The sequence below is a fragment of the Vicia villosa genome, unplaced genomic scaffold, assembly GCF_029867415.1.
Source record: "Vicia villosa cultivar HV-30 ecotype Madison, WI unplaced genomic scaffold, Vvil1.0 ctg.002230F_1_1, whole genome shotgun sequence".
Taxonomy (NCBI): Eukaryota; Viridiplantae; Streptophyta; class Magnoliopsida; order Fabales; family Fabaceae; genus Vicia; species Vicia villosa.
The window spans coordinates 86,408-157,978 of record NW_026705871.1 but is presented as its reverse complement, the minus strand read 5'-3'; the positions used below and the strand labels follow the sequence as shown (position 1 = coordinate 157,978).

General features: G+C 34.2%; 7 protein-coding genes and 2 pseudogenes across 7 annotated transcripts in view; 1 reads left to right on the top strand and 8 right to left on the bottom strand.

Annotated features, from left to right (window-relative positions):
- The window catches only part of LOC131638252 (GDSL esterase/lipase At5g45910-like), a 1,590-nt gene extending 528 nt beyond the window's left edge, over window positions 1–1,062 (bottom strand). The window contains exons 1-4 of the mRNA XM_058908805.1: window positions 825–1,062; window positions 461–682; window positions 218–360; window positions 1–88 (exon numbers count right to left, since the gene is read on the bottom strand). The exon at window positions 1–88 is cut by the window's left edge and continues 186 nt beyond it. Of these exons, the coding sequence (XP_058764788.1) occupies window positions 1–88; window positions 218–360; window positions 461–682; window positions 825–1,062 (691 nt within the window). The remainder of the gene's footprint in view (window positions 89–217; window positions 361–460; window positions 683–824) is intronic.
- A 2,962-nt stretch (window positions 1,063–4,024) lies between these two features.
- LOC131638254 (GDSL esterase/lipase At5g45910-like) lies at window positions 4,025–5,614 on the bottom strand. Its single transcript, XM_058908807.1, has 5 exons — window positions 5,377–5,614; window positions 5,013–5,234; window positions 4,770–4,912; window positions 4,367–4,640; window positions 4,025–4,263 (listed from the first exon to the last, which is right to left on the bottom strand). The coding sequence occupies exons 1-5, from the start codon at window positions 5,612–5,614 to the stop codon at window positions 4,025–4,027; spliced, it is 1,116 nt and encodes a 371-aa protein (XP_058764790.1).
- A 2,962-nt stretch (window positions 5,615–8,576) lies between these two features.
- LOC131638253 (GDSL esterase/lipase At5g45910-like) lies at window positions 8,577–10,166 on the bottom strand. The gene is made up of 5 exons (XM_058908806.1): window positions 9,929–10,166; window positions 9,565–9,786; window positions 9,322–9,464; window positions 8,919–9,192; window positions 8,577–8,815 (listed from the first exon to the last, which is right to left on the bottom strand). Exons 1-5 carry the CDS (start codon window positions 10,164–10,166, stop codon window positions 8,577–8,579), a joined length of 1,116 nt encoding a protein of 371 aa, XP_058764789.1.
- A 21,406-nt stretch (window positions 10,167–31,572) lies between these two features.
- Window positions 31,573–33,162, bottom strand: LOC131638258 (GDSL esterase/lipase At5g45910-like). The gene is made up of 5 exons (XM_058908811.1): window positions 32,925–33,162; window positions 32,561–32,782; window positions 32,318–32,460; window positions 31,915–32,188; window positions 31,573–31,811 (listed from the first exon to the last, which is right to left on the bottom strand). Exons 1-5 carry the CDS (start codon window positions 33,160–33,162, stop codon window positions 31,573–31,575), a joined length of 1,116 nt encoding a protein of 371 aa, XP_058764794.1.
- A 2,971-nt stretch (window positions 33,163–36,133) lies between these two features.
- On the bottom strand, window positions 36,134–37,723 carry LOC131638255 (GDSL esterase/lipase At5g45910-like). Its single transcript, XM_058908808.1, has 5 exons — window positions 37,486–37,723; window positions 37,122–37,343; window positions 36,879–37,021; window positions 36,476–36,749; window positions 36,134–36,372 (listed from the first exon to the last, which is right to left on the bottom strand). Exons 1-5 carry the CDS (start codon window positions 37,721–37,723, stop codon window positions 36,134–36,136), a joined length of 1,116 nt encoding a protein of 371 aa, XP_058764791.1.
- A 1,855-nt stretch (window positions 37,724–39,578) lies between these two features.
- On the top strand, window positions 39,579–44,839 carry LOC131638259 (uncharacterized; annotated as a pseudogene).
- A 672-nt stretch (window positions 44,840–45,511) lies between these two features.
- Window positions 45,512–47,101, bottom strand: LOC131638250 (GDSL esterase/lipase At5g45910-like). Its single transcript, XM_058908803.1, has 5 exons — window positions 46,864–47,101; window positions 46,500–46,721; window positions 46,257–46,399; window positions 45,854–46,127; window positions 45,512–45,750 (listed from the first exon to the last, which is right to left on the bottom strand). Exons 1-5 carry the CDS (start codon window positions 47,099–47,101, stop codon window positions 45,512–45,514), a joined length of 1,116 nt encoding a protein of 371 aa, XP_058764786.1.
- Window positions 47,102–50,062: 2,961 nt separating this feature from the next.
- LOC131638256 (GDSL esterase/lipase At5g45910-like) lies at window positions 50,063–51,652 on the bottom strand. The gene is made up of 5 exons (XM_058908809.1): window positions 51,415–51,652; window positions 51,051–51,272; window positions 50,808–50,950; window positions 50,405–50,678; window positions 50,063–50,301 (listed from the first exon to the last, which is right to left on the bottom strand). The coding sequence occupies exons 1-5, from the start codon at window positions 51,650–51,652 to the stop codon at window positions 50,063–50,065; spliced, it is 1,116 nt and encodes a 371-aa protein (XP_058764792.1).
- Window positions 51,653–54,589: 2,937 nt separating this feature from the next.
- Window positions 54,590–56,179, bottom strand: LOC131638251 (GDSL esterase/lipase At5g45910-like; annotated as a pseudogene).
- Between the last annotated feature and the right edge of the window lie 15,392 nt (window positions 56,180–71,571).

Sequence of the window (71,571 nt, the reverse complement as noted above, 5' to 3'; positions counted from 1 at the left end):
TATTCACCGCAGACAATAATCCAGCATTGCAGCCTATTGGAAAGTTTCCTGGAACCGCTAGCTCTACTGCTCCTTCTTCAATTAATGCCTAGCATAGAGTTATAAATAAATCATTTACATTTATCAAAGAATATGATTTACTCAACGATATTAATACTTAACATAGTTATTCTACAAATGAAAAAATATTTAACTTTTAAAAATTGATATAACATACTGAAGTTGTATTTGTAATGGATTCGACGATTAAAGGAACTATTTCACGAAGTTCTGTAACAGTTTTAGAAATATGAGAAAAAACATCATTCCCACCAATCTCTCCCACTAGAAACAATGATTGTTTGAAGAAGCTATCGCACTCTAAGAATTCAGTAAGAAAACAAAAATATGTTAGTCATATAAAATAAAATCTATGTAAGTGACAAAAAAATATATAATATGCAAGAAGTTAGGGAAAAACCTTCTTTGCTTTTACATAAGGATGGTTTTATCTTTTTAAACCAACCAAATTGCACATTCAATGAGTTTTCTGTCGCTAGTGGTCTAACTCCACTACGATCAAAATACTTGAAGTCAAGTGCAGTTGAACCGGCATATGCAAAATTAACTCCCTTTTTTATGTCATCTTGACTTTGGGTGATATTTTTATAGGGCGGTAAAAATGGTAACCCGTATGCTTCAGCTGTAATTAAAATGATCGTGAGCTAGTGAATTTCTTGCTCAAAAATATGTCAACGTTAAGTATTATTGATGTTAATTCTATCAACTATATTAAAATACGTCAAGCCATAAGGTATTATGAAAAGAGTAATGTGTTAAATTACCTATGAAATCTATGATGAGTCTCCCATTACACAATCGTCCCGATGGATGTTTGAAGTACGTTGAACCATAAGGACTATTTTTATCCATTTGTACATGGTCAAATGCGGAATTTCCGGTGTCACTTGTAGAGTCGCCAAAGTTAAATATGGCTTGGTACGGTAGAGGATTAGCATTTGAAATAATATTTCCAAAAACACCACATGCAATGGTGATACTAAAGAGAAACAAGATCTTCATGGTGCTATAAAAAGTTAGGAAAGAACTAATAATATTGATGCGTGTTTGGAAATGAGAATTATCAATGTTATATATACTTGCTCCTTTTTCTTTTTCGTAGCAATCTTTCAAATGTTAGTTGGAACTTGTTTAACTATTTTTTATTTTTGTAATGTTATGATGTCAGATCTAACTCATAATGTCCAACACATATACATCAATAGACACATATTCATTATGCCAAAAATAATATTTGTTGTCATTAGTGTTCTTATTGTTGTTGTTTCACTTTCTATTTTTTTCCTATCCATCTAAACTCTCCAAAAAAAATATCCATACACTCAAATTAGAAATCATAATAATTCTGTTATATTTACTTTTGAATGCATATATACTATAGAAAGAAGAAAGTTATTGTGATGTGTAAGAATATAAGTAAATTTAAAGAAATAGGTTTAGAAAGTAACATCCAATGAAAAAAATACAATATCTATCTAAAAAACCAAAAGAGTTAATAAATCATTAAAACTTTTAATGTATTTAAAGAGCATTATTTTAGGTTATTTAGTATAAATTTCCTTTTAACATGTTGAATCAAATAACAATTTAAATTATACACAAAATGTCAAATTTGGACTTTAGCATGCCAAGTATTATTTACTTACATGTGTTCTTTTCGCGGAAGTATAATTTTTCTTCAAAACTTATTTAATATCGAATTTGAATATGTAAAATTTAATTTTGAAATTAAATTATATGTGGCAGCATTTTGATTCGTGGGCCCTGAAAACAAAGGTCATATCATTCATGTTCTTGAAGATATTTATTCCCCCGGAATTTCAAAGTTTGCGATAGTATACAAAACGTTTGAAGGAGTTGAAAATTATAATAATTAGATTCTTTAAAATACGCAAGAAAGAATTCACAAGGAGTTTCTAAGGGACGTGGAGTCATGTTGTGTGCATGTAACATGGTAGATCATTCTCCATCTTCAAGGAGTTCATTTCCACTCCAAAATCATATCAAATAAATTTCACATCCACGCACACACACATACATCGGATATAAAAATCTCATTGGTGGTGACGTCAAGTCATGTATGTAACTCAGTTGTGTTATTAATTTAATCCCTTTATTCTGCTTTTTGTTTATAATCATTGTTTGCATTTACTTCCCCGTTAGCTTATATATCAGACTCTCAATAACTATAATTTAAATTTTAACATGTAAATCTATCAACTTAGAACCCCAAAAATATATTACTCTAGTTCTGGAGTAATCTTAGTGTTCATTTGTTAAAAAGGAATAAATTAATGGAAGAGAGTTAGCATACCCAATGGGATATATTTTCATAACCTTAATATGGCGGGTCATTCAAGGAGAAAAAATTTCAACCAAAATAATAATAAAAGGATTAATTTGAATGAAGATGGGCAACAAGTTTATGTGCCTATGCAAGATGGAGTTTTTAATGTTGGTCTACCTTTAAATGTTGTTGTTAGTTAAAAATATACAAGTCATGTAAGAGTCCCTCATACGCAAAGGTTTTATGCTTATTGGTTACTCCCGAGTTTTATCCCCCAAATTTAGGCTATTTACAATTGCCATTAGTGGGGATGAGTTTTCGAGCATCATATGCTAATCGGTATTTTTGAATTATAATGAATCATATTTGAACAAGCAATCGTGGATTTCTCCATAAATGTATGGAAACTTTAAGCCGCCTTAAGTTACTTAAAGAATATTTTAACATCTTGGAAAGCTTATGGAAGATACAAATTGTGATATGGTGATTATGATTATCTGCTAAATTACTACTTTGTTTAGTTCCATCATAAAAACTTATATCGCAACAGACCAAACATTGACCACAAAAATGGATGCTATTGTTGATGTTCTATGGGAACCAAATTATGGTATTAATATCAACATTTCAATGAACAATGACATTTTATAAAGAATGACAGAGCACCAATATTTTTGAACATTTGTATTCAAATCTCTTTCGTATTCTCTTTACTTTCCACTCCAATATACTCTAGACTTAAGAAATTTCAACTTTTTTTTAAAAAATAAAACATCACAATTCAACATCCCCCTCTATTTATATTTATCTCAACTTCAAAACTTAATTAATTCTAGGGACTGAAATTCCTAAATTTACTAAGTTTGCTGGAGAGACTGATGAACAAGCTTTGGAATATGTAGCCAAGTGCAATCTTTAATATGGATATTAAGATATTGATGATTATTTAAATTGAATTAATTTCCTCGTTATTTGAATAAAGTTATGTTCCCTTGATTTCCCACTTTACCATCAAATTCAATTTTCAATTCGAAACACCTAGAAACTATTTTTCTAAAAAAAACGTATTTATAGGAGAAACTAATATTATTGTTACGTTGTGGCTAAAATACAAAATAAATGCACTAAGTAATTGATAAGTTTACCACTAGACTGATACAAAATGAAATATAGGTGCATGACTATGATCCAAAAATATAAACTAGTGCAAATGATTGCAGCAGGTCTTAACTACGATATTCTAAAGAAAATGGTTAGACTTAAACTTAAAGGTAAATCAAAATGGGCAGATAATTCCAAATTGATCTCAAAATTAAAGCTTGACAAGAAAAAATACGTGAAAAAGAACATTTTCCTCAATAGAACCTTCATGTCTAAGTGTTTAAAAATTTATTTGTTTTTTTAAAAGAATAATAATTAAATCACAACAAAAATAATTTTTAATTCAAACAATGAGAATAATTATTATTATTATATGAAGATAAATAAATCGTTTACATATATAACTACCACAAATTTAAAGGCATTTTTATTTCATTTATCGATAATGATTCAATTTAAAAATAAACTGACATTCACCTCATAGAATACATTTGAAATTCTTCTAGTAGAGATTAAGTATAATCATATGTAAAAATCGTCAAAAAATGTATTTAATAAAGTGCGCAGTTATTAGCTCTATGCTATCTTGAAAGGAGCGGGTTTTAGAGAAGGATTTGCAAAAGGTCCTTCCACTAAACCTTTTGCTATTTGCCTGTGTGCTGCTTCAGTAAAGTGGGCTCCATCCCAATTTATTTGTTTTGTTGGATCAGAGCAAACTGTTGTACCGGGAGATCCACAAAACTTTTCATTAACATTGTAAGTTCCACCACCTCCACAACAAGCTTTCAAAAACTCAACCTTATCAGAAGTAAATCCTGCAACATTAATGTACAAATAATAAGGAACGTGTTAAAAATAATTGTACGAGAATAAATTAACGTAAACTTAATAGGAAAAGAAAATACTATCTCCACAAACCATATTGTTCTGGTGCTTGATATAAACGTTTGGCATCGTTGTAGTAGTCAAAATATACTATCTTAGCTTGAGGATGTTTATGTTTTAATGTCTCTATAGAACTTTTTAGTTGCTCATTAAAGTATTCAGTAAAAGTGTTGTAAGATATCAAACATCCAAATTCATCATAGTCTTCTTTCTTCTTACTATTCACCGCAGACAATAATCCAGCATTGCAGCCTATTGGAAAGTTTCCTGGAACCGCTAGCTCTACTGCTCCTTCTTCAATTAATGCCTAGCATAGAGTTATAAATAAATCATTTACATTTATCAAAGAATATGATTTACTCAACGATATTAATACTTAACATAGTTATTCTACAAATGAAAAAATATTTAACTTTTAAAAATTGATATAACATACTGAAGTTGTATTTGTAATGGATTCGACGATTAAAGGAACTATTTCACGAAGTTCTGTAACAGTTTTAGAAATATGAGAAAAAACATCATTCCCACCAATCTCTCCCACTAGAAACAATGATTGTTTGAAGAAGCTATCGCACTCTAAGAATTCAGTAAGAAAACAAAAATATGTTAGTCATATAAAATAAAATCTATGTAAGTGACAAAAAAATATATAATATGCAAGAAGTTAGGGAAAAACCTTCTTTGCTTTTACATAAGGATGGTTTTATCTTTTTAAACCAACCAAATTGCACATTCAATGAGTTTTCTGTCGCTAGTGGTCTAACTCCACTACGATCAAAATACTTGAAGTCAAGTGCAGTTGAACCGGCATATGCAAAATTAACTCCCTTTTTTATGTCATCTTGACTTTGGGTGATATTTTTATAGGGCGGTAAAAATGGTAACCCGTATGCTTCAGCTGTAATTAAAATGATCGTGAGCTAGTGAATTTCTTGCTCAAAAATATGTCAACGTTAAGTATTATTGATGTTAATTCTATCAACTATATTAAAATACGTCAAGCCATAAGGTATTATGAAAAGAGTAATGTGTTAAATTACCTATGAAATCTATGATGAGTCTCCCATTACACAATCGTCCCGATGGATGTTTGAAGTACGTTGAACCATAAGGACTATTTTTATCCATTTGTACATGGTCAAATGCGGAATTTCCGGTGTCACTTGTAGAGTCGCCAAAGTTAAATATGGCTTGGTACGGTAGAGGATTAGCATTTGAAATAATATTTCCAAAAACACCACATGCAATGGTGATACTAAAGAGAAACAAGATCTTCATGGTGCTATAAAAAGTTAGGAAAGAACTAATAATATTGATGTGTGTTTGGAAATGAGAATTATCAATGTTATATATACTTGCTCCTTTTTCTTTTTCGTAGCAATCTTTCAAATGTTAGTCGGAACTTGTTTAACTATTTTTTATTTTTGTAATGTTATGATGTCAGATCTAACTCATAATGTCCAACACATATACATCAATAGACACATATTCATTATGCCAAAAATAATATTTGTTGTCATTAGTGTTCTTATTGTTGTTGTTTCACTTTCTATTTTTTTCCTATCCATCTAAACTCTCCAAAAAAAATATCCATACACTCAAATTAGAAATCATAATAATTCTGTTATATTTACTTTTGAATGCATATATACTATAGAAAGAAGAAAGTTATTGTGATGTGTAAGAATATAAGTAAATTTAAAGAAATAGGTTTAGAAAGTAACATCCAATGAAAAAAATACAATATCTATCTAAAAAACCAAAAGAGTTAATAAATCATTAAAACTTTTAATGTATTTAAAGAGCATTATTTTAGGTTATTTAGTATAAATTTCCTTTTAACATGTTGAATCAAATAACAATTTAAATTATACACAAAATGTCAAATTTGGACTTTAGCATGCCAAGTATTATTTACTTACATGTGTTCTTTTCGCGGAAGTATAATTTTTCTTCAAAACTTATTTAATATCGAATTTGAATATGTAAAATTTAATTTTGAAATTAAATTATATGTGGCAGCATTTTGATTCGTGGGCCCTGAAAACAAAGGTCATATCATTCATGTTCTTGAAGATATTTATTCCCCCGGAATTTCAAAGTTTGCGATAGTATACAAAACGTTTGAAGGAGTTGAAAATTATAATAATTAGATTCTTTAAAATACGCAAGAAAGAATTCACAAGGAGTTTCTAAGGGACGTGGAGTCATGTTGTGTGCATGTAACATGGTAGATCATTCTCCATCTTCAAGGAGTTCATTTCCACTCCAAAATCATATCAAATAAATTTCACATCCACGCACACACACATACATCGGATATAAAAATCTCATTGGTGGTGACGTCAAGTCATGTATGTAACTCAGTTGTGTTATTAATTTAATCCCTTTATTCTGCTTTTTGTTTATAATCATTGTTTGCATTTACTTCCCCGTTAGCTTATATATCAGACTCTCAATAACTATAATTTAAATTTTAACATGTAAATCTATCAACTTAGAACCCCAAAAATATATTACTCTAGTTCTGGAGTAATCTTAGTGTTCATTTGTTAAAAAGGAATAAATTAATGGAAGAGAGTTAGCATACCCAATGGGATATATTTTCATAACCTTAATATGGCGGGTCATTCAAGGAGAAAAAATTTCAACCAAAATAATAATAAAAGGATTAATTTGAATGAAGATGGGCAACAAGTTTATGTGCCTATGCAAGATGGAGTTTTTAATGTTGGTCTACCTTTAAATGTTGTTGTTAGTTAAAAATATACAAGTCATGTAAGAGTCCCTCATACGCAAAGGTTTTATGCTTATTGGTTACTCCCGAGTTTTATCCCCCAAATTTAGGCTATTTACAATTGCCATTAGTGGGGATGAGTTTTCGAGCATCATATGCTAATCGGTATTTTTGAATTATAATGAATCATATTTGAACAAGCAATCGTGGATTTCTCCATAAATGTATGGAAACTTTAAGCCGCCTTAAGTTACTTAAAGAATATTTTAACATCTTGGAAAGCTTATGGAAGATACAAATTGTGATATGGTGATTATGATTATCTGCTAAATTACTACTTTGTTTAGTTCCATCATAAAAACTTATATCGCAACAGACCAAACATTGACCACAAAAATGGATGCTATTGTTGATGTTCTATGGGAACCAAATTATGGTATTAATATCAACATTTCAATGAACAATGACATTTTATAAAGAATGACAGAGCACCAATATTTTTGAACATTTGTATTCAAATCTCTTTCGTATTCTCTTTACTTTCCACTCCAATATACTCTAGACTTAAGAAATTTCAACTTTTTTTAAAAAAATAAAACATCACAATTCAACATCCCCCTCTATTTATATTTATCTCAACTTCAAAACTTAATTAATTCTAGGGACTGAAATTCCTAAATTTACTAAGTTTGCTGGAGAGACTGATGAACAAGCTTTGGAATATGTAGCCAAGTGCAATCTTTAATATGGATATTAAGATATTGATGATTATTTAAATTGAATTAATTTCCTCGTTATTTGAATAAAGTTATGTTCCCTTGATTTCCCACTTTACCATCAAATTCAATTTTCAATTCGAAACACCTAGAAACTATTTTTCTAAAAAAAACGTATTTATAGGAGAAACTAATATTATTGTTACGTTGTGGCTAAAATACAAAATAAATGCACTAAGTAATTGATAATTTTACCACTAGACTGATACAAAATGAAATATAGGTGCATGACTATGATCCAAAAATATAAACTAGTGCAAATGATTGCAGCAGGTCTTAACTACGATATTCTAAAGAAAATGGTTAGACTTAAACTTAAAGGTAAATCAAAATGGGCAGATAATTCCAAATTGATCTCAAAATTAAAGCTTGACAAGAAAAAATACGTGAAAAAGAACATTTTCCTCAATAGAACCTTCATGTCTAAGTGTTTAAAAATTTATTTGTTTTTTTAAAAGAATAATAATTAAATCACAACAAAAATAATTTTTAATTCAAACAATGAGAATAATTATTATTATTATATGAAGATAAATAAATCGTTTACATATATAACTACCACAAATTTAAAGGCATTTTTATTTCATTTATCGATAATGATTCAATTTAAAAATAAACTGACATTCACCTCATAGAATACATTTGAAATTCTTCTAGTAGAGATTAAGTATAATCATATGTAAAAATCGTCAAAAAATGTATTTAATAAAGTGCGCAGTTATTAGCTCTATGCTATCTTGAAAGGAGCGGGTTTTAGAGAAGGATTTGCAAAAGGTCCTTCCACTAAACCTTTTGCTATTTGCCTGTGTGCTGCTTCAGTAAAGTGGGCTCCATCCCAATTTATTTGTTTTGTTGGATCAGAGCAAACTGTTGTACCGGGAGATCCACAAAACTTTTCATTAACATTGTAAGTTCCACCACCTCCACAACAAGCTTTCAAAAACTCAACCTTATCAGAAGTAAATCCTGCAACATTAATGTACAAATAATAAGGAACGTGTTAAAAATAATTGTACGAGAATAAATTAACGTAAACTTAATAGGAAAAGAAAATACTATCTCCACAAACCATATTGTTCTGGTGCTTGATATAAACGTTTGGCATCGTTGTAGTAGTCAAAATATACTATCTTAGCTTGAGGATGTTTATGTTTTAATGTCTCTATAGAACTTTTTAGTTGCTCATTAAAGTATTCAGTAAAAGTGTTGTAAGATATCAAACATCCAAATTCATCATAGTCTTCTTTCTTCTTACTATTCACCGCAGACAATAATCCAGCATTGCAGCCTATTGGAAAGTTTCCTGGAACCGCTAGCTCTACTGCTCCTTCTTCAATTAATGCCTAGCATAGAGTTATAAATAAATCATTTACATTTATCAAAGAATATGATTTACTCAACGATATTAATACTTAACATAGTTATTCTACAAATGAAAAAATATTTAACTTTTAAAAATTGATATAACATACTGAAGTTGTATTTGTAATGGATTCGACGATTAAAGGAACTATTTCACGAAGTTCTGTAACAGTTTTAGAAATATGAGAAAAAACATCATTCCCACCAATCTCTCCCACTAGAAACAATGATTGTTTGAAGAAGCTATCGCACTCTAAGAATTCAGTAAGAAAACAAAAATATGTTAGTCATATAAAATAAAATCTATGTAAGTGACAAAAAAATATATAATATGCAAGAAGTTAGGGAAAAACCTTCTTTGCTTTTACATAAGGATGGTTTTATCTTTTTAAACCAACCAAATTGCACATTCAATGAGTTTTCTGTCGCTAGTGGTCTAACTCCACTACGATCAAAATACTTGAAGTCAAGTGCAGTTGAACCGGCATATGCAAAATTAACTCCCTTTTTTATGTCATCTTGACTTTGGGTGATATTTTTATAGGGCGGTAAAAATGGTAACCCGTATGCTTCAGCTGTAATTAAAATGATCGTGAGCTAGTGAATTTCTTGCTCAAAAATATGTCAACGTTAAGTATTATTGATGTTAATTCTATCAACTATATTAAAATACGTCAAGCCATAAGGTATTATGAAAAGAGTAATGTGTTAAATTACCTATGAAATCTATGATGAGTCTCCCATTACACAATCGTCCCGATGGATGTTTGAAGTACGTTGAACCATAAGGACTATTTTTATCCATTTGTACATGGTCAAATGCGGAATTTCCGGTGTCACTTGTAGAGTCGCCAAAGTTAAATATGGCTTGGTACGGTAGAGGATTAGCATTTGAAATAATATTTCCAAAAACACCACATGCAATGGTGATACTAAAGAGAAACAAGATCTTCATGGTGCTATAAAAAGTTAGGAAAGAACTAATAATATTGATGTGTGTTTGGAAATGAGAATTATCAATGTTATATATACTTGCTCCTTTTTTCTTTTTCGTAGCAATCTTTCAAATGTTAGTTGGAACTTGTTTAACTATTTTTTAATTTTGTAATGTTATGATGTCAGATCTAACTCATAATGTCCAACACATATACATCAATAGACACATATTCATTATGCCAAAAATAATATTTGTTGTCATTAGTGTTCTTATTGTTGTTGTTTCACTTTCTATTTTTTTTTCCTATCCATCTAAACTCTCCAAAAAAAATATCCATACACTCAAATTAGAAATCATAATAATTCTGTTATATTTACTTTTAAATGCATATATACTATAGAAAGAAGAAAGTTATTGTGATGTGTAAGAATATAAGTAAATTTAAAGAAATAGGTTTAGAAAGTAACATCCAATGAAAAAAATACAATATCTATCTAAAAAACCAAAAGAGTTAATAAATCATTAAAACTTTTAATGTATTTAAAGAGCATTATTTTAGGTTATTTAGTATAAATTTCCTTTTAACATGTTGAATCAAATAACAATTTAAATTATACACAAAATGTCAAATTTGGACTTTAGCATGCCAAGTATTATTTACTTACATGTGTTCTTTTCGCGGAAGTATAATTTTTCTTCAAAACTTATTTTATATCAAATTTGATTATGTAAAATTTAATTTTGAAATTAAATTATATGTGGCAGCATTTTGATTCGTGGGCCCTGAAAACAAAGGTCATATCATTCATGTTCTTGAAGATATTTATTCCCCCGGAATTTCAAAGTTTGCGATAGTATACAAAACGTTTGAAGGAGTTGAAAATTATAATAATTAGATTCTTTAAAATACGCAAGAAAGAATTCACAAGGAGTTTCTAAGGGACGTGGAGTCATGTTGTGTGCATGTAACATGGTAGATCATTCTCCATCTTCAAGGAGTTCATTTCCACTCCAAAATCATATCAAATAAATTTCACATCCACGCACACACACATACATCGGATATAAAAATCTCATTGGTGGTGACGTCAAGTCATGTATGTAACTCAGTTGTGTTATTAATTTAATCCCTTTATTCTGCTTTTTGTTTATAATCATTGTTTGCATTTACTTCCCCGTTAGCTTATATATCAGACTCTCAATAACTATAATTTAAATTTTAACATGTAAATCTATCAACTTAGAACCCCAAAAATATATTACTCTAGTTCTGGAGTAATCTTAGTGTTCATTTGTTAAAAAGGAATAAATTAATGGAAGAGAGTTAGCATACCCAATGGGATATATTTTCATAACCTTAATATGGCGGGTCATTCAAGGAGAAAAAATTTCAACCAAAATAATAATAAAAGGATTAATTTGAATGAAGATGGGCAACAAGTTTATGTGCCTATGCAAGATGGAGTTTTTAATGTTGGTCTACCTTTAAATGTTGTTGTTAGTTAAAAATATACAAGTCATGTAAGAGTCCCTCATACGCAAAGGTTTTATGCTTATTGGTTACTCCCGAGTTTTATCCCCCAAATTTAGGCTATTTACAATTGCCATTAGTGGGGATGAGTTTTCGAGCATCATATGCTAACCGGTATTTTTGAATTATAATGAATCATATTTGAACAAGCAATCGTGGATTTCTCCATAAATGTATGGAAACTTTAAGCCGCCTTAAGTTACTTAAAGAATATTTTAACATCTTGGAAAGCTTATGGAAGATACAAATTGTGATATGGTGATTATGATTATCTGCTAAATTACTACTTTGTTTAGTTCCATCATAAAAACTTATATCGCAACAGACCAAACATTGACCACAAAAATGGATGCTATTGTTGATGTTCTATGGGAACCAAATTATGGTATTAATATCAACATTTCAATGAGCAATGACATTTTATAAAGAATGACAGAGCACCAATATTTTTGAACATTTGTATTCAAATCTCTTTCGTATTCTCTTTACTTTCCACTCCAATATACTCTAGACTTAAGAAATTTCAACTTTTTTTTAAAAAATAAAACATCACAATTCAACATCCCCCTCTATTTATATTTATCTCAACTTCAAAACTTAATTAATTCTAGGGACTGAAATTCCTAAATTTACTAAGTTTGCTGGAGAGACTGATGAACAAGCTTTGGAATATGTAGCCAAGTGCAATCTTTAATATGGATATTAAGATATTGATGATTACTTAAATTGAATTAATTTGCTCGTTATTTGAATAAAGTTATGTTCCCTTGATTTCCCACTTTACCATCAAATTCTGTAATACCCGGTATTATAATTGTCCAATTACCAATCCTAAACTAAATTGAGATGAGTAATGGATAAATATGATACACATTCTTACTAATAGGTTTATCATTTAAACCATGTCAATTAGTGAGAGTGAGGGTATTATGGACATTTCCACTTAAATAAAGAATTAGGGATATGTTTGGAGGGTCATTCTATTCTATTTTTCAAACCAGAATTCTGATTTGGTAGAGAGAAAGAGAGGAGAACGTGGGAAGAGAGGAAGAGAAGAGGAAATCTCAAACTTGGTTCAAAGCCCTTGCATGCAACAGATTCTGATCCAATCCTTGCTTCTACCTTCTAGCTTCAGCATCTTCTTCATCACCATCTTCCTTCTTCTTTGAGGTGAGTCCTTTAGATAGAAACTTGGGTTTTGCATGTGAGGGTTCTTATTTGGGGAAATTGGGAATGTGAGTAATATATATATGAATCAATGCTAATACTTGTTAGATTCTGATTAATTCCTCATCTACTGCATTTTAATTGTGGTTGTGTACCCTAAATTCGTTGGAACTGAGTTGGTAGTGTAGGGATTATTTTAGAAGTTCTTTTGGGGACTGTCTTGGACTGTATAAAACTCAGAAAAATGGCTCTGGTTCAGTGTAACCGGTTACGGGTTTTGGTGTAACCGGTTACGCTGTTAAAAATCAGACAATCTGGGCATTTTGCGTGACCGTAACCGGTTACGGGTCCTGGTGTAACCGGTTACACTGGGCGCAGAAGGAAAAATTCAGTAACTTGGAAAATTCATATCTCCCGTTTCGTACGCCCGATTGACGCGTACTATATACCGTTAGAAAGCTAATTAAATGTACTATCTAGGAAAATTGGCTTTGGTGTTTAAATAATATTTTTCGATATATCTGATATACCTTAAGTTGAAAGTGCGACACTGAAACTATGTAAATTGTGTGTAGTTGGACTAAATTAGCTCATTGTTTCTAATTGCTATATTTTGCTGAAATGAGAATGCTATATTATGATGAAATATGAACATTCTATTGATGCCCGTTGTTTTGGTTAAACAATCGGAGTTGTCTGTTTGTGTGCTGTTAACGTTTGCTTACGTGTGTGTGTGCTGAATCAAAGTAGACCCGGTACTAAGTTACGATTCGGACCACGGGTCCTTGAGTTGTCTGTGGGACTGCCCTGATCTTGGATCCCAGAGGCACATACCTGAACTACCGTTGCAGTGTGCTTGTGAGGGCCTGGAGGCGTCTTACTCACTTGCTGTATACACACTTGCGTGCTCGGTATGATGGCGTTATGCGGCTAAGTAAGCCTACGCATGACAGGTAAACCATCTCTAATGATGCCATGTAGGCTACATCATTAGGTTCCTATCCGGATGGGCTCATGCGTCGAGACGGCGTGTTACACTTGCTGTTAACACCACTTGCGTACAGATGGTTAATGGGACGATGTCGCCTCTTAGGCAAGGTCATCTCGCAGCCATGTAGGCTTGTGCGAACCCATTTAATCATTCTTGCAGGGTGCTTGTGTAAGTCTCTTGACAAATAGGCATGGGTGAACCCACCGAGGGTGTGTTAGTAACTTAGTCTAGTGGTATTAACGTACTTCTGGATTCCCCGTCATGGATGCGGGTATTGCATACTTGGTTGCTATACAATGCGTATTTGCTTGAGACAAGTCCAATGGTGGACGAGTCGCTTGTTTACTCCGTGCTTGTACCGGAAGTGAGAGTAACCCCGAATCCATGGTGGATTCGTGTATTTTTGTATGTTCCCTTTAGACCCGAGTGGACTAATAGGATAGGTGGACTCACTGAGATTTAGTAATCTCATCCCACTCCAATTATTATTTTTCAGGTGGTTCGAGGCAAGATCGCGGTAAGGGAAAGATGGATTAGATCTCTTGGCGGTGCTTGGATGTTTCTTTTAGTTTCTCATCGTGCTTATTACTTTGTGTATTTTGGACATGTACTATTATGATGTACTTGTATTATGGCCATGATACATTCGGCTTTTTGTACTCGTGTACTTCTACTTTCCGCTGCAAAACATTATGTATTTTGTTGTCTTATGAACCATTTATAATACTTTATGCATATTATTCTAGACAAATATGTGTGGGGTGTTACAGTTGGTATCAGAGCAGGTCGATCCTCGACTTTGCTAAGACACATCATAATGCAGTACAATTCTGCCTCATATGTGTATAATCAGTATGATTCCTTATGTCTTATTTATGGCATTGAGTCTGATCAGCTTGATTCCATGCGTAGGAGAGACAGGGAGATGGCTGAGCAACGCAGAGGTCCCGGAAGGCCCAGAACTAGGCATGTGGAGCCCGAGCAAGAAGCTGGAGGTGCAGGCGTGCCTTGGCAACAGATGATGCAGCAGATGATGCAACAGAACCAGATGATGGCTCAAATGATGCAAGGCATGCAGGGACAACAACCTCCTGCTCAAGTTCCCGTTCCTCAAGCTGCAACTGGACCTGATTTTCGTGCCTTCTTCAGGATGGATCCTCCAGAGTTTGTTGGCGGACTTGATTCACTCTTGGCTCATGATTGGCTAGCTGGTATGGAGAGGGTGTTTCAAGCTATTCAGTGCACTGAAGAAGAGAAGGTGATCTTTGCTACTCAGAAGATGAAGGGACCAGCTCTTAGGTGGTGGAACACTGCATCTACTTACTTCACCACTCAAGAGATTCCTAAGGATTGGCAACACTTCAAAGTGGCATTCTTGGAGAAGTACTTCCCTAACAGTGTGAGCACTCAGAAGGAACGTGAATTTCAGAACTTCAAGCAAGGTGACATGTCTGTTTCAGAATATGCAGAGAAGTTCGAGGACTTGGCAGACTACTCCAGACAAGCTGTTTATGCCCCAGATGAACTATGGAAGATTGATCAGTTCATGATGGGTTTGAGGGCCGACATTGCTCATAGTGTTTCCCAAAGAGAGTTCACCACTTATGCTGAATGTTTGAGGCAATGCTACGTTGCCGAAAATAGCTTGAAGAGGGTTCAAGAAGAGAGGAACCAGAACAGGACTAACTTTAGGGAGCAAGGGAGGTCTGCTCAAAACTTGAGGCCCCGTAATCCTCCACCAAAGATGAAGCAAAGCCACGGTGACCGTTTTCCCCGACCACCCTTTTGTGATAAGTGTAGGAAGAAGCACACTGGAAATTGTGAAGCTTATCCGGGTAGATGTTTTGAGTGTGGCGAGCAAGGTCACATGATGAGGAATTGTCCGAAGAAGAGAGCTCCAGAGAAGACTGCAGGTCGAGTTTACACTTTGGATTCGAGAAAGGCCAAGGGAAACAACAATCTCATTGCGGGTACGTGTTATGTTAACAATCAACCTTTATGAGTTTTAGTTGATTGTGGAGCCACTCATTCCTTTGTCTCTACTGAGTGTGTTTACCGACTTGGTTTGGAAGCTACTCCATTACCCAATCCTATGATTATTTCTTCGGCAACGGATGATACCGTGGAAGCTCGACTAATTTGTAAAGATTGTTCAGTCTCTTTTAACGGTCGTGACTTCCCGATTGATCTAATTTGCTTACCCCTCAAAAAGCTTGATGTTATTCTAGGGATGGATTGGTTGTCTCTTAACTCGGTATACATTGGTTGCAAAGAGAAGGCCATATTCATTCCTGCTGAAGAGACTTCTTCTGACGATGCAATTGCCAAGTTGATAGAAGGTACAATCAGCTCGGTTAATTATCTCTTTTCTCAAGAAAGATCCTTTCTTTTAGTTCTTTCCAAGGAGCCTTCTGTGAGGATTGAATTGTCGGAAATTCCGGTGGTGTGCGAATTTCCTGATGTATTTCCTGAGGATATCACCTCTCTTCCTCCAGAAAGGGAGGCGGAATTCTCAATCGATCTTGTTCCTGGAACAGCCCCAGTTTCCATCACTCCCTATAGGATGTCTCCTATTGAACTCAGAGAACTGAAGCCTCAATTGGAAGAGCTTCTTACTAAGCATTTCATCCAACCCAGTGTTTCTCCATGGGGAGCTCCTATTCTTTTGGTGAAGAAGAAGGACGGAAGTATGCGCTTGTGCATCGATTACCGTCAGCTGAATAAAGTCACTATAAAGAATAAATATCCTTTACCACGGATTGATGACCTCCTAGATCAGTTGAAAGGAGCCAGTGTGTTCTCGAAGATTGATCTTAGGTCAGGATACCATCAAATCCGAGTGAAGAGCTCAGATGTACCTAAGACTGCTTTCAGGACTCGATATGGTCACTACGAGTTTTTGGTTATGCCTTTTGGTGTGACTAATGCTCCGGCAGTTTTCATGGATTACATGAATCGAATCTTTCAGCCATATCTGGATCAGTTTGTAGTGATCTTCATTGATGATATTCTTGTGTATTCTCGCACTCCTGAAGACCATGAAGAACACTTGCGGATTGTGTTATCTACTCTTCGAGAGAAACAGTTGTATGCCAAATTCAGTAAGTGTGAGTTTTGGCTATCTGAAGTAAGTTTTCTTGGTCACGTCATCTCAGGAGGAGGCGTAGCAGTGGATCCTTCTAAAGTAGAAGCAGTAGTGAACTGGGAGAGGCCAAAGAGTGTGACTGAAGTCAGAAGCTTCCTAGGCTTGGCAGGTTATTAACGGAGATTTATCATGGGGTTTGCTAAGTTAGCCTTACCATTGACAAAGCTTACGCGTAAGGAGGTTGCTTTTGAATGGGACTCCGAATGTGAGCAAAGTTTCCAGAAACTTAAGAAGAAGTTGACTACTGCACCAGTGTTAGTGATTCCGGATCCAAACCGATCTTATGAGGTGTTTTGTGACGCTTCTAAGAAAGGTTTAGGAGGAGTATTGATGCAAGATGGTCAGGTGGTAGCTTATGCGTCTCGACAGTTGAGATCTCATGAAGAGAATTACCCGACCCATGATCTTGAGCTTGCTGCAATAATCTTTGCACTCAAGGTGTGGCGACATTACCTATATGGCGTTCACTTTGAGATGTTCAGTGATCATAAAAGCTTGAGATATCTCTTTGACCAGAAGGAGTTGAATATGCGACAAAGGAGATGGATGGAGTACCTAAAGGATTGTGACTTTGAATTGAAGTATCATCCAGGAAAGGCTAACAAAGTGGCAGATGCTTTAAGCAGGAAGGAATTTAGAGTTGCTGACTTGATGATGTTAGAACATGGATTGTTAGAAAAGTTTCGAGATCTTAACCTTCAGTTTGAATGGACACCCAATGGTGTGTTGATCAGTAACTTGAACATCCAGAATGAGCTGCGAGAAAGAATTCGGATATCCCAAGGGTACGACGAGCACTTGCAAGCAAGCAGAGATATGCCTGATTTTGTGAAAGCACCTGATGGGGTAATCTTGTTTCACCAACGGATGTGTGTACCGAATGATTCGGAGTTGAAGCGTTTGATTCTGGATGAAGCACACAAGAGCAGGTTTTCTATTCATCCTGGGTCGACCAAAATGTATCAAGACTTGAAAAAGGATTTTTGGTGGCCAGGTATGAAGAAGGAGATTGCAGAGTATGTAGCACAGTGTCCCATTTGTCAACAGGTTAAGATTGAACACCAGAGGCCAGGAGGAATGTTGCAGCCACTAGAAGTACCAACGTGGAAATGGGATTCTATCTCTATGGATTTCATTGTGGGTCTACCTCGTGCCCGAGGCGGACATGATTCTATATGGGTAATAGTAGACAGGTTGACTAAATCTGCTCACTTTTTACCTGTAAAGACCACCCACAAGGTGATTCATCTCGCAAGGCTTTTCATAGCAGAGATTGTACGGTTGCATGGTGTGCCGTCCTGTATAGTATCTGATCGTGATCCAAAATTCACTTCGAGATTTTGGAAGATGTTTCATAAGGAATTAGGGACTATATTGGATATGAGCACGTCGAACCATCCGCAAACCGATGGGCAGACGGAGAGGACGATCCAGACAATAGAGGATATGTTGAGAGCTTGCATACTAGAAGAAGGTGGGAGTTGGAAGGATCATTTACCGTTGGTAGAGTTCGCTTATAATAACAGTTACCATGCTAGTTTGGGTATGGCCCCCTATGAAGCTCTATACGGGAGGAAGTGTCGATCACCACTATGTTGGGCAGAGGTAGGAGAGAAGAGTATTCTTGGACCGGAGATCATACAAGAGACTACCGAGAAAGTCAAGATAATCCAAGAAAATCTTAAGAAAGCCCAAGACCGACAAAAGAACTATGCGGACAGGCGAAGGAGACCTTTAGAATTTGAAGTTGGTGATCATGTGTATTTGAAGGTCACTCCAAGATTGAGGTTGGGAGGACAGTTCAAAACACGAAAGCTCAGTCCGAGGTATGTGGGACCATATCAGATTATGAGTCGGGTAGGTGAAGTGGCTTATCAGTTGGCATTGCCACCTTCACTGTCCGGGCTGCATGACGTTTTCCACGTGTCTCAGCTCCGAAAGTTCGTACCTGATACCTTTCATCCTATTCTTCCGGATTCTGTTGAAGTAGAACCAGATCTTACCTATGATCCCCAACCTTACTGTATCCTGGAGCGTGCGAGCAAGTCTCTCCGGAGTAAAGAGATACCTATCGTGAAGGTGATGTGGGATGAGACGCGTCCTGAAGAGGCTACTTGGGAGCTCGAGTCAGAGATGCGGGAATCCTACCCTCACTTATTTTGGTAAGTTTCTTCGAATTCGAGGACGAATTCTATTTAAGGGGGGGAGAATGTAATACCCGGTATTATAATTGTCCAATTACCAATCCTAAACTAAATTGAGATGAGTAATGGATAAATATGATACACATTCTTACTAATAGGTTTATCATTTATGAAGGATAGAAAAACACTTAGAAAGGGGGGGATTGAATAAGTGTGACTTTAAATCTTGGACGATAAAAATAAATTGCACAATTATTTTTATCCTGGTTCGCTGTTAACGAAGCTACTCCAGTCCACCCCCGCAGAGATGATTTACCTCAACCTGAGGATTTAATCCACTAATCGCACGGATTACAATGGTTTTCCACTTAGTCCACGACTAAGTCTTCTAGAGTATTCTGATCACAACTTGATCACTCCAGGAACAACTGCTTAGACAACTTCTAAGACTTTTCTAGAGTCTACTGATCAACCTGATCACTCTAGTTACAAACTGCTCAGCCAACTGCTAAGACTTCCTAGAGTATACTGATCACACGATCACTCTAGTTCCTTACAACTTAATGTAATCTATACAAGAGTTTACAAATGCTTCTTAAAAGCTATAATCACAAACTGTGATATTTCTCTTATCGTTTAAGCTTAATCTCACTAAGATATTACAACAGCAATGTAGTGAGTTGATGAAGATTCTGAGCTTTGATTGAATAGCGTTTCAGCAAGTTTATTTTCGTTCAGAGTTGTTAAGAATTGGTAACCTTGCTTCTCATCAGAACTTCATATTTATAGGCGTTGAGAAGATGACCGTTGAGTGCATTTAATGCTTTGCGTGTTCCGTACAGCATTGCATTTAATGTTATACGCTTTTGTCAACTACCTCGAGCCTTGTTCACGCTGTGTCTACTGACGTTGCCTTTAGTAGCTTTAACGTTCCTTTTGTCAGTCAGCGAAGTCTGCCACCTGTACTTCCTTCTGATCTGATGTTTGTGAATACGACGTTTGAATATCATCAGAGTCAAAACAGCTTGGTGCATAGCATCTTCTGATCTTCTGATCTTGAAGTGCTTCTGTTGCGTGATACCATCTTCTGATCTTCAGTGCTTCTGATCTCATGTTCTTCTGATGCTTCCATAGACCCATGTTCTGATTCTGCTTCGACCATCTTCTGATGTCTTGCCAGACCATGTTCTGATGTTGCATGCTGAACCATTTGAGACACAACTTCTGAGCGCTGAATTATGCGTACTCTTTATATATATTTCCTGAAAGGGAAATTGCATTGGATTAGAGTACCATATTATCTTAAGCAAAATTCATATTATTGTTATCATCAAAACTAAGATAATTGATAAGAACAAATCTTGTTCTAACAATCTCCCCCTTTTTGATGATGACAAAAACATATATAAATGATATGAATTTGCGATCAGAAAGAGTAGACGGCAAAAGACAAATTACACAGCTATAGCATAAGCATATGAATATGTCTCCCCCTGAGATTAACAATCTCCCCCTGAGATAAATAATCTCCCCCTGAAATAAATACTCGAAGAACTTTGATAAAAGACTTCCCTGATTATTTCGGTAGAGACGATCATATAAGCTTCTGCCTTCAGAGAATTCATAGCTTCTGACTTCTGCTTCCATTGGACAGCTTCAGAACTTGAATTTCTTTAGATCCTTAGAACACTCACAGCTTCTGATTCCTGCTTCCATCGTGGACAGCTTCAGAACTTGAATTTCTTTGATCTTCAGAACATTCACAGCTTCTGACTTCTGCTTCCATTCAGGACAGCTTCAGAACTTGAGTTTTCTGGATCTTTTAGAACATTCACATCTTCTGATTTCTGCTTCCCTCGGATAGCTTCAGAACTTTGAATGTCTACCAATCATCACTTCATGCTAGATTTGTATCAGAACATTGTTGAATGTACCAGAGCATCATCAGAGCATCTCTACATCCTGAAATGTTACAGAACAAAAACTAAACGACAAAAGTCAGCATGAACGAGTTAGAACATAAAATGTATGTTTGAACACATTATATGTATCAGAGCCATATAGGCTGAAATAATGTATCAGAGCAAATAATGTATCAGAGCCATAACATTATATGTATCAGAGCAAATAGAATTTTGTCAGAACAGGATAGACAATGATATTCAAATTCTATTATCAGTGCTTCTGATTCATTCTTCTTTCTTGCTTCTGATCTCTGAAGCTTGACAGCACTCAGCTTGCTTCAGTTTCCAAGAGCTTATTCCTTTTACAGAATAACGCTTCTTATGGTTTTGCTTCTAGTGTTTGCTTCTGAAGATTCACTTCACTTCTCTGTACCTGCAAAACACTTAAACCATATAGAACTTGCAGTTCTTGTTAGTGAATGTGTGGGAGCCTTTACCCAGCAACTGATAGATTAATCAAATCATTTATCATTTATCTTCTCCCCCTTTTTGTCATAACATCAAAAAGAATATTTAAAAAGATTCAGATGCAAAAAACGACAAATAAAATCACTGGAATGTAAATCAAAGAAACTTTTTCATTGATAATCAAAAAGGTTTACAAGAAATTCCTATGTTTAACAAGCAGAAGCAACAAGGAAAAGAAAACTACAAAGACCAAATCCTAGGACCCTAGCTAAGACAACGTCTGTGCCAGCATGCCATGAAGGAGTGAAACGCTTCATTGACTGCTTCTCGGGCTTTCAGGCGAGGAGTCAGGGAGACTTGGTTCTGATGCAGATCTTCCACCATCTTTACCAGAGACAGCATTCCCAGCAGGTGAAGATGAAGAGATTTCTTCAGAAGAGACTAAGGGAGAGGAAAGGTTAGATGAAGAGGAAGCTGAGTCTTGAAGGTCGAAAGATGAGGAAGAAGATGGAGATGATGGAGGGCTTTCACCAGGAGGATGAAACACTCGTCTAGAATAATTTCCAGACAACATTGCTTCGAATGGATTCACCTTGAGAGGATCATAGGTGATTTTGATCTTTTTGGGTTTGGAAGGTGATGTTTCAACAGCTTTTCTTTTGTTGTTTTGATCATTTTCATTATTTCCTGGGCTTGATGAAGAGTTCATGATGGGTTTGCAGAAAAATGAACAAGTAGGGTTTGATATGGAAGAGAGAGAGAGAAAAAAGAGATAGAGAAAGATGAGAGGGAAAGAGAAGAGTTTGAAGAGTATTTAAAAAGAAATAAAATGAAACGAATGATGACTAGCATTTAATGTTACGTGACGTGAGGAGAGATAATAAAGACAAATGAGGTGACTAGCACAGTTACCTATGGTCGGTGTCCCTTCAACTGCACGCACGTTTATCCATGAATAGTAACTACAGGTTTACCATCCCGAGATAAAACGTAACAGCTGTTTTGCTTTAAAAGAGGTTCTGAATCAACTTAGACAATGAAACGTTAGTAATAACCGAATCATAATTTCTAAAAGATTTCAATCAGAACTTCTGATTGGAAAATCACATTTCATTTCAGAAGATACTCATATATAAGAACTTCTCATCTTCTCATTCTGGGCATAGATCCATACTGATGTTCTTCAGAATGAATTTAAACCTATCTTCAGCCAGGGGTTTTGTAAAGATATCAGCCCATTGATGGTCTGTATCCACAAAGTTTAAAGAAATAACACCCTTCTGAACATAGTCCCTTATGAAATGATGTTTAATCTCAATATGTTTAGCTTTTGAATGAAGAATAGGATTCTTAGATAAACATATAGCAGAAGTATTATCACAGAATATAGGAATGTTACTCTCATATATCTGATAATCTTCCAACTGACTCTTCATCCAGAGCATCTGTGTACTACAGCCAGCAGCAGCGACATATTCTGCTTCTGTCGTTGATAGAGCAATAGTTGCTTGCTTCTTGCTGTACCAGGAGATCAAATGACTTCCAAGAAATTGGCAACTTCCTGAAGTACTTTTTCTTTCAATTCTGTCTCCAGCATAATCAGCATCACAGAATCCTACTAAGTTGTATTCTTTAGATTTTCTGTAAACTAAACCAACATTAGTAGTACCTTTCAGATACCTTAGAATTCTCTTAACAGCAGTTAAATGAGATTCTCTAGGATCTGATTGGAATCTAGCACACAAACAAACACTGAACAGAATGTCAGGTCTAGAAGCAGTCAAATATAGAAGAGATCCAATCATACCTCTGTATAACTTCTGATCTACCTTCTTACTTACCTCATCCTTACCTAGGATGCATGTTGGATGCATAGGAGTTTTGGCTTCTTTGCAGTCCAGAAGATTAAACTTCTTCAGAAGTTCCTTCACATACTTGGTTTGGTGAACATATGTTCCTTCTGATGTTTGATTTATTTGTATTCCAAGGAAATACTTGAGTTCTCCCATCATGCTCATTTCAAACTCAGCCTGCATAGACTTAGCAAACTCCTTTCCAAGTGTAGCATTAGATGTTCCAAAAATAATATCATCTACATATATTTGACAGATTAAAATATCCTTTTCAAAGGTTTTACAAAAGAGAGTAGTGTCCACTTTTCCTCTAGTGAAACCATTATCTAGAAGGAAAGAACTTAAGCGTTCATACCAAGCTCTGGGAGCTTGCTTCAATCCATATAATGATTTCTTTAGTTTAAACACATGATTCGGAGACATAGAGTCTTCAAAACCAGGAGGTTGATGGACATAAACTTCTTCATCTATATAACCATTTAAGAAGGCACTCTTAACATCCATCTGATAGAGAGTGATGTTATGTTGAGTGGCAAAAGAAATTAATAGACGAATAGACTCTAACCTGGCCACTGGTGCAAAGGTTTCTGTATAGTCAATCCCTTCTTGCTGACTATAACCCTGAGCCACCAATCTGGCTTTGTTCCTTACCACCTCACCTTTCTCACTGAGCTTGTTTCTGAAGACCCATTTTGTACCAATTATATTGAATCCATCTGGTCTAGGAACAAGATCCCAAATATCATTCCTTGTAAACTGATTCAGTTCTTCTTGCATAGCAATTATCCAGTCTGGATCTTCTAGAGCATGATCAACAGAAGTTGGCTCGATCAAAGATACAAGACCTAATTGACAGTCTGCATTGTTCTTAAGGAATGCTCTTGTTCTGATTGGATCATCCTTCTTTCCAAGAATGACATCTTCTGAATGACCAGAGATGAGTCTAGATGATCTTCTGACAGATGGTTCTTCAGAAATACTTAGATCCTCCAGAGAAGCTGATACTTGATCTTCAGATTCTTTGCTTCTGAGAAGCTCTGCTTCTGATGCATTGCTTCTTGGCTCAACAACTTCTGATATGTCAATATCATAACCTGCAAAATTATCAACCTGCTTTGGTTTTTCAGAACCAAGCTTATCATCAAACCTGATATTGATTGATTCTTCCACAATCAATGTTTCAGTATTGTATACTCTGTAGCCTTTTGAGCGTTCAGAATATCCAAGAAGAAAACATTTTTGAGCTTTGGAATCAAACTTACCAAGACAATCTTTAGTGTTCAGAATAAAACATACACATCCAAAAGGATGGAAATATGAAATGTTGGGCCTTTTATTCTTCCACAATTCATAGGGAGTCTTATTTAGAATAGGTCTGATAGAGATTCTATTCTGAATATAGCATGCAGTGTTTATTGCTTCTGCCCAGAAATGCTTAGCCATATTGGTTTCATTGATCATGGTTCTGGCCATTTCTTGCAGAGTCCTATTCTTTCGTTCTACAACCCCATTTTGCTGTGGAGTTCTAGGACAAGAGAAATCATGGGCAATACCATTTTCTTTGAAGAACTCTTCAAAGGATCTGTTCTCAAATTCACCACCATGATCACTTCTGACCTTTATGATTTTACACTCTTTTTCAGATTGAATCTGAATGCAGAAATCAAAGAACACTGAATGAGTCTCATCCTTGTGTTTCAAGAATTTTACCCACGTCCAGCGACTATAATCATCTACGATGACTAATCCATATTTCTTTCCTCTGACAGATGCTGTTTTGACTGGTCCAAACAGATCAATGTGCAAGAGTTCTAATGGCCTTGAGGTAGAAACAACATTCTTAGACTTGAATGCAGGTTTGGAGAACTTGCCCTTCTGACATGCTTCACAAAGAGCATCTGATTTGAATTTCAGATTAGGGAGTCCTCTGACAAGATTCAGTTTGTTAATCTGAGAGATCTTTCTCAAACTAGCATGACCTAATCTCCTGTGCCAGACCCACTGCTCTTCAGAAACAGACATAAGACAAGTCACCTTCTGACTCATAAGATCTTGCAGATCTGTCTTATAAATGTTGTTCTTCCTCTTGCCTGTAAATAGGATTGAGCCATCCTTCTGATTTACAGCCTTGCAAGACTTTTGATTGAAGATTATATCATAACCATTGTCACTTAATTGACTGATAGATAAGAGGTTATGAGTTAATCCTTCTACAAGAAGTACATTAGAAATGGAAGGAGAGTTACCAGACTTTATAGTTCCAGAGCCAATTATCTTGCCCTTCTGATCTCCTCCAAACTTGACTTCTCCTCCAGACTTAAGCACCAGGTCTTGGAACATAGACCTTCTTCCTGTCATGTGTCGTGAGCATCCAGAGTCCAGGTACCATGACATGTTGTGCTTTGTCCTTCTTGCAGCCAAGGATATCTGCAATAGGAATAATCTTATCCTTAGGTACCCACATTTTCTTGGGTCCTTTCTTGTTAGATTTTCTCAAGTTCTGATTGAACTTGGGTTTGACGTTATAAGCAATAGGAGGAACAGCATGATAATTTTTAATATGAGTTTCATGATATTTCCTAGGTTGTGTCACATGCTTCTTGGTGTGTGTTATGTGAAAACTTTGTGCATGTGAAGTGTGCCTAATATCATGAGAGTGGCCATACTTGAACTGATCATACAATGGCTTGTATGTGAGTTTCATTTCATCAACAGGTTCAAGTTTGTATGGGGTTTCACCCTCATAACCAATGCCAACTCTTTTGTTTCCAGATACGGCATATATCATAGAAGCTAGCTGACTTCTGCCAATACTTCTAGATAAGAACTTCCTGAAACTTAAATCATATTCTTTCAGAATATGGTTTAGACTAGGAGTGGATTTTTCTGAATTAGAAGGAGATCCAACATCATTGGATAATTTTAAAAGTTTATCTTTCAATTCAGAATTTTCCAATTCAAGCCTCTTTGTTTCAAATTCAAATAGCTTTTTCAGCTTTTTGTATTTAATACAAATCTGAGACTTGGATTCCAGAAGTTCAGTTAATCCGGAAACTAACTCATCTCTAGTAAGTTCAGAAAATACCTCTTCAGAATCTGATTCTGATGTAGATTCTGATCCGTCATCTTCTGTCGCCATCAGCGCACAGTTAGCCTGCTCATCTTCTGAATAATCTTCTGACTCATCCCAGGTTGCCATAAGACCTTTCTTCTTATGAAACTTCTTCTTGGGATTCTCCTTCTGAAGATTTGGACATTCATTCCTGAAGTGTCCTGGTTCATTGCATTCATAGCACATGACCTTCTTCTTGTCAGATCTTCTGTCATCAGAAGATTCTCCATGTTCAAATCTCTTTGAACTTCTGAAGCCTCTGAACTTCCTTTGCTTGCTCTTCCAGAGTTGATTTACCCTTCTGGAAATCATGGACAGTTCATCTTCTTCTTCAGATTCTGATTCTTCAGGATCTTCTTCTTTGGCCTGAAAAGCGTTAGTGCATTTCTTGATATTAGATTTTAATGCAATAGATTTACCTTTCTTTTGAGGCTCATTTGCATCCAGCTCAATCTCATGGCTTCTCAAGGCACTGATCAGCTCTTCCAGAGAAACTTCATTCAGATTCTTTGCAATCTTGAATGCAGTCACCATAGGACCCCATCTTCTGGGTAAGCTTCTGATGATCTTCTTCACATGATCAGCCTTGGTGTATCCTTTGTCAAGAACTCTCAATCCAGCAGTCAGAGTTTGAAATCTCGAAAACATCTTTTCAATGTCTTCATCATCCTCCATCTTGAAGGCTTCATACTTCTGGATTAAGGCAAGAGCTTTTGTCTCCTTGACTTGAGCATTTCCTTCATGAGTCATTTTCAAGGATTCATATATATCATAGGCTGTTTCCCTGTTTGATATTTTCTCATACTCAACATGAGAAATAGCATTCAGCAAAACAGTTCTGCATTTATGATGATTCCTGAAATGCTTCTTTTGATCATCATTCATTTCTTGCCTTGTCAGCTTTACGCCACTGGAATTTACTGGATGTTTGTAACCATCCATCAGAAGATCCCATAGATCACCATCTAGACCAAGAAAGTAACTTTCCAGTTTATCTTTCCAGTATTCAAAGTTTTCACCCTCAAATACCGGCGGTCTTGTATAACCATTGTTACCGTTGTATTGCTCAGCAGAGCCAGATGTAGATGCAGGTGGATTTGTCGGAGTTTCACCAGCCATCTTTTAAATGAAGCGTTTTTCTCTTCCTGAATCTTTTCTAAACACGGTTAAGTGCTTGCACCTTAGAACCGGCGCTCTGATACCAATTGAAGGATAGAAAAACACTTAGAAAGGGGGGGATTGAATAAGTGTGACTTTAAATCTTGGACGATAAAAATAAATTGCACAATTATTTTTATCCTGGTTCGCTGTTAACGAAGCTACTCCAGTCCACCCCCGCAGAGATGATTTACCTCAACCTGAGGATTTAATCCACTAATCGCACGGATTACAATGGTTTTCCACTTAGTCCACGACTAAGTCTTCTAGAGTATTCTGATCACAACTTGATCACTCCAGGAACAACTGCTTAGACAACTTCTAAGACTTTTCTAGAGTCTACTGATCAACCTGATCACTCTAGTTACAAACTGCTCAGCCAACTGCTAAGACTTCCTAGAGTATACTGATCACACGATCACTCTAGTTCCTTACAACTTAGTGTAATCTATACAAGAGTTTACAAATGCTTCTTAAAAGCTATAATCACAAACTGTGATATTTCTCTTATCGTTTAAGCTTAATCTCACTAAGATATTACAACAGCAATGTAGTGAGTTGATGAAGATTCTGAGCTTTGATTGAATAGCGTTTCAGCAAGTTTATTTTCGTTCAGAGTTGTTAAGAATTGGTAACCTTGCTTCTCATCAGAACTTCATATTTATAGGCGTTGAGAAGATGACCGTTGAGTGCATTTAATGCTTTGCGTGTTCCGTACAGCATTGCATTTAATGTTATACGCTTTTGTCAACTACCTCGAGCCTTGTTCACGCTGTGTCTACTGACGTTGCCTTTAGTAGCTTTAACGTTCCTTTTGTCAGTCAGCGTAGTCTGCCACCTGTACTTCCTTCTGATCTGATGTTTGTGAATACGACGTTTGAATATCATCAGAGTCAAAACAGCTTGGTGCATAGCATCTTCTGATCTTCTGATCTTGAAGTGCTTCTGTTGCGTGATACCATCTTCTGATCTTCAGTGCTTCTGATCTCATGTTCTTCTGATGCTTCCATAGACCCATGTTCTGATTCTGCTTCGACCATCTTCTGATGTCTTGCCAGACCATGTTCTGATGTTGCATGCTGAACCATTTGAGACACAACTTCTGAGCGCTGAATTATGCGTACTCTTTATATATATTTCCTGAAAGGGAAATTGCATTGGATTAGAGTACCATATTATCTTAAGCAAAATTCATATTATTGTTATCATCAAAACTAAGATAATTGATAAGAACAAATCTTGTTCTAACAATTTAAACCATGTCAATTAGTGAGAGTGAGGGTATTAATGACATTTCCACTTAGATAAAGAATTAGGGATATGTTTGGAGGGTCATTCTATTCTATTTTTCAAACCAGAATTCTGATTTGGTAGAGAGAAAGAGAGGAGAACGTGGGAAGAGAGGAAGAGAAGAGGAAATCTCAAACTTGGTTCAAAGCCCTTGCATGCAACAGATTCTGATCCAATCCTTGCTTCTACCTTCTAGCTTCAGCATCTTCTTCATCACCATCTTCCTTCTTCTTTGAGGTGAGTCCTTTAGATAGAAACTTGGGTTTTGCATGTGAGGGTTCTTATTTGGGGAAATTGGGAATGTGAGTAATATATATATATGAATCAATGCTAATACTTGTTAGATTCTGATTAATTCCTCATCTACTGCTGATTTTAATTGTGGTTGTGTACCCTAAATTCGTTGGAACTGAGTTGGTAGTGTAGGGATTATTTTAGAAGTTCTTTTGGGGACTGTCTTGGACTGTATAAAACTCAGAAAAATGGCTCTGGTTCAGTGTAACCGGTTACGGGTTTTGGTGTAACCGGTTACGCTGTTAAAAATCAGACAATCTGGGCATTTTGCGTGACCGTAACCGGTTACGGGTCCTGGTGTAACCGGTTACACTGGGCGCAGAAGGAAAAAATCAGTAACTTGGAAAATTCATATCTCCCGTTTCGTACGCCCGATTGACGCGTACTATATACCGTTAGAAAGCTAATTAAATGTACTATCTAGGAAAATTGGCTTTGGTGTTTAAATAATATTTTTCGATATATCTGATATACCTTAAGTTGAAAGTGCGACACTGAAACTATGTAAATTGTGTGTAGTTGGACTAAATTAGCTCATTGTTTCTAATTGCTATATTTTGCTGAAATGAGAATGCTATATTATGATGAAATATGAACATTCTATTGATGCCCGTTGTTTTGGTTAAACAATCGGAGTTGTCTGTTTGTGTGCTGTTAACGTTTGCTTACGTGTGTGTGTGCTGAATCAAAGTAGACCCGGTACTAAGTTACGATTCGGACCACGGGTCCTTGAGTTGTCTGTGGGACTGCCCTGATCTTGGATCCCAGAGGCACATACCTGAACTACCGTTGCAGTGTGCTTGTGAGGGCCTGGAGGCGTCTTACTCACTTGCTGTATACACACTTGCGTGCTCGGTATGATGGCGTTATGCGGCTAAGTAAGCCTACGCATGACAGGTAAACCATCTCTAATGATGCCATGTAGGCTACATCATTAGGTTCCTATCCGGATGGGCTCATGCGTCGAGACGGCGTGTTACACTTGCTGTTAACACCACTTGCGTACAGATGGTTAATGGGACGATGTCGCCTCTTAGGCAAGGTCATCTCGCAGCCATGTAGGCTTGTGCGAACCCATTTAATCATTCTTGCAGGGTGCTTGTGTAAGTCTCTTGACAAATAGGCATGGGTGAACCCACCGAGGGTGTGTTAGTAACTTAGTCTAGTGGTATTAACGTACTTCTGGATTCCCCGTCATGGATGCGGGTATTGCATACTTGGTTGCTATACAATGCGTATTTGCTTGAGACAAGTCCAATGGTGGACGAGTCGCTTGTTTACTCCGTGCTTGTACCGGAAGTGAGAGTAACCCCGAATCCATGGTGGATTCGTGTATTTTTGTATGTTCCCTTTAGACCCGAGTGGACTAATAGGATAGGTGGACTCACTGAGATTTAGTAATCTCATCCCACTCCAATTATTATTTTTCAGGTGGTTCGAGGCAAGATCGCGGTAAGGGAAAGATGGATTAGATCTCTTGGCGGTGCTTGGATGTTTCTTTTAGTTTCTCATCGTGCTTATTACTTTGTGTATTTTGGACATGTACTATTATGATGTACTTGTATTATGGCCATGATACATTCGGCTTTTTGTACTCGTGTACTTCTACTTTCCGCTGCAAAACATTATGTATTTTGTTGTCTTATGAACCATTTATAATACTTTATGCATATTATTCTAGACAAATATGTGTGGGGTGTTACAAATTCAATTTTCAATTCGAAACACCTAGAAACTATTTTTCTAAAAAAAACGTATTTATAGGAGAAACTAATATTATTGTTACGTTGTGGCTAAAATACAAAATAAATGCACTAAGTAATTGATAATTTTACCACTAGACTGATACAAAATGAAATATAGGTGCATGACTATGATCCAAAAATATAAACTAGTGCAAATGATTGCAGCAGGTCTTAACTACGATATTCTAAAGAAAATGGTTAGACTTAAACTTAAAGGTAAATCAAAATGGGCAGATAATTCCAAATTGATCTCAAAATTAAAGCTTGACAAGAAAAAATACGTGAAAAAGAACATTTTCCTCAATAGAACCTTCATGTCTAAGTGTTTAAAAATTTATTTGTTTTTTTAAAAGAATAATAATTAAATCACAACAAAAATAATTTGTAATTCAAACAATGAGAATAATTATTATTATTATATGAAGATAAATAAATCGTTTACATATATAACTACCACAAATTTAAAGGCATTTTTATTTCATTTATCGATAATGATTCAATTTAAAAATAAACTGACATTCACCTCATAGAATACATTTGAAATTCTTCTAGTAGAGATTAAGTATAATCATATGTAAAAATCGTCAAAAAATGTATTTAATAAAGTGCACAGTTATTAGCTCTATGCTATCTTGAAAGGAGCGGGTTTTAGAGAAGGATTTGCAAAAGGTCCTTCCACTAAACCTTTTGCTATTTGCCTGTGTGCTGCTTCAGTAAAGTGGGCTCCATCCCAATTTATTTGTTTTGTTGGATCAGAGCAAACTGTTGTACCGGGAGATCCACAAAACTTTTCATTAACATTGTAAGTTCCACCACCTCCACAACAAGCTTTCAAAAACTCAACCTTATCAGAAGTAAGTCCTGCAACATTAATGTACAAATAATAAGGAACGTGTTAAAAATAATTGTACGAGAATAAATTAACGTAAACTTAATAGGAAAAGAAAATACTATCTCCACAAACCATATTGTTCTGGTGCTTGATATAAACGTTTGGCATCGTTGTAGTAGTCAAAATATACTATCTTAGCTTGAGGATGTTTATGTTTTAATGTCTCTATAGAACTTTTTAGTTGCTCATTAAAGTATTCAGTAAAAGTGCTGTAAGATATCAAACATCCAAATTCATCATAGTCTTCTTTCTTCTTACTATTCACCGCAGACAATAATCCAGCATTGCAGCCTATTGGAAAGTTTCCTGGAACCGCTAGCTCTACTGCTCCTTCTTCAATTAATGCCTGGCATAGAGTTATAAATAAATCATTTACATTTATCAAAGAATATGATTTACTCAACGATATTAATACTTAACATAGTTATTCTACAAATGAAAAAATATTTAACTTTTAAAAATTGATATAACATACTGAAGTTGTATTTGTAATGGATTCGACGATTAAAGGAACTATTTCACGAAGTTCTGTAACAGTTTTAGAAATATGAGAAAAAACATCATTCCCACCAATCTCTCCCACTAGAAACAATGATTGTTTGAAGAAGCTATCGCACTCTAAGAATTCAGTAAGAAAACAAAAATATGTTAGTCATATAAAATAAAATCTATGTAAGTGACAAAAAAATATATAATATGCAAGAAGTTAGGGAAAAACCTTCTTTGCTTTTACATAAGGATGGTTTTATCTTTTTAAACCAACCAAATTGCACATTCAATGAGTTTTCTGTCGCTAGTGGTCTAACTCCACTACGATCAAAATACTTGAAGTCAAGTGCAGTTGAACCGGCATATGCAAAATTAACTCCCTTTTTTATGTCATCTTGACTTTGGGTGATATTTTTATAGGGCGGTAAAAATGGTAACCCGTATGCTTCAGCTGTAATTAAAATGATCGTGAGCTAGTGAATTTCTTGCTCAAAAATATGTCAACGTTAAGTATTATTGATGTTAATTCTATCAACTATATTAAAATACGTCAAGCCATACGGTATTATGAAAAGAGTAATGTGTTAAATTACCTATGAAATCTATGATGAGTCTCCCATTACACAATCGTCCCGATGGATGTTTGAAGTACGTTGAACCATAAGGACTATTTTTATCCATTTGTACATGGTCAAATGCGGAATTTCCGGTGTCACTTGTAGAGTCGCCAAAGTTAAATATAGCTTGGTACGGTAGAGGATTAGCATTTGAAATAATATTTCCAAAAACACCACATGCAATGGTGATACTAAAGAGAAACAAGATCTTCATGGTGCTATAAAAAGTTAGGAAAGAACTAATAATATTGATGCGTGTTTGGAAATGAGAATTATCAATGTTATATATACTTGCTCCTTTTTCTTTTTCGTAGCAATCTTTCAAATGTTAGTTGGAACTTGTTTAACTATTTTTTATTTTTGTAATGTTATGATGTCAGATCTAACTCATAATGTCCAACACATATACATCAATAGACACATATTCATTATGCCAAAAATAATATTTGTTGTCATTAGTGTTCTTATTGTTGTTGTTTCACTTTCTATTTTTTTCCTATCCATCTAAACTCTCCAAAAAAAATATCCATACACTCAAATTAGAAATCATAATAATTCTATTATATTTACTTTTGAATGCATATATACTATAGAAAGAAGAAAGTTATTGTGATGTGTAAGAATATAAGTAAATTTAAAGAAATAGGTTTAGAAAGTAACATTCAATGAAAAAAATACAATATCTATCTAAAAAACCAAAAGAGTTAATAAATCATTAAAACTTTTAATGTATTTAAAGAGCATTATTTTAGGTTATTTAGTATAAATTTCCTTTTAACATGTTGAATCAAATAACAATTTAAATTATACACAAAATGTCAAATTTGGACTTTAGCATGCCAAGTATTATTTACTTACATGTGTTCTTTTCGCGGAAGTATAATTTTTCTTCAAAACTTATTTAATATCAAATTTGAATATGTAAAATTTAATTTTGAAATTAAATTATATGTGGCAGCATTTTGATTCGTGGGCCCTGAAAACAAAGGTCATATCATTCATGTTCTTGAAGATATTTATTCCCCCGGAATTTCAAAGTTTGCGATAGTATACAAAACGTTTGAAGGAGTTGAAAATTATAATAATTAGATTCTTTAAAATACGCAAGAAAGAATTCACAAGGAGTTTCTAAGGGACGTGGAGTCATGTTGTGTGCATGTAACATGGTAGATCATTCTCCATCTTCAAGGAGTTCATTTCCACTCCAAAATCATATCAAATAAATTTCACATCCACGCACACACACATACATCGGATATAAAAATCTCATTGGTGGTGACGTCAAGTCATGTATGTAACTCAGTTGTGTTATTAATTTAATCCCTTTATTCTGCTTTTTGTTTATAATCATTGTTTGCATTTACTTCCCCGTTAGCTTATATATCAGACTCTCAATAACTATAATTTAAATTTTAACATGTAAATCTATCAACTTAGAACCCCAAAAATATATTACTCTAGTTCTGGAGTAATCTTAGTGTTCATTTGTTAAAAAGGAATAAATTAATGGAAGAGAGTTAGCATACCCAATGGGATATATTTTCATAACCTTAATATGGCGGGTCATTCAAGGAGAAAAAATTTCAACCAAAATAATAATAAAAGGATTAATTTGAATGAAGATGGGCAACAAGTTTATGTGCCTATGCAAGATGAATTTTTTAATGTTGGTCTACCTTTAAATGTTGTTGTTAGTTAAAAATATACAAGTCATGTAAGAGTCCCTCATACGCAAAGGTTTTATGCTTATTGGTTACTCCCGAGTTTTATCCCCCAAATTTAGGCTATTTACAATTACCATTAGTGGGGATGAGTTTTCGAGCATCATATGCTAATCGGTATTTTTGAATTATAATGAATCATATTTGAACAAACAATCGTGGATTTCTCCATAAATGTATGGAAACTTTAAGCCGCCTTAAGTTACCTAAAGAATATTTTAACATCTTGGAAAGCTTATGGAAGATACAAATTGTGATATGGTGATTATGATTATCTGCTAAATTACTACTTTGTTTAGTTCCATCATAAAAACTTATATCGCAACAGACCAAACATTGACCACAAAAATGGATGCTATTGTTGATGTTCTATGGGAACCAAATTATGGTATTAATATCAACATTTCAATGAACAATGACATTTTATAAAGAATGACAGAGCACCAATATTTTTGAACATTTGTATTCAAATCTCTTTCGTATTCTCTTTACTTTCCACTCCAATATACTCTAGACTTAAGAAATTTCAACTTTTTTTAAAAAAATAAAACATCACAATTCAACATCCCCCTCTATTTATATTTATCTCAACTTCAAAACTTAATTAATTCTAGGGACTGAAATTCCTAAATTTACTAAGTTTGCTGGAGAGACTGATGAACAAGCTTTGGAATATGTAGCCAAGTGCAATCCTTAATATGGATATTAAGATATTGATGATTATTTAAATTGAATTAATTTCCTCGTTATTTGAATAAAGTTATGTTCCCTTGATTTCCCACTTTACCATCAAATTCAATTTTCAATTCGAAACACCTAGAAACTATTTTTCTTAAAACAACGTATTTATAGGAGAAACTAATATTATTGTTACGTTGTGGCTAAAATACAAAATAAATGCACTAAGTAATTGATAAGTTTACCACTAGACTGATACAAAATGAAATATAGGTGCATGACTATGATCCAAAAATATAAAATAGTGCAAATGATTGCAGCAGGTCTTAACTACGATATTCTAAAGAAAATGGTTAGACTTAAACTTAAAGGTAAATCAAAATGGGCAGATAATTCCAAATTGATCTCAAAATTAAAGCTTGACAAGAAAAAATACGTGAAAAAGAACATTTTCCTCAATAGAACCTTCATGTCTAAGTGTTTAAAAATTTATTTGTTTTTTTAAAAGAATAATAATTAAATCACAACAAAAATAATTTTTAATTCAAACAATGAGAATAATTATTATTATTATTATTATTATATGAAGATAAATAAATCGTTTACATATATAACTACCACAAATTTAAAGGCATTTTTATTTCATTTATCGATAATGATTCAATTTAAAAATAAACTGACATTCACCTCATAGAATACATTTGAAATTCTTCTAGTAGAGATTAAGTATAATCATATGTAAAAATCGTCAAAAAATGTATTTAATAAAGTGCGCAGTTATTAGCTCTATGCTATCTTGAAAGGAGCGGGTTTTAGAGAAGGATTTGCAAAAGGTCCTTCCACTAAACCTTTTGCTATTTGCCTGTGTGCTGCTTCAGTAAAGTGGGCTCCATCCCAATTTATTTGTTTTGTTGGATCAGAGCAAACTGTTGTACCGGGAGATCCACAAAACTTTTCATTAACATTGTAAGTTCCACCACCTCCACAACAAGCTTTCAAAAACTCAACCTTATCAGAAGTAAATCCTGCAACATTAATGTACAAATAATAAGGAACGTGTTAAAAATAATTGTACGAGAATAAATTAACGTAAACTTAATAGGAAAAGAAAATACTATCTCCACAAACCATATTGTTCTGGTGCTTGATATAAACGTTTGGCATCGTTGTAGTAGTCAAAATATACTATCTTAGCTTGAGGATATTTATGTTTTAATGTCTCTATAGAACTTTTTAGTTGCTCATTAAAGTATTCAGTAAAAGTGTTGTAAGATATCAAACATCCAAATTCATCATAGTCTTCTTTCTTCTTACTATTCACCGCAGACAATAATCCAGCATTGCAGCCTATTGGAAAGTTTCCTGGAACCGCTAGCTCTACTGCTCCTTCTTCAATTAATGCCTAGCATAGAGTTATAAATAAATCATTTACATTTATCAAAGAATATGATTTACTCAACGATATTAATACTTAACATAGTTATTCTACAAATGAAAAAATATTTAACTTTTAAAAATTGATATAACATACTGAAGTTGTATTTGTAATGGATTCGACGATTAAAGGAACTATTTCACGAAGTTCTGTAACAGTTTTAGAAATATGAGAAAAAACATCATTCCCACCAATCTCTCCCACTAGAAACAATGATTGTTTGAAGAAGCTATCGCACTCTAAGAATTCAGTAAGAAAACAAAAATATGTTAGTCATATAAAATAAAATCTATGTAAGTGACAAAAAAATATATAATATGCAAGAAGTTAGGGAAAAACCTTCTTTGCTTTTACATAAGGATGGTTTTATCTTTTTAAACCAACCAAATTGCACATTCAATGAGTTTTCTGTCGCTAGTGGTCTAACTCCACTACGATCAAAATACTTGAAGTCAAGTGCAGTTGAACCGGCATATGCAAAATTAACTCCCTTTTTTATGTCATCTTGACTTTGGGTGATATTTTTATAGGGCGGTAAAAATGGTAACCCGTATGCTTCAGCTGTAATTAAAATGATCGTGAGCTAGTGAATTTCTTGCTCAAAAATATGTCAACGTTAAGTATTATTGATGTTAATTCTATCAACTATATTAAAATACGTCAAGCCATACGGTATTATGAAAAGAGTAATGTGTTAAATTACCTATGAAATCTATGATGAGTCTCCCATTACACAATCGTCCCGATGGATGTTTGAAGTACGTTGAACCATAAGGACTATTTTTATCCATTTGTACATGGTCAAATGCGGAATTTCCGGTGTCACTTGTAGAGTCGCCAAAGTTAAATATGGCTTGGTACGGTAGAGGATTAGCATTTGAAATAATATTTCCAAAAACACCACATGCAATGGTGATACTAAAGAGAAACAAGATCTTCATGGTGCTATAAAAAGTTAGGAAAGAACTAATAATATTGATGCGTGTTTGGAAATGAGAATTATCAATGTTATATATACTTGCTCCTTTTTCTTTTTCGTAGCAATCTTTCAAATGTTAGTTGGAACTTGTTTAACTATTTTTTATTTTTGTAATGTTATGATGTCAGATCTAACTCATAATGTCCAACACATATACATCAATAGACACATATTCATTATGCCAAAAATAATATTTGTTGTCATTAGTGTTCTTATTGTTGTTGTTTCACTTTCTATTTTTTTCCTATCCATCTAAACTCTCCAAAAAAAATATCCATACACTCAAATTAGAAATCATAATAATTCTATTATATTTACTTTTGAATGCATATATACTATAGAAAGAAGAAAGTTATTGTGATGTGTAAGAATATAAGTAAATTTAAAGAAATAGGTTTAGAAAGTAACATTCAATGAAAAAAATACAATATCTATCTAAAAAACCAAAAGAGTTAATAAATCATTAAAACTTTTAATGTATTTAAAGAGCATTATTTTAGGTTATTTAGTATAAATTTCCTTTTAACATGTTGAATCAAATAACAATTTAAATTATACACAAAATGTCAAATTTGGACTTTAGCATGCCAAGTATTATTTACTTACATGTGTTCTTTTCGCGGAAGTATAATTTTTCTTCAAAACTTATTTAATATCAAATTTGAATATGTAAAATTTAATTTTGAAATTAAATTATATGTGGCAGCATTTTGATTCGTGGGCCCTGAAAACAAAGGTCATATCATTCATGTTCTTGAAGATATTTATTCCCCCGGAATTTCAAAGTTTGCGATAGTATACAAAACGTTTGAAGGAGTTGAAAATTATAATAATTAGATTCTTTAAAATACGCAAGAAAGAATTCACAAGGAGTTTCTAAGGGACGTGGAGTCATGTTGTGTGCATGTAACATGGTAGATCATTCTCCATCTTCAAGGAGTTCATTTCCACTCCAAAATCATATCAAATAAATTTCACATCCACGCACACACACATACATCGGATATAAAAATCTCATTGGTGGTGACGTCAAGTCATGTATGTAACTCAGTTGTGTTATTAATTTAATCCCTTTATTCTGCTTTTTGTTTATAATCATTGTTTGCATTTACTTCCCCGTTAGCTTATATATCAGACTCTCAATAACTATAATTTAAATTTTAACATGTAAATCTATCAACTTAGAACCCCAAAAATATATTACTCTAGTTCTGGAGTAATCTTAGTGTTCATTTGTTAAAAAGGAATAAATTAATGGAAGAGAGTTAGCATACCCAATGGGATATATTTTCATAACCTTAATATGGCGGGTCATTCAAGGAGAAAAAATTTCAACCAAAATAATAATAAAAGGATTAATTTGAATGAAGATGGGCAACAAGTTTATGTGCCTATGCAAGATGAATTTTTTAATGTTGGTCTACCTTTAAATGTTGTTGTTAGTTAAAAATATACAAGTCATGTAAGAGTCCCTCATACGCAAAGGTTTTATGCTTATTGGTTACTCCCGAGTTTTATCCCCCAAATTTAGGCTATTTACAATTACCATTAGTGGGGATGAGTTTTCGAGCATCATATGCTAATCGGTATTTTTGAATTATAATGAATCATATTTGAACAAACAATCGTGGATTTCTCCATAAATGTATGGAAACTTTAAGCCGCCTTAAGTTACCTAAAGAATATTTTAACATCTTGGAAAGCTTATGGAAGATACAAATTGTGATATGGTGATTATGATTATCTGCTAAATTACTACTTTGTTTAGTTCCATCATAAAAACTTATATCGCAACAGACCAAACATTGACCACAAAAATGGATGCTATTGTTGATGTTCTATGGGAACCAAATTATGGTATTAATATCAACATTTCAATGAACAATGACATTTTATAAAGAATGACAGAGCACCAATATTTTTGAACATTTGTATTCAAATCTCTTTCGTATTCTCTTTACTTTCCACTCCAATATACTCTAGACTTAAGAAATTTCAACTTTTTTTTAAAAAATAAAACATCACAATTCAACATCCCCCTCTATTTATATTTATCTCAACTTTAAAACTTAATTAATTCTAGGGACTGAAATTCCTAAATTTACTAAGTTTGCTGGAGAGACTGATGAACAAGCTTTGGAATATGTAGCCAAGTGCAATCCTTAATATGGATATTAAGATATTGATGATTATTTAAATTGAATTAATTTCCTCGTTATTTGAATAAAGTTATGTTCCCTTGATTTCCCACTTTACCATCAAATTCAATTTTCAATTCGAAACACCTAGAAACTATTTTTCTTAAAACAACGTATTTATAGGAGAAACTAATATTATTGTTACGTTGTGGCTAAAATACAAAATAAATGCACTAAGTAATTGATAAGTTTACCACTAGACTGATACAAAATGAAATATAGGTGCATGACTATGATCCAAAAATATAAAATAGTGCAAATGATTGCAGCAGGTCTTAACTACGATATTCTAAAGAAAATGGTTAGACTTAAACTTAAAGGTAAATCAAAATGGGCAGATAATTCCAAATTGATCTCAAAATTAAAGCTTGACAAGAAAAAATACGTGAAAAAGAACATTTTCCTCAATAGAACCTTCATGTCTAAGTGTTTAAAAATTTATTTGTTTTTTTAAAAGAATAATAATTAAATCACAACAAAAATAATTTTTAATTCAAACAATGAGAATAATTATTATTATTATTATTATATGAAGATAAATAAATCGTTTACATATATAACTACCACAAATTTAAAGGCATTTTTATTTCATTTATCGATAATGATTCAATTTAAAAATAAACTGACATTCACTACAAGAAAATTAGGGTTTTACGACACAAAAATTGCGACGGTTACCTGATAACTGTTGTAAATCTAATATAGAGACGCGTGTCACGACGGTATACACCTACCGTCCTTACATTTTTTAAAAATTATTAAATATAACGACGGTTATATAAATACCGTCCTTGAAATTAGTTCACGACGGTTTAAAAACTACCTTAAATTATATGTTACGACGGTACATTAACCGTCGCCCACCAAACCAAATAACACATGCCATGCACCATGAGAAACTATCAAAGATCACGACGGCGAACCAACCGTCGCGCCCACTTACTTAAATATTATCAAACATCACGACGGTGAACCTACTGTCGCGCACAATTATAAAAAATATTCTTCCTCAAACCAAAAAAGCTGAAAACCGTTCTTGTAAATGATAAAGAAAAAAGATTTTTTATAATCAATTTTAACAACTGATAAAAATTATTATTATATAATTTTTAATTATTTTATAAAATATTTATATATTTAAAATCGTTCTCCTATATTCAATAAAAGACAAAATACATAAACCGATTCGTATATTGTTTAAGCTGTGTTTATAATTTTCATCACACGCGGAATTTTTTTTTTCCAACTTTTTCCTCTTCCCTCTCAAAAACTCGGTGAAAAATTGGCTCCCAAACCTAGAAAAACTCAAAATTTCAACTCTTCCCTCCTAAACATAGAAATTTGCCAAATTAATTCTTTCAATTGCTTCTTCTAACTCACAAACTCAAAAATTACTAAAAATTTTACCCTAAAATCAAAATCCCTAAAATCAGAAACCCTGATGCCGGTGCCAATCATTCGATTTTCATTAGGGATCTTACGCCTATAGTTTTGTTCGTGGTGCTAAGGTTGAAACTAACCATACTGGTTGATCTAAGGGTTATGGTTTTGTTAAATTTGATGATGAGAATGAACGGAATCGCATTATGTCTAGAATGAATGGTGCTGATTATTCTACCAGACTGATGAGTGATGAGAATGAATGCTGCTACGTGGTTGTTCCTTTATTGTTGTTGGCAACAACAAGAAGAAAACCCATATGCTTTTGTGTTTCTTCAACCACCATCAACAGAGGACACCCCTGTTCTCATATTCATCACCTTCACACAGAAGCACACACCACCTGAAACAAAGGTACCATTCTCTCTCTCTCTCTCACTCTGTCTTTCTCTCCTCTTCAATTCCTTTGTATATATCAATTTCCTGACACTGTTCACTGTTTATGATTTTCATTTATTGGACCTTTGATAAAAAACTACTTAGTGATGAAATGCTATGGTGTTGTTTCAGACCTTTTGCTAGAGTTTGAGCATGTCTAAAATTAAGAGTTAAGATAAAGGGTTATTTAAAATATATAAAACTTATGTTTGGCTGTTAAATACATATAATAGTGCTAGATTGAGGCTATTAAGACTATTAGAGTCGGCTGAGAAACTTTAAATACAGGCAGCTATAAACATCTAGGAGGGGGATGGAAATTAAGCAAGGGACATCTTTTTTTAGAGGAAACAAGTGTTGCAGGCATTAAAGAAGTCTAAAATTCGCATTGAATTGCTTGACGAAATTTCCGCAAAGCTTAGTGAGGTAAATTGATTCATCTATAAATACTATACTAGAGTGTCATGTTTGTTGTTATATTTTCCAAAGGAGGAATTTCTTATAGATTCTCTCAAGTCTCAATGATTATTGTGATCTGGCTCTAATAAGATAAAGTTCGATGATATTCAAGATATGCAAATTTCTTTAAAAGTCTAGTGACCACTGGATGATAAGGAGATAGATAATCTTATGAAATCCCTCAGCACCGACAACGGGAATGAAAAGAACATACCCATCAGCTTGTCGAAAATATCCTCTTATGAGGACTTCATGGAGCATATAGATCAAAATCTTAGTGAGATTGAAAGTGAACTAGTGGTTGTTTATGTGTTTCGATTTTATTATTGGATAGTGAAGAGAGACCAAAGAATTTCATGTGGCAACAAACAACGGAACTCCTTGAAAGCATCCATGACATTAGATAGAGGTATAGAATATTTCAGTTCTATCAAACCATAATTCAGATTGTCTCATTTGAAGATTTATTTAGACATGAAAACTAATCTTGATTTGGTGTTTTTTCAAATTTCCTAACTCACAGAATCAGAAGTTCCAAGGAAGCAAAAGTGAAGATCTGATCAAATTTGTTTTGTTCAATGAAGCTTTTGCTGCCAGGTGAAAACTAATATGAGTTATAAAATAATTTGGATTGTTTTCTATAACAATCTGCTTTTAGTTCTACTATTTGGAATTCCTAACATGTAATGCCCGCAACGAAGTGTCAATTTGGTGGGAATGGGTATATTAAAATAAAGAATTTAAATCCCCTTAGAGGCAGTTGTATCAGCTTCATTTTGGTTAAATATTATTTCCCCATTCTTGATTTTTTAAAATTTAAAATATGCTCATACATATATCATTCACACTCTGTGTTTATTCATGTAGAATATTCAAAATATCTTTTGAAAATATTGTTTTATTTGAGTTTTTCAACTCTAGAAATACTGTTTCGTATTTAGGGATAATAAGAGACTTGATTCATTGTCATATAATAATATGTCAAGTAAAAGTTTGGAGTGTTTATACAATTTGGATATAACATCATTTTTTTAGTGACTAGATTGATATGTAGTTTATCACTTTGGCTCTAAAATCAAGGTGTTTTCATATGACACAATTCTTATTTTAATGAATTATGAGTCATTTGGTTGAATATTAGTTCAAACTTTTTTTAGGATTCTAACATGTCGCTCTTTAAGAATATGGAAAACATTCCAACTAAATTTTCTAAAACAAATATCCTACAAGGGTTCAAATTCTTGAATAGAGGCCATGGTGGATTCGAGTGTCCGAATTTTTGGCAACTACAATGGCCAATTTGGTTGGCGTGCAATGGCAGATTTTTGGCTTTCCACCATGATCTCTCTTATTGTATCTTGCAATATGTCCAAAACAACAATTGAAATTCTATGGATAAAGACTCTACATAAGAGCACATCATGTACTTCATTTCCAAACTAATTACATGGAATTGAAATTAATACTTAGAGAATTAGTTCTTTTGTGCCATTAGTCTTGCTTTCTATATTTATTGAAAGTGTTACATGGTTGTTACTTTCATGTTCACCAGTTTTGAGGTTGTTGAATGGCCCAACTTGTTTTTTTGTTTATGTATGTCTGACCATTTTGTGGTTATTATTATGGTGGAAACCAGTGCACTAGTCTTTCTTTGCTGCCCTTTGACTATTTTTCTCTATGATGGAAAGTATTATAATTTATTTTTATTTTCATCCCCCATTGATGTAATTTGGAATGAAACTTATTGCATCTAGGTTACAACATAAAAGATACCACTGTATCACATCAGGCCTGGTTTCTCTGCAAGAATAACGACGTTTATTGGGTAACCGAATGACCTGTTCCTGTAAGTATTTATTTACTTGATTATGTGTTGTACATGATGGTATGTTTGACAAATATAAGTACAAAATGGATTTATGTCCACCCAAATGAAATAAAGACCAGAGAGTTACTTCTGCTCAAATGCATGGATTCGCCCATATAATGAATTTCTCTGTCAGCTACTTCGATAAACTTATTAGCTAAATATCAGTTTGATTTTAGTGCCATATTGGTGTAACATAGCCTTAAATAGCAGTTTATAAAAAAATTTCCTGAGTTACACCCAACTAATAATTTTGCCACGTCATTGCCATATTGATAGTACTCACTTTGACTCCTTAAATGTAATTTTATCATCAATTAATTTCTCTATATCAATTTGATGCTTCTATTCTTAGAGTTATTGACTTCATTTTTTATGAACAAATCAATGGATCATAGCTATAGATTACAATGTGTTTTGTTTTTGTGATCGTAAAGGTTGTGTGTTATTGTCTTGGCCTTTTTCCAGTTGCTTTTAAGGATGAAGGTGGAATCATAGCACTATAGATTCATGTGTGAAGCAAGGTGGAATCATCTAGATTCAAGTGTGAAGTAAGAGGCTGCAGGATTATTTTGTTCTCTGCCACAACATGGATTCAATGTTTATGGAACTTGGCTTATTACTTTTAGGATAAGTTACTTATGTTAGGTTCTACTAGAACTTTTAGCACATTTTATTATTTATGTACAAATATGTGAGTATCATAAAACATATTTATAAGAAAATAAAAATTAAATATGAGTTTTAATATATTAATGATGTTTTATTTAGCATTTTATAGTTACATTAGATAATATATATATATATATATATATATATATATATATATATATATATATATATATATATATATATATATAATTTTTTAAAATTAATATATTTAGCGGGGGTTATAAACCTCCGTAATATATTTTAAATATTAAATGTAAAACAAATACCGACAGTTTGAAACTGTCGCAAATAATAATGAAAATAAAATTTAAAGGCATATTTACGACGGTTTCAACCGTCGGGATATCACATTCATGACAGTTTTAAACCGTCGCGAATAACAACGAAAACAAAAATCTAACTAATATTCACGACGGTTTTTAACCGTCGCCACTTCTAGTTTAAGTCAGTTACATACTGTCGTGAATTAGCGCGACGGTTGGGTGTGACGGTTTTGGCAACCGTCGCGAAACAGGTTGGGGACACACGATTCTGCGACGGTACTACAACTGTCGTAGATTGTAAATTACGGCGGTTTTAACCGTCGTAATCTGCCAAAATAACCGTCGCAATCCAATTTTTTTCTTGTAGTGATTCACCTCATAGAATACATTTGAAATTCTTCTAGTAGAGATTAAGTATAATCATATGTAAAAATCGTCAAAAATGTATTTAATAAAGTGCGCAGTTATTAGCTCTATGCTATCTTGAAAGGAGCGGGTTTTAGAGAAGGATTTGCAAAAGGTCCTTCCACTAAACCTTTTGCTATTTGCCTGTGTGCTGCTTCAGTAAAGTGGGCTCCATCCCAATTTATTTGTTTTGTTGGATCAGAGCAAACTGTTGTACCGGGAGATCCACAAAACTTTTCATTAACATTGTAAGTTCCACCACCTCCACAACAAGCTTTCAAAAACTCAACCTTATCAGAAGTAAATCCTGCAACATTAATGTACAAATAATAAGGAACGTGTTAAAAATAATTGTACGAGAATAAATTAACGTAAACTTAATAGGAAAAGAAAATACTATCTCCACAAACCATATTGTTCTGGTGCTTGATATAAACGTTTGGCATCGTTGTAGTAGTCAAAATATACTATCTTAGCTTGAGGATATTTATGTTTTAATGTCTCTATAGAACTTTTTAGTTGCTCATTAAAGTATTCAGTAAAAGTGTTGTAAGATATCAAACATCCAAATTCATCATAGTCTTCTTTCTTCTTACTATTCACCGCAGACAATAATCCAGCATTGCAGCCTATTGGAAAGTTTCCTGGAACCGCTAGCTCTACTGCTCCTTCTTCAATTAATGCCTAGCATAGAGTTATAAATAAATCATTTACATTTATCAAAGAATATGATTTACTCAACGATATTAATACTTAACATAGTTATTCTACAAATGAAAAAATATTTAACTTTTAAAAATTGATATAACATACTGAAGTTGTATTTGTAATGGATTCGACGATTAAAGGAACTATTTCACGAAGTTCTGTAACAGTTTTAGAAATATGAGAAAAAACATCATTCCCACCAATCTCTCCCACTAGAAACAATGATTGTTTGAAGAAGCTATCGCACTCTAAGAATTCAGTAAGAAAACAAAAATATGTTAGTCATATAAAATAAAATCTATGTAAGTGACAAAAAAATATATAATATGCAAGAAGTTAGGGAAAAACCTTCTTTGCTTTTACATAAGGATGGTTTTATCTTTTTAAACCAACCAAATTGCACATTCAATGAGTTTTCTGTCGCTAGTGGTCTAACTCCACTACGATCAAAATACTTGAAGTCAAGTGCAGTTGAACCGGCATATGCAAAATTAACTCCCTTTTTTATGTCATCTTGACTTTGGGTGATATTTTTATAGGGCGGTAAAAATGGTAACCCGTATGCTTCAGCTGTAATTAAAATGATCGTGAGCTAGTGAATTTCTTGCTCAAAAATATGTCAACGTTAAGTATTATTGATGTTAATTCTATCAACTATATTAAAATACGTCAAGCCATAAGGTATTATGAAAAGAGTAATGTGTTAAATTACCTATGAAATCTATGATGAGTCTCCCATTACACAATCGTCCCGATGGATGTTTGAAGTACGTTGAACCATAAGGACTATTTTTATCCATTTGTACATGGTCAAATGCGGAATTTCCGGTGTCACTTGTAGAGTCGCCAAAGTTAAATATGGCTTGGTACGGTAGAGGATTAGCATTTGAAATAATATTTCCAAAAACACCACATGCAATGGTGATACTAAAGAGAAACAAGATCTTCATGGTGCTATAAAAAGTTAGGAAAGAACTAATAATATTGATGTGTGTTTGGAAATGAGAATTATCAATGTTATATATACTTGCTCCTTTTTCTTTTTCGTAGCAATCTTTCAAATGTTAGTTGGAACTTGTTTAACTATTTTTTATTTTTGTAATGTTATGATGTCAGATCTAACTCATAATGTCCAACACATATACATCAATAGACACATATTCATTATGCCAAAAATAATATTTGTTGTCATTAGTGTTCTTATTGTTGTTGTTTCACTTTCTATTTTTTTCCTATCCATCTAAACTCTCCAAAAAAAATATCCATACACTCAAATTAGAAATCATAATAATTCTGTTATATTTACTTTTGAATGCATATATACTATAGAAAGAAGAAAGTTATTGTGATGTGTAAGAATATTAGTAAATTTAAAGAAATAGGTTTAGAAAGTAACATCCAATGAAAAAAATACAATATCTATCTAAAAAACCAAAAGAGTTAATCAATCATTAAAACTTTTAATGTATTTAAAGAGCATTATTTTAGGTTATTTAGTATAAATTTCCTTTTAACATGTTGAATCAAATAACAATTTAAATTATACACAAAATGTCAAATTTGGACTTTAGCATGCCAAGTATTATTTACTTACATGTGTTCTTTTCGCGGAAGTATAATTTTTCTTCAAAACTTATTTAATATCGAATTTGAATATGTAAAATTTAATTTTGAAATTAAATTATATGTGGCATCATTTTGATTCGTGGGCCCTGAAAACAAAGGTCATATCATTCATGTTCTTGAAGATATTTATTCCCCCGGAATTTCAAAGTTTGCGATAGTATACAAAACGTTTGAAGGAGTTGAAAATTATAATAATTAGACTCTTTAAAATACGCAAGAAAGAATTCACAAGGAGTTTCTAAGGGACGTGGAGTCATGTTGTGTGCATGTAACATGGTAGATCATTCTCCATCTTCAAGGAGTTCATTTCCACTCCAAAATCATATCAAATAAATTTCACATCCACGCACACACACATACATCGGATATAAAAATCTCATTGGTGGTGACGTCAAGTCATGTATGTAACTCAGTTGTGTTATTAATTTAATCCCTTTATTCTGCTTTTTGTTTATAATCATTGTTTGCATTTACTTCCCCGTTAGCTTATATATCAGACTCTCAATAACTATAATTTAAATTTTAACATGTAAATCTATCAACTTAGAACCCCAAAAATATATTACTCTAGTTCTGGAGTAATCTTAGTGTTCATTTGTTAAAAAGGAATAAATTAATGGAAGAGAGTTAGCATACCCAACGGGATATATTTTCATAACCTTAATATGGCGGGTCATTCAAGGAGAAAAAATTTCAACCAAAATAATAATAAAAGGATTAATTTGAATGAAGATGGGCAACAAGTTTATGTGCCTATGCAAGATGGAGTTTTTAATGTTGGTCTACCTTTAAATGTTGTTGTTAGTTAAAAATATACAAGTCATGTAAGAGTCCCTCATACGCAAAGGTTTTATGCTTATTGGTTACTCCCGAGTTTTATCCCCCAAATTTAGGCTATTTACAATTGCCATTAGTGAGGATGAGTTTTCAAGCATCATATGCTAACCGGTATTTTTGAATTATAATGAATCATATTTGAACAAGCAATCGTGGATTTCTCCATAAATGTATGGAAACTTTAAGCCACCTTAAGTTACTTAAAGAATATTTTAACATCTTGGAAAGCTTATGGAAGATACAAATTGTGATATGGTGATTACGATTATCTGCTAAATTACTACTTTGTTTAGTTCCATCATAAAAACTTATATCGCAACAGACCAAACATTGACCACAAAAATGGATGCTATTGTTGATGCTCTATGGGAACCAAATTATTGTATTAATATCAACATTTCAATGAACAATGACATTTTATAAAGAATGACAGAGCACCAATATTTTTGAACATTTGTATTCAAATCTCTTTCGTATTCTCTTTACTTTCCACTCCAATATACTCTAGACTTAAGAAATTTCAACTTTTTTTTAAAAAATAAAACATCACAATTCAACATCCCCCTCTATTTATATTTATCTCAACTTCAAAACTTAATTAATTCTAGGGACTGAAATTCCTAAATTTACTAAGTTTGCTGGAGAGACTGATGAACAAGCTTTGGAATATGTAGCCAAGTGCAATCCTTAATATGGATATTAAGATATTGATGATTACTTAAATTGAATTAATTTCCTCGTTATTTGAATAAAGTTATGTTCCCTTGATTTCCCACTTTACCATCAAATTCAATTTTCAATTCGAAACACCTAGAAACTATTTTTCTAAAAAAAACGTATTTATAGGAGAAACTAATATTATTGTTACGTTGTGGCTAAAATACAAAATAAATGCACTAAGTAATTGATAATTTTACCACTAGACTGATACAAAATGAAATATAGGTGCATGACTATGATCCAAAAATATAAACTAGTGCAAATGATTGCAGCAGGTCTTAACTACGATATTCTAAAGAAAATGGTTAGACTTAAACTTAAAGATAAATCAAAATGGGCAGATAATTCCAAATTGATCTCAAAATTAAAGCTTGACAAGAAAAAATACGTGAAAAAGAACATTTTCCTCAATAGAACCTTCATGTCTAAGTGTTTAAAATTTATTTGTTTTTTTAAAAGAATAATAATTAAATCACAACAAAAATAATTTTTAATTCAAACAATGAGAATAATTATTATTATTATATGAAGATAAATAAATCGTTTACATATATAACTACCACAAATTTAAAGGCATTTTTATTTCATTTATCGATAATGATTCAATTTAAAAATAAACTGACATTCACCTCATAGAATACATTTGAAATTCTTCTAGTAGAGATTAAGTATAATCATATGTAAAAATCGTCAAAAAATGTATTTAATAAAGTGCGCAGTTATTAGCTCTATGCTGTCTTGAAAGGAGCGGGTTTTAGAGAAGGATTTGCAAAAGGTCCTTCCACTAAACCTTTTGCTATTTGCCTGTGTGCTGCTTCAGTAAAGTGGGCTCCATCCCAATTTATTTGTTTTGTTGGATCAGAGCAAACTGTTGTACCGGGAGATCCACAAAACTTTTCATTAACATTGTAAGTTCCACCACCTCCACAACAAGCTTTCAAAAACTCAACCTTATCAGAAGTAAATCCTGCAACATTAATGTACAAATAATAAGGAACGTGTTAAAAATAATTGTACGAGAATAAATTAACGTAAACTTAATAGGAAAAGAAAATACTATCTCCACAAACCATATTGTTCTGGTGCTTGATATAAACGTTTGGCATCGTTGTAGTAGTCAAAATATACTATCTTAGCTTGAGGATGTTTATGTTTTAATGTCTCTATAGAACTTTTTAGTTGCTCATTAAAGTATTCAGTAAAAGTGTTGTAAGATATCAAACATCCAAATTCATCATAGTCTTCTTTCTTCTTACTATTCACCGCAGACAATAATCCAGCATTGCAGCCTATTGGAAAGTTTCCTGGAACCGCTAGCTCTACTGCTCCTTCTTCAATTAATGCCTAGCATAGAGTTATAAATAAATCATTTACATTTATCAAAGAATATGATTTACTCAACGATATTAATACTTAACATAGTTATTCTACAAATGAAAAAATATTTAACTTTTAAAAATTGATATAACATACTGAAGTTGTATTTGTAATGGATTCGACGATTAAAGGAACTATTTCACGAAGTTCTGTAACAGTTTTAGAAATATGAGAAAAAACATCATTCCCACCAATCTCTCCCACTAGAAACAATGATTGTTTGAAGAAGCTATCGCACTCTAAGAATTCAGTAAGAAAACAAAAATATGTTAGTCATATAAAATAAAATCTATGTAAGTGACAAAAAAATATATAATATGCAAGAAGTTAGGGAAAAACCTTCTTTGCTTTTACATAAGGATGGTTTTATCTTTTTAAACCAACCAAATTGCACATTCAATGAGTTTTCTGTCGCTAGTGGTCTAACTCCACTACGATCAAAATACTTGAAGTCAAGTGCAGTTGAACCGGCATATGCAAAATTAACTCCCTTTTTTATGTCATCTTGACTTTGGGTGATATTTTTATAGGGCGGTAAAAATGGTAACCCGTATGCTTCAGCTGTAATTAAAATGATCGTGAGCTAGTGAATCTCTTGCTCAAAAATATGTCAACGTTAAGTATTATTGATGTTAATTCTATCAACTATATTAAAATACGTCAAGCCATAAGGTATTATGAAAAGAGTAATGTGTTAAATTACCTATGAAATCTATGATGAGTCTCCCATTACACAATCGTCCCGATGGATGTTTGAAGTACGTTGAACCATAAGGACTATTTTTATCCATTTGTACATGGTCAAATGCGGAATTTCCGGTGTCACTTGTAGAGTCGCCAAAGTTAAATATGGCTTGGTACGGTAGAGGATTAGCATTTGAAATAATATTTCCAAAAACACCACATGCAATGGTGATACTAAAGAGAAACAAGATCTTCATGGTGCTATAAAAAGTTAGGAAAGAACTAATAATATTGATGTGTGTTTGGAAATGAGAATTATCAATGTTATATATACTTGCTCCTTTTTCTTTTTCGTATCAATCTTTCAAATGTTAGTTGGAACTTGTTTAACTATTTTTTATTTTTGTAATGTTATGATGTCAGATCTAACTGATAATGTCCAACACATATACATCAATAGACACATATTCATTATGCCAAAAATAATATTTGTTGTCATTAGTGTTGTTATTGTTGTTGTTTCACTTTCTATTTTTTTCCTATCCATACACTCAAATTAGGAATCATAATAATTCTGTTATATTTACTTTTGAATGCATATATACTATAGAAAGAAGAAAGTTATTGTGATGTGTAAGAATATTAGTAAATTTAAAGAAATAGGTTTAGAAAGTAACATCCAATGAAAAAAATACAATATCTATCTAAAAAACCAAAAGAGTTAATAAATCATTAAAACTTTTAATGTATTTAAAGAGCATTATTTTAGGTTATTTATTATAAATTTCCTTTTAACATGTTGAATCAAATAACAATTTAAATTATACACAAAATGTCAAATTTGGACTTTAGCATGCCAAGTATTATTTACTTACATGTGTTCTTTTCGCGGAAGTATAATTTTTCTTCAAAACTTATTTAATATCGAATTTGAATATGTAATATTTAAATTTGAAATTAAATTATATGTGGCAGCATTTTGATTTGTGGGCCCGGAAAACAAAGGTCATACCATTCATGTTCTTGAAGATATTTATTCCCCCGAAATTTCAAAGCTTGCGTTAGTATACAAAACGTTTGAAGGAGTTGAAAATTATAATAATTAGATTCTTTAAAATACGCAATAAAGAATTCAAAAGGAGTTTCTAAGGGACGTGGAGTCATGTTGTGTGCATGTAACATGGTAGATCATTCTCCATCTTCAAGGAGTTCATTTCCACTCCAAAATCATATCAAATAAATTTCACATCCACGCACACACACATACATCGGATATAAAAATCTCATTCGTGGTGACGTCAAGTCATGTATGTAACTCAGTTGTGTTATTAATTTAATCCCTTTATTCTTGCTTTTTGTTTCTTATCACTGTTTGCATTTAATTCCCCGTTAGCTTATATATTAGACTCTCAATAACTATAATTTATATTTTAACATGTAAACCTATCAACTTAGAACCCCAAAAATATATTACTCTAGTTCTGGAGTAATCTTCGTGTTCATTTGTTAAAAAGGAATAAATTAATGGAAGAGAGTTAGCATACCCAATGGGATATATTTTAATAAACTTAATATGGCGGATCATTCAAGGAGAAAAAATTTCAACCAAAATAAAAATAAAAGGATTAATTTGAATGAAGATGGGCAACAAATTTATGTGCCTATGCAAGATGGAGTTTTTAATGTTGGTCTACCTTTCAATGTTGTTGATAGTTAAAATTATACAAGTCATGTAAGAGTCCCTCATACGCAAAGGTTTTATGCTTATTGGTTACTCCCGAGTTTTATCCCCCAAATTTAGGCTATTTACAATTGCCATTAGTGGGGATGAGTTTTCGAGCATCATATGCTAACCGGTATTTTTGAATTATAATGAATCATATTTGAACAAGCAATCGTGGATTTCTCCATAAATGTATGGAAACTTTAAGCCGCCTTAAGTTACTTATAGAATATTTTAACATCTTGGAAAGCTTATGGAAGATACAAATTGTGATATGGTGATTACAATTATCTGCTAAATTACTACTTTATTTAGTTCCATCATAAAAACTTATATCGCAACAGACCAAACATTGACCACAAAAATGGATGCTATTTTTGATGCTTTATGGGAACCAAATTATGGTATTAATATCAACATTTCAATGAACAATGACATTTTATAAAGAATGAAAGAGCACCAATATTTTTGAACATTTGTATTCAAATCTCTTTCGTATTCTCTTTACTTTCCACTCCAATATACTCTAGACTTAAGAAATTTCAACTTTTTTTAAAAAAATAAAACATCACAATTCAACATCCCCCTCTAATTATATTTATCTCAACTTCAAAACTTAATTAATTCTAGGGACTGAAATTCCTAAATTTACTAAGTTTGCTGAGAGAGACTGATGAACAAGCTTTGGAATATGTAGCCAAGGGCAATCTTTATTATGGATATTAAGATATTGATGATTATTTAAATTGAATTAATTTCCTCGTTATTTGAATAAAGTTATGTTCCCTTGATTTCCCACTTTACCATTAAATTCAATTTTCAATTCGAAACACTTAGAAACTATTTTTCTAAAAAAAAAACGTATTTATAGGAGAAACTAATATTAATGTTACGTTGTGGCTAAAATACAAAATAAATGCACTAAGTAATTGATAATTATACCACTAGACGGATACAAAATGAAATATAGGTGAATGACTATGATCCAAAAGTATAAACTAGTGCAAATGATTGCAGCAGGTCTTAACTACGACATTCTAAAGAAAATGGTTAGACTTAAACTTAAAGGTAAATCAAAATGGGCAGATAATTCCAAATTGATCTCAAAATTAAAGCTTGACAAGAAAAAATACATGAAAAAGAACATTTTCCTCAATAGAACCTTCAGGTCTAAGTGTTTAAAAATTTATTTACTTTTTTAAAAGAATAATAATTAAATTACAACAAAAATAATTTTTATTTCAAACAATGAGAATAATTATTATTATATGAAGATAAATAAATCGTTTACATATATAACTACCACAAATTTAAAGGCATTTTTATTTCATTTATCGATAATGATTCAATTTAAAAATAAACTGACATTCACCTCATAGAATACATTTAAAATTCTTCTAGTAGAGATTAAGTATAAGCATATGAAAAAATCGTCAAAAAATGTATTTAATAAAGTGCGCAGTTATTAGCTCTATGCTATCTTGAAAGGAGCGGGTTTTAGAGAAGGATTTGCAAAAGGTCCTTCCACTAAACCTTTTGCTATTTGCCTGTGTGCTGCTTCAGTAAAGTGGGCTCCATCCCAATTTATTTGTTTTGTTGGATCAGAGCAAACTGTTGTACCGGGAGATCCACAAAACTTTTCATTAACATTGTAAGTTCCACCACCTCCACAACAAGCTTTCAAAAACTCAACCTTATCAGAAGTAAATCCTGCAACATTAATGTACAAATAATAAGGAACGTGTTAAAAATAATTGTACGAGAATAAATTAACGTAAACTTAATAGGAAAAGAAAATACTATCTCCATAAACCATATTGTTCTGGTGCTTGATATAAACGTTTGGCATCGTTGTAGTAGTCAAAATATACTATCTTAGCTTGAGGATGTTTCTGTTTTAATGTCTCTATAGAACTTTTTAGTTGCTCATTAAAGTATTCAGTAAAAGTGTTGTAAGATATCAAACATCCAAATTCATCATAGTCTTCTTTCTTCTTACTATTCACCGCAGACAATAATCCAGCATTGCAGCCTATTGGAAAGTTTCCTGGAACCGCTAGCTCTACCGCTCCTTCTTCAATTAATGCCTAGCATAGAGTTATAAATAAATCATTTACATTTATCAAAGAATATGATTTACTCAACGATATTAATACTTAACATAGTTATTCTACAAATGAAAAAATATTTAACTTTTAAAAACTGATATAACATACTGAAGTTGTATTTGTAATGGATTCGACGATTAAAGGAACTATTTCACGAAGTTCTGTAACAGTTTTAGAAATATGAGAAAAAACATCATTCCCACCAATCTCTCCCACTAGAAACAATGATTGTTTGAAGAAGCTATCGCACTCTAAGAATTCAGTAAGAAAACAAAAATATGTTAGTCATATAAAATAAAATCTATGTAAGTGACAAAAAAAATATATAATATGCAAGAAGTTAGGGAAAAACCTTCTTTGCTTTTACACAAGGATGGTTTTATCTTTTTAAACCAACCAAACTGCACATTCATGAGTTTTCTGTCGCTAGTGGTCTAACTCCACTACGATCAAAATACTTGAAGTCAAGTGCAGTTGAACCGGCATATGAAAAATTAACTCCCTTTTTTATGTCTTCTTGACTTTGGGTGATATTTTTATAGGGCGGTAAAAATGGTAACCCGTATGCTTCAGCTGTAATTAAAATGATCATGAGCTAGTGAATTTCTCGCTAAAAAATATGTCAACGTTAAGTATTATTGATGTTAATTCTATCAACTATATTAAAATACGTCAAGCCATAAGGTATTATGAAAAGAGTAATGTGTTAAATTACCTATGAAATCTATGATTAGTCTCCCATTACACAATCGTCCCGATGGATGTTTGAAGTACGTTGAACCATAAGGACTATTTTTATCCATTGGTACATGGTCAAATGCGGAATTTCCGGTGTCACTTGTAGAGTCGCCAAAGTTAAATATGGCTTGGTACGGTAGAGGATTAGCATTTGAAATAATATTTCCAAAAACACCACATGCAATGGTGATACTAAAGAGAAACAATATCTTCATGGTGCTATAAAAAGTTAGGAAAGGACTAATAATATTGATGTGTGTTTGGAAATGAGAATTATCAATGTTATATATACTTGCTCCTTTTTCTTTTTCGTATCAATCTTTCAAATGTTAGTTGGAACTTGATTAACTATTTTTTATTTACTTACATGTGTTCTTTTCGCGGAAGTATAATTTTTCTTCAAAACTTATTTAATATCGAACTTGAATATGTAAAATTTAATTTTGAAATTAAATTATATGTGGCAGCATTTTGATTCGTGGGCCCCGAAAACAAAGGTCATATCATTCATGTTCTTGAAGATATTTATTCCCCCGGAATTTCAAAGTTTGCGTTAGTATACAAAACGTTTGAAGGAGTTGAAAATTATAATAATTAGATTCTTTAAAATACGCAAGAATGAATTCACAAGGAGTTTCTAAGGGACGTGGAGTCATGTTGTGTGCATGTAACATGGTAGATCGTTCTCCATCTTCAAGGAGTTCATTTCCACTCCAAAATCATATCAAATAAATTTCACATCCACGCACACACACATACATCGGATATAAAAATATCATTGGTGGTGACGTCAAGTCATGTATGTAACTCAGTTGTGTTATTAATTTAATCCCTTCATTCTGCTTTTTGTTTCTTATCACTGTTTGCATTTAATTCCCCGTTAGCTTATATGTCAGACTCTCAATAACAATAATTTAAATTTTAACATGTAAACCTATCAACTTAGAACCCCAAAAATATATTACTCTAGTTCTGGAGTAATCTTCGTGTTCATTTGTTAAAAAGGAATAAATTAATGGAAGAGAGTTAGCATACCCAATGGGATATATTTTCATAACCTTAATATGGCGGGTCATTCAAGGAGAAAAAATTTCAACCAAAATAATAATAAAAGGATTAATTTGAATGAAGATGGGCAACAAGATTATGTGCCTATGCAAGATGGAGTTTTTAATGTTGGTCTACCTTTCAATGTTGTTGTTAGTTAAAAATATACAAGTCATGTAAGAGTCCCTCATACGCAAAGGTTTTATGCTTATTGGTTACTCCCGAGTTTTATCCCCCAAATTTAGGCTATTTACAATTGCCATTAGTGGGGATGAATTTTCGAGCATCATATGCTAATCGGTATTTTTGAATTATAATGAATCATATTTGAACAAGCAATCGTGGATTTCTCCATAAATGTATGGAAACTTTAAGCCGCCTTAAGTTACTTATAGAATATTTTAACATCTTGGAAAGCTTATGGAATATACAAATTGTGATATGGTGATTACGATTATCTTCTAAATTACTACTTTGTTTAGTTCCATCATAAAAACTTATATCGCAACAGACCAAACATTGACCACAAAATGGATGCTATTGTTGATGCTCTATGGGAACCAAATTATGGTATTAATATCAACATTTCAATGAACAATGACATTTTATAAAGAATGACAGAGCACCAATATTTTTGAACATTTGTATTCAAATCTCTTTCGTATTCTCTTTACTTTACACTCCAATATACTCTAGACTTAAGAAATTTCAACTTTTTTTAAAAAAATTAAACATCACAATTCAACATTGTAATACCCCGTATTAAATTAAATGCTCTAATGTTATTAACTGACATTGAGGTTTCACTAATTGGTACATTAGAGATACTTAGGACATTTAAGTTAGAAGTGCTAACTTAAGAATATAGTCTTATATTCTTTCCTCTTTTGCTTTTCTTCTTCATTGCAACATAAACAAGGTTCTAGAGAGAAGAAGTAGAGAGAAGGAAGAGCAAGAAGAGAAAAGAGGAAAAGCTTGGATCTCCACCATTTCTCCGCCGAATCAACTCATCTTCATCATCAACGACTTGTAATCGAGGTGGGTTCTAGTTAGAAACTTATAGTTTTGATTTATGGGTGAAATCATAAGTTGAGAAATTGGGGTTTTTGGTAAGAATCTTAGGGTTTGACTCAATCTAAGAGATTGATGTTTGTTGTTGCTAATAAATCCTGAGTAGAGGCCATATATGTTGTTCTATGCTTTTGTATGAATCTGGAACAGGTTTGAGTATGGAGATGGTTGGATTAAACCATGGGAAAAGCAAGAAAACAGATCTGGAACTTCTGATTTCGCGCGCTTCGTGGCGCGAACGATAGGTGGCGGCGCGAACCATGTAGAAGGATTATGGGGTTTGGTTCTGTTAACAGTACGCGGCGCGTACAAGGCTTCGCGGCGTGAACACTGCGAGTTTTCTGTGAGGTTTGCCACTGCCTGAGGTTGGCGGCGCGAACTAAAGCCTTTTCTTAACAAATTTTAGTTGAATGAGATAAAACTGTTTCGATCATAACTTTTGAACCATAACTCTGTTTTAATCACCGTTCGAAGTGGTAGGAAGCTAGAAGCGTGTACTTTCTAGTGGTGTAGCTTTTGGGATCGAAAGAAGAATTATTTAATCGGGAATCGGGAAAAATAGTTGATTCCTCGAGTTGTTTTATCGTTCGGAATCATGTGAACGGTATACTTTTAGCACATTGATTAATTGCTATATAGTTGTGATAACTTGCCATTTGTTTACAGGGAAATGATGAAAATTGTTGGTTGCCTTTGGTGTAACCTAGTATATTGTATTTGTTTGGGTGAATCCTATTGCAGGAGGATTGGTATACTTCATCGTATACAGATATGTATCGAGAGGTTCGAACAACTACATGGGTTATACGAATAAGAGATTAAGTGAGGAAAACTAGGATTTGTTAGGTTATGTAGCTTAACAAAGAGTACCTAGGATGAACATTATGTGGAACATACGTGTATTTAGAATCTTATGAGGAAAGGCTAACAGGCCTAGTGACTTGCGTGAGCGATCACCAATGTATGAAGGGCTAACAGGCCTAGTGGTTTGCGTGAGCGATCACCATTGTATGATGTATTAATCGGAACCATTGTATTTCTTTATTTCTTTTTTCCCTTTGAATGTAAAAGAGGCATTCTATGTGCAGAGAGGCACTGTGCAGAGAGGCACTAATAATCTTGGCAGGTTTGATTCCCGCTTTTGTGTACGAATGGAACCTAAGGGTAGAGACTTGTGATGGTGTACGGGCCATGTGAAGTGACGATTCATGGGGGAAGGCTCATGAATCCGAATCCATTTCGTATGTCAAGATTTTCCAAAGGATCCATGACTCGTGCCACCTCCTAGACGTAGAAGGGGACGGGAATAGAGGGATGCCTTGGTATTGGTTTCCGATTAGTAATCTTGTGTTTGAGTTGTTGAACTCTAAGTATGATTCCATATAATGTTAGTGTGTGAACTCAAGGTCTAGTTCCTTGTCTTGATTTGAGAGTGATAGGCTAGAACCTTGTAAAGCCGAGAGGACCCATAAGATAGGGAACTCACTGAGATTATTTTATCTCACCCCATTATATATTGATTTCAGGTACTTCAGTTTCCGCTAAGGGTAAGGAGAAGACAGTTGACTTCCTTATGCTTCTTTTTATTTTGGGCATGGCGAAGCTTCCGTTGTGGAGTTCCTTTGAGATCATTGTTTGATCTAGTTCTTAGAAATTTCATTTTGAACATCTTGTATGTATTATGCCATTGTGTAGAACTTTTGTATTAGGGCATTAATATGTATAATGTGTTGACTAGGAACTTATTGGTATTTCAGTACCAAATACTTGGATTCATGTATATTTATATGATTTGATGCATGTAATTCTATATGGGTGTTACAGTTGGTATCAGAGCAGGTCGTATCCGCGACCTTGCCATGAGATATTATAAGTGTTTCTTCTGTCCAAGATGTGTTGTGTTCCCATGATTTTTGTTGTGTTATGACTATGGTATTGAGCCTGATCAACTTAATCCCATTTTTATGACATCCAGGAACATGGTGGACGGACGCAGGACTCGTGGTTGACCCCCACACTCAACCCCCACAAGTGAATCAACTGAATGGCGGTGAGAATATTCCGTGGCCCCAGTTCATGCAACAGATGCAACAGCAGCAGAATCAGTTCATGCTGCAGATGATGCAACAGATGAATGGCGGTCATAATGTTCCAGTGGTTGTACCCGAAGCTGCAGGTGCGACTTATAAGGATTTCATTCGCATGAATCCTCCAGAATTTCATGGCGGATTAGATCCTATTAAGGCACGCGAGTGGGTGGCCAATGTGGAAGGGATCTTTGAGATCGTGCATTGTAGTGAAGAGGACAAGGTGGTGTTGCTTCTCATTCGCTAAAAGGTCCAGCTATAAGTTGGTGGAAGAGTGCTTCTGCGTTGATGACTATTCAAGAAGTACCTAAGGAGTGGGTTAATTTCAAGACCACTTTTATGGAGAAATATTTTCCTAGTTCCCTGAGGACTAAAAAGGAATTGGAGTTCCAACAGTTAAGGCAGGAGAATATGTCGGTGGCTACTTATGCTGAGAAGTTTGAAATTCTGGCTGCTTATTCTAGGCAGGCCGGGTATGCTCCTGGTGAGAGTTGGAAGGTGGACCAATTTCTATTTGTTTTAAGGGCTGAGATTTCGCATAGTGTGTCCTAGAGGGAGTTCACTACCTATACGGAGTTGTTGTGACAATGTTATGTGGCTGAGACCAGTTTGAAGAAAGTTCAAGCTGAGGAAGATTTGAAGAAGAATCAAAATGAGAGAGGAAGGCCAAGCCAACAGTTTCGGCCTAGGTCACAAGTTTTCTAAGGGAAAAAATGTAAGGTTCTCGGTTTAGTGCACCTCCGGTGTGTCGTGGTTGTGGTAAGAATCACCTTGGAAGGTGTAACCTTAAAAATGGTGAAATGTTTTTATTATTGACAAGAAAGGCATGTGGTGAGGAATTGTCCTCAGAATAGGAATCAAATGCAAGGAAGAGGTACTGGTCGAGTGTATACCTTGGATGAGATAGTCGAGACACCGTGGTGTGTGAGAATTGTGTTTTATCTGTGGGTGGTAGAAATTCCAAATTGATCTTAATTGTTTACCACTTAAGAAAGTAGGTGTTGTTTTGGGAATAGATAGGCCTTCTACTAATTCGGTATTCATTGGGTGTGAAGAGAAAATAATCATTATTCCATCTGAAGAAGTTACTCCGAAAGATGTTTTGACTACTATTCTGGACGGTACGGTAGGTATGATTAATTTCTTGTTTGGGAAAGAGGAGTTTGTTCTGTTGGTTCTCACTGAGGAGACGAGTGACAAATTCGAGATTTCACAATTGCTGTTAGTGATTTCCCTGATGTTTTTCCCGAGTGTCATACCCCAATTTTTGACCTAAGATACCACCTCATATCATTGCATATGCATCATCTGCATCTCTAACAAATTGCATAGCTTGTGTTTGTTATTTGTGACTCAGCAGGATTTAATCAAGAAATCACTCATCAGTACAAGTACAAATCAATTAGGGTTTTGTTCTCCCTTCATTTCAAATGAATCATCTTCATCAACAATCAACATTTGGTCCTCAGAGATTCATTTCAACAAGCTCAAAGGCTCTGAATCAACCAAATTAGGGTTTTGACTGAAGATAGCATACTCCTGACTTTTGCTCAGGATTTGATCTAATGACTTGGGACATGACCTCAAGACCCCAAGTGCATCATTTTGACCTAATCCATTGGCTCATAACATCTCCTACACAAGGATTGATCAACAGAGAAATTTCAGAACATCAGATTAGGGTTTTGGAACTATCAGGGACTAAAATCAGGGATCACATTTGGGAAACCCTAAAAATCCCCAGGGAGTCAATCAAAGGTTTCAATCATCTTCAAATAATCCCTATGACAACATCCAATGGAAATTACATCTCAATTCAAGATCCACAGTCATCAATTTCATCTGGTCGACAATTAGGGTTTTTGACCTAATTCACTGAATAACTGACTTTTTAATCAGGACATGGTGTCACAACTCAAACCATGGCTCAATATCCTCTAATGCTTCAATATGATCCATTCATACCATTCATATGGTGAGGATAGCCTGTTTCATTTGAAATCTCCAGAAACGCGATTCGTCTGAAAAAGTCAACTGTACAAGATCACCATTGACTTTTGGGGAATTTTGGTCAACCATGACTTTTGAAGTTTTGAATCATCAATATATGATATATGAAGTCATTTGATCAAGAAAAATCAAGAAAATCAATCAAGAATCAAAAAGTCAAAAGTTTGACTTTTCATACTTAGAAAAATTTCTAAGTGTTTTTCATGGTTTTTTCCAAACTTTGAAAGGGAATTTCTCAAAATTTCACCTACAAACTGAAAAAAACTTCCAACATGAAAGTTGTAGATTTTGATCCAATGAACAACTTTGACACATATAATTTTTTTTCATAAGATCAACCATTTAAGAGATATGGAGCTTCAAAGTTGGTACTTTTTGAAAACTTCACTTAAAATCTCACTTTCTTCAAAGTTCATGGAACTTTTCACCCATTTCCTTAAGAGACTTGAGGAAGCTTTCAACTAGGCTTTTGAAGTATGTAACATGAGGTTTCCAAAATGTCAAAGAGCATGAAAAAATATGGAGTGTAGCCATGGTTTTGAATTTTGACATTAGTGAACTTTTCACTTGAAATTTCAAGTCATTTTGCCAAAGTTATGAACCATTTTGCCAAATGATCCAAGTAATGATTCATAGAAGCAATAATTGAGAGATATTTTCTGATATGAGATCAGAATGGAAGAGGATAAGAAGCTTGGGATTTAACCATGGTTTAGTAACTTTTAACCACATGCATTAAATGTAAAAGATTCCTTTCTATCCCTTAAGCCAAATCATCAAACTTTGAAGCAAGTTGCAAAGCTCTGAGTGCAGACTCTTTGGCCTATAAATAGAGGTCCAAACTCCATTCAAAATCACACCAAAGTCACACAAATTATAGGCTTTCTCTTTCTTTCTTAGAATGCAAGTTTCTTAAGTTTCAAAGAGGTAAAATGCTCAACCTCTAAACCTTTGAATTTCTGACCAAAGTGATGCTTCCCACAAACCACAAACATCATATGGGATGTGTTTGATCCACTCACACACTCCAAAAACATCTCAAACTCAAAATCACTACCTCACTTCTCAAATATGCATAATCTAAGCCTTATCATGCCAAAATCCATTCAAGATCATTTCTGTCCAAAATAACACTTCCAACACCTCACATATATCACATATGAACTATCCAAACACTCACATATGATCTGTAACCTCATAATCTTCAGATTCGATTCACACTCCAAGGTTATGCAGATCGGGTACCACAGCTTAGCACAGATGAATTCATATGGTTCCAAGCATCCAGACACCTTCCATAATCATCATTGAAGCTATTCAGATTGATACAAAGCATCTGTAACATCTCCAGATCAAAATCCAATTCTCAGTTTGGCCGTTTTTTAGGTAAGTGCACTTGAACTTCAAACTCATACTTGCACGCATCATAAATGAAATATGAGCATACCATCTTGTTTCTGCACCTATGAGGATCATTAACCCTCAATCAATTGCATCATAACATGATCATACACGATTTCACATTGAATTTCAGTTCTAGGGTTCTTCGTGTTCATCAGAAAATTGATAGCCTTAGAGTGAAAATAAATGAAATTAAATGATACCATTGTGTTCCTCGTCCAAAACCGAGCAAGATAGACTATCTACTTGATCAAAACAATCCAGTTTCAAAGATTTTCAAAAATCAGTTGAAGGTGTGTTCTTGGCGCCATTTTTGTTTCAGAAATTTCAAATCCAAGTTTTAAAATATAATCAGTTTGATGCGTGTTATTAACAAGCCACAAGCGTGGCTCAGTTGGTTGTGTGTTTTGGCTGGTGAGAGAGAGGGCGTGGGTTCAAACCCTGGCAGGACCAAAAGTTTATTTTTTGCCACTTTTCTCATTCATTTTCTTAACAACTTCACTTAATTAATTAACATAGCAAATTAACTCATTTTAACTTCATTTTTTGCATACTCTTTGTTTAATATACATATTTTATGAATACCAAAAAAATCATCAAAAAAAGATTTATTTAATACATTTTTAAATAGGTTTAAAATGACACATTTTTAAGTGTTTTTAAATACTTTAAATATTGTTTTTCATTTAATTTTCAAACCTAATCACTTGTCAATATTTTTGTGATCAAACCCTAATCACTTAGGTCTTAATTAAGTATTAAAATTTGATTTTTACTTAATTAAGTTGACTTTTGTCAAATTCAAATCATTTTAAGACGAGCGATCGCGATTCGTTTCAAAAAAACGATAAACCATTTCTTTTTGAAACTTTTGATTAAATCTTTTAATTGATCAATTGATTTTCAAAACGATGTGGGGCCTCTCGAATATTAGAGAGTATAAGACCCACTCCTTTTTCTTTATACAGTTTTTCTTTGTACATAAAACTTCTTTCAAAAACAATAAAACTTCTTCAAAATAAAACTTTTTCAAACAATTTTCAAATCATTTTCAAAACAACAAAACTTCAAAACTTTTCAAAAATATCGCCACGGGCCTCCACGTAGGTATAAGTCCCAAGCCCTTTTGTACATACCCATTCCAGTACATGAAATTAGGTATTTCATTGTACGCCTTTTGTACATATCTCAATCAATCTGTTTTTTCAACTTTGAATAACAAACCAAAAATGAAGGTTTCTTTAAATCTTCCCAAAAATACCATGGGCCTCCATGTAGGTATAAGTCCCGAGCCTTTGTAAATACCTGTTTACATAACTTTGAATAAACTCAAGTGGGCCTCTCCCCGAGTATGAGTCCCGAGCCCTGTATATACAAATGGAGCATGCTTACAGGTATATTTCCTTCATAAACTCCATTATATACACACACTTTGTCATATATATAATTGTTCATACCTGTTCATGTTTGTTCATACTTGTTCATGTTTGTTCATATGTGTGATATGTGTGCTTGTTCAACTTAGTACAACACTAGGTTCCCCATAGCCTCCTATTGGGCTTCGTGCAAAGAATCTCCCTAGTTTAGGTTAGGACATAGAGTATGGTTTCCCGGTGAAATCGCTCTAAGAGCTCAAACCAACTATACCATGCCTCCCCTTGGGCTTTGTACAAACGAGTGACCCTCCCATAGCCTCCTCTTGGGCTTACAATGCAAGGACCCTCGATTGTCCCTCCCATAGCCTCCTCTTGGGCTTACAATGCAAGGACCCTCGGATAGCCTCCTCTTGGGCTTCGTACAAGGACCCACGGGCTTCTTATAAGCATCCCCCAATATCCAAATCAAATACCCTAGGAGATTAGACATTTTTCATCTCTATGCTAGGAGTATCTCTTATATATCATCACAAACAATCAATCAATCAAACTTTTTTGCCACAAGTCTGGCTAATCAATCAAACTTTTTTGCCACAAGGCTGGCTAATCAATCAAACCGTTTTGCCACCGTACTGGCTGATTAATCAAAGTTTTTGTCACAAGGCTGACTTCATTGAAACTTTTGCCACAAGGCTGGCTGATTAATCAAAACTTTTTGTCACAAGGCTGACTTCATTGAAAGTTTTTGCCACAAGGCTGGTTAAACAAACAAACATCAAATAGATGTATGTGATGATATAGATTAGATACATCTAGCATTTAGACGACATTTGTCTATTTTCCTTTGCTTCCACTAGCATAAGTGGGAACTACGATTGCTCTGACTTTCTCAACATCCCTTTGAGAATACGTAGGCACAAGGTCGTATCCTTGGCGAGCAAAACTTCTCTCTCAAACCACTCAAACCTTAGCACCCGTAGACCCCGAGCTACAGATGCTCTGATTCCCTCTAGGGGATATGTATGCAGAGGATCGCGATGATCTTTGCGAGCATAATCAAACAAACACCTTAGGTCCCACCTCTTTCTCACAAGAACCTCCACCACAACAAGAATGGAATAAACAAAACAAAGAAACCTATAGAGTACTATAGATACGTTGGGTGCTAATACCTTCCCTTCGTATAACCAACCCTCTTACCCAAGATCTCTCCCCACTTTTAAGGTTATTGCAGCTTTTTTCCTTTTCCTCTTTTGGAAACAATAAAAAGTTTGGTCGGTACAAAAGAAAAATCATTTTTTTTGAGCACTCGAGCCCAAAGAAGGCATCAGGTGTCTCATCCACAAAAAAGAGGAACAAACGATTTTTCGCCCGCAACAGAAAAATGGCGACTTCACTGGGGATCCATCTTTTTTATTGTTTCCAAAGAAAGGGTTATTTCTATTTGTTATGTTTTTATTTTATTCTTGTTACATGTGTGGTTCCTTGGTTCTGTTACTTGTGTGATTCTGTTACAAGTGATACATTATGGACAAATCCTAACCCGGATTAAGTACACATAAGAATTAGGTGGAGGGTATAGTCATGTATGGCATACAAGGAGTTCAGTCCTTAAAAAGTCAGCATGAGAATCCTTCCGCTCACTGGAGGTTCCTTGTTTGTAGTATATGTTTAGCAAGTTCAGTTGCGAAGACATTATTGCTTTCATTGAACTGTAGAAGCTGAGTTGGCTGTAGAACCCCAACCCATCCTGGCCTTATTAGGACGTGGTGCAGAAACGATCCAGGTGAAGACTTGGATAGTTGTCATGCGGAGAACCACACTCAGACGAGTTTTTCTTGAGAATATTTCTAGCTCACAAGTTCAGTTGTGCAAGCCGGTAATATCCGAAAGAAAAATGTAGACTCTGACGTATCAGTAGAACATGTTTTGCAGGTGATAAACCCTAGTACTATCCCATGTTTGGTTCTCTGACCTCATGCTCGTGACGCTGGACCTTTGAACCTATGTGTACCATGTTTGTGTTACCATGTTTGTAGAGTTATGTTTGAATTACCATGTTTGCTTTACCATGTTTGAATATGTGGCATCCACGCATCCATGCATTCATACATTCATTAAAAACCCATCTTTTCCCATAAAAACATGATTTTTCCAAAAAAAAAATTTAGAGAATTTCCTTTGCAAACATTATAGGATTAAGTTATGGAGTGGGTAAAAAGGCATACCAAAAAGTATGATTTCAAAATGCCTAATGTGGAAAGGCTGAAAGAGTTAGCATCTTCCGTACAAGATCCTTCTGATTTTAGGAAAAGCCATGGAAAGCTTTTGCCTATCTTAAACACTCATGTTGATGAAGGACTTCTCAAAACTCTGGTTCAGTTTTATGATCCCGTCTACCGGTGTTTTACCTTTCCAGACTATCAGTTGGTACCAACCTTGGAAGAATACGCCGATCTTTTGGGTATTCCTGTATCTGACAAAATACCTTTCAATGGTTTGGAAGCCATTCCTAAGTCACCAGTCATTGCAGCAAGTATCCACTTGAAGAAATCTGAAATAGAAAGTAATTGGACTACCAAAGGAAACTTTCCGGGTTTAACTTCGCAGTTTCTAATAAAGAAAGCCTTTGATTTCATTGACACTGGTAGTATGATAGCTTTTGAAGCTGTACTAGCCTTGCTCATCTATGGGTTGGTTCTGTTTCCCAACGTCAACGACTTTGTTGATATCAACGCCATAAAGATCTTTCTGATTGGAAATCCTGTTCCGACTTTGCTTGGTGACACGTATTTCTCTATCCATCATAGGAATCACCAAGGCGGTGGAATCATTGTATGTTGTGCACCTCTTTTGTACAAATGGATTGTTTCACACTTACCTAAGTCCCCTATTTTCACGGAAAACCGAGAAGGCTTACGTTGGCCTCGAAGACTTATGTCTCTTGCTAATAATGATATTCATTGGTATACCTTGGCTCGCTGTGGTACAGAAACCATTGATAGTTGTGGAGAGTTCGCCAACGTACCTCTCATTGGCACACAAGGAGGAATTAAATATAATCCGGTCCTAGCCCGACGACAACTCGGGTATGCAAATTCAGTTAAACCAATTGGTCTCACAGTGGAATGCTACTTTTACCGAGAAGGGGAAGATCCTCAAAGGTTGAAGACAAGAATGGTGAGAGCTTGGTATGACGTCCGAAGAAAAGAAAAAGGTGGGGAAAGGAACTGCATTGCTACAAACGCCTATACCTGCTGGGTAAAGAAAAGAGCAAGGGAATTTCAAATGCCTTATGATTATGAAAAACCCATGTTCCCTGTGGTGTCTCAACTACCCAATGTTCCCATTAACAATGTGGAAGAGTACCAGGAGATTTTAGCCAAGATGAGGTTAGAAAAGGACGCTTGGGAGGAAAAGTTTCGTAAAACTGATGAGGAAAATAGAAAGTTGAAGAAAAGAGTGAAAGATCACGAAGAAACTCTCTATTATCAAGATGGATGGCTCATGAGTAAAGATGAGAAGATTCGTCAGAAAGACGCCGCGATCAGGAGGTACATCAAAGAAAGCAAGAAAAATCTTGAAGCCTCGACAAGCAACGCTCCGATGCCTGGCGACTGGAAAAATTTTGTTGACAAACTGAGGGCTGAAAAGGCCGAGTTGAAAGCTTACTATGGGAAAGAAATCATGAAGCTCAAGCTGCACAATGCATTTGGTTCTTCGTCTGATGAAGATGTTTAGGATTTGTTTAGCTTTTTTATTTATCATTTGCTTTTGTAAGGAGCTACACTCCAATGTTGTAACATTTCCCATTATTGCAATAAAAAAAATGATGAATGAATAAAAGATTTGTTTGTGTTCCAATGTTTGCAAGGAAATAATCTTTAAAATATTTGGAAAAATCATAAACTTCTTTTTGCATACATCATTCTGCATATCGAGTCTGTTGTATAGAGTCTTATCTTTTGGATCTTTCTCCATTAGATCGTCAAGCTGTCGCGTCTCAAAGTTTCTCGACCGCGCTCGCAATCAGATCACAGATACAATACTCGTTCAAGCAGAAGAAGAGTAATGGAACACTCTGAACAAGAGAATATTGAGCTCCGTGGTACAGTGACCACCCTTCAGGAAAAGTTGGAAAGTCTCACTACTCTGGTTGATTCTTTAATGGCCGCACAGAATCAGCCGCCGCCACCTAACAGTCAAGCAACAGTAACATCTGAAGTCACTACTCCAGTTTCTACAGTTGCATTCAACATTCCATCTTTCTCCATGCCAGAAGGTTGGGGCCCGCCTTTCAGTTTTGGTACAGGTTTCCGCCATAATTTCTCTGGGGTTCAAACAGCTACAACTGAAGCGCCTGCTGCACAGGGTTCGGCGTTTATTCCACATTCAGGGGTAACTTTTTCCCAGATTACTATGGCACTGTCTCAACCCACTATGACGGTTCCGACCCCTACGGTTCACACTGTTCCTTATGAAGGCAATGAGATCTATCATGATCAAGGTGATAGCACAAATCAGCGTAATCTTGTGGAAGATCTCCAAGAACAGTTCAACAAGATTCAATTGGAAGTCAAGGCTATTCGTGGGAAAGATTTGTTTGGAAAGAATGCCCAGGAGCTATGTTTGGTTCCTAGTGTACAAATACCAGCTAAATTCAAGGTCCCGGACTTTGAGAAGTACAAAGGTAGTTCTTGTCCACAAAGTCATCTCGTGATGTATGCCAGAAAGATGTCTACTTATGCAGATAATCATCAGCTGCTCATCCATTACTTTCAAGACAGTTTGACTGGTGCCGCCCTGAAGTGGTACACAGGCTTGGATAGCACTAATATTCGAACATTCAATGACCTAGGTGAGGCCTTTGTCCGACAATACAAATACAACTCGGATATGGCTCCAGACAGAGATCAGCTTCGATCCATGGCTCAGAAAGACCATGAAGCTTTCAAAAAGTATGCCCAACGATGGAGAGAAACTGTTGCTCAGATTAATCCACCATTAAAAGAGAAAGAGATGACAAAGATCTTTTTGAATACTCTCAGTCCGTTTTATTATGAACGCATGATTGCTAGTGCTCCAAGTGATTTCACCAAAATGGTAAACATGGGGATGCGTCTAGAAGAAGGAGTCCGAACCGGACGTCTGACTAAAGAAGGTGGATCTTCGAGTGGAACCAAAAAGTTCGGAAGTGGTTTCCCAAAGAAGAAAGAACAAAGTGTTGACATGGTATCCCAAGGAAAGCCAAGAGGAAATATCAATCGTCGACAACAGATTGCTGCTATTGCGCCAGTCGTTAATTCAGCACCGAATCCGGGATTTACCCCACAGTTTCAACAACAACAGCCTCGACCACAGGCTCAGCAGTTTAACAATAATCAGAATCGTGTGCAAAGAGCTCCACAGTTTGATCCGATTCCAATGACCTACACATAGTTGTACCCTGCTTTGATTGAAAAAGGTCTTGTTCAAACTAGAGCACCACCACCAGTACCTGAGAGACTCCCATGGTGGTACAAAGCTGAGGTATCATGCCCTTATCATCAAGGAGCGCCTGGCCATGATCTTGAGCATTGCATAGCTTTGAAATATGAAGTTCAGAGGTTGGTTAGATCTAATCTCCTCTCATTCAGAAATTTGAATCCTAATGTGCAAGCAAATCCGCTGCCTAATCATGGAGGGCATGCTGTAAACATGGTGTATGGATGTCCTGGCCAATACCGAGTCTATAATATCAACTTCTCAAGAGCAGATTTGGTACAAATGCACGCCACTCTTTGTCGGGGGCCGAATTTTCGCCAGCATCACTATGGTTCCTGTAGAATATGTTGTATGGATCCTCACGGATGTTCGATTGTGATAAGAGATCTCCAAGTTTTGCTAGATAATGGTACTATTGAGATCTACAAAAATAGGGATGAAAATGAAGTTAACATGATAGGATGTTATCCGCATGAGCTTTTAGTCTCAGATATCAACTCGGAAATGCCTACAGTTAACGTCATCGTTCCTCATTTCAACATGCCTGAGCGCATGGAAGTTACTTACAACAAGCCAAAGGTTCCAATTGCTCCTTTGATCATTTGTTTACCTGGACCTGTTCCTTATGACTCTGACAAGGCAGTTCCATACAACTACAATGCGACAATGATAAAGGACGGACAAGAAGTTCCTTTACCAACTCTTTCATCTGTCGTGAACATCGCTGATGTAAGTCGAGTAACAAGAAGTGGACGTGTGTATACTCCACTACCTCCAAAGCAGCCTGTTGCTCCTACAACCGGACAAAATTCTATCAATACACCAGTGGGGAATCCTGAGGAAACTCCTGTCAGTAATACAAACACTGATGTTGGTCAGTCCAGTGGAACCAATGTCAATCCAGACTTTGATGAAATTTTGAAGCTTATCAAAAGAAGTGAATACAAGATTGTGGATCAGCTTATGCAGACTCCTTCAAAGATCTCAATACTTTCATTGCTTTTAAACTCTGAAGCCCACAGGGAAGCCCTGATGAAGGTCTTGGATCAAGCTTTTGTAGATCATGATGTGACTGTTGATCACTTTGATGGGATAATAGCCAACATAACTGCTTGCAACAATTTAAGCTTC

Excerpts from the sequence above, each read along its gene's own strand:
- LOC131638254 (XM_058908807.1), bottom strand. The coding sequence starts at position 5,614 with ATGAAGATCTTGTTTCTCTTTAGTATCACCATTGCATGTGGTGTTTTT. Across the intron at positions 5,235-5,376 it reads ACTCATCATAGATTTCATAG|CTGAAGCATACGGGTTACCA; the intron begins GTAATTTAACAC and ends TTTTAATTACAG. Across the intron at positions 4,641-4,769 it reads CCATTACAAATACAACTTCA|GCATTAATTGAAGAAGGAGC; the intron begins GTATGTTATATC and ends ACTCTATGCTAG.
- LOC131638253 (XM_058908806.1), bottom strand. The coding sequence starts at position 10,166 with ATGAAGATCTTGTTTCTCTTTAGTATCACCATTGCATGTGGTGTTTTT. Across the intron at positions 9,193-9,321 it reads CCATTACAAATACAACTTCA|GCATTAATTGAAGAAGGAGC; the intron begins GTATGTTATATC and ends ACTCTATGCTAG. Across the intron at positions 8,816-8,918 it reads TCAAGCACCAGAACAATATG|GATTTACTTCTGATAAGGTT; the intron begins GTTTGTGGAGAT and ends TTAATGTTGCAG.
- LOC131638258 (XM_058908811.1), bottom strand. The coding sequence starts at position 33,162 with ATGAAGATCTTGTTTCTCTTTAGTATCACCATTGCATGTGGTGTTTTT. Across the intron at positions 32,783-32,924 it reads ACTCATCATAGATTTCATAG|CTGAAGCATACGGGTTACCA; the intron begins GTAATTTAACAC and ends TTTTAATTACAG. Across the intron at positions 31,812-31,914 it reads TCAAGCACCAGAACAATATG|GACTTACTTCTGATAAGGTT; the intron begins GTTTGTGGAGAT and ends TTAATGTTGCAG.
- LOC131638255 (XM_058908808.1), bottom strand. The coding sequence starts at position 37,723 with ATGAAGATCTTGTTTCTCTTTAGTATCACCATTGCATGTGGTGTTTTT. Across the intron at positions 37,022-37,121 it reads CTTATGTAAAAGCAAAGAAG|AGTGCGATAGCTTCTTCAAA; the intron begins GTTTTTCCCTAA and ends CTGAATTCTTAG. Across the intron at positions 36,750-36,878 it reads CCATTACAAATACAACTTCA|GCATTAATTGAAGAAGGAGC; the intron begins GTATGTTATATC and ends ACTCTATGCTAG.
- LOC131638250 (XM_058908803.1), bottom strand. The coding sequence starts at position 47,101 with ATGAAGATCTTGTTTCTCTTTAGTATCACCATTGCATGTGGTGTTTTT. Across the intron at positions 46,722-46,863 it reads ACTCATCATAGATTTCATAG|CTGAAGCATACGGGTTACCA; the intron begins GTAATTTAACAC and ends TTTTAATTACAG. Across the intron at positions 46,128-46,256 it reads CCATTACAAATACAACTTCA|GCATTAATTGAAGAAGGAGC; the intron begins GTATGTTATATC and ends ACTCTATGCTAG.
- LOC131638256 (XM_058908809.1), bottom strand. The coding sequence starts at position 51,652 with ATGAAGATCTTGTTTCTCTTTAGTATCACCATTGCATGTGGTGTTTTT. Across the intron at positions 51,273-51,414 it reads ACTCATCATAGATTTCATAG|CTGAAGCATACGGGTTACCA; the intron begins GTAATTTAACAC and ends TTTTAATTACAG. Across the intron at positions 50,951-51,050 it reads CTTATGTAAAAGCAAAGAAG|AGTGCGATAGCTTCTTCAAA; the intron begins GTTTTTCCCTAA and ends CTGAATTCTTAG.